Consider the following 72,089-nt stretch of genomic DNA (forward strand, 5'->3'; position numbering starts at 1 on the left):
TCCATTGAAACCCTTCCTTTGGATCTTGTAAAATAGAGGTGAGAAGCTAGATTACCGACAAAACCAACAATCTGAAACAGAACCTAGCTTATTTGCACACACAACAACCTTGTCAGTTTTGAGACAGTTAACAGATAGGGAATCACACATTGGGGATGCAATGCACATGAACAGTTAAACGCTTCTAAAATATTTTTTGCAACTACTGCGTGTTTCATTCAAACTTTCACTATCTTGTTTTCACTTTGCAATTCTTTTCTTTCGTTTCCACTCTCTCTTTCTCTTTTGTTTTGTCATTCCTTGTTTTCTCTTTAGTTTTTATCACACTTTTTTTCCTTTTCTTTTACTTATTGTCTCTCAATTTTCTCTCTTTTTTTGTTGATTTTCACTCAAATTAATTATGGCTATGATCGCATCTGATGGGGGATTGCCTACGTATCATAATGTTGTATGAATCAGACCAATTTGGGGTTTTTAATAATTCATTAATAAAAATCTTTTTTGTTTTTTTTTCATTACAAAGACTCAAAAATATTGATAACTAACTTAAAAGAAAAATATACAGACTTGAAACAAACTAGCAACAAACTCGAAATGGACGAAAAGACAAACCGACTTGACGAGAGGAAAAAGTAAAATACAGACTCAAAGACTGAACAATCAAGAACACAGATAGGCCTCAAATGTTATTTCAAGGGCTCGGGGAACATCAGTCGCTCTCGACGCGGGGCCGGTTACAAGCTCTTCTTGAAGGAACTCTAGGTTGGCCATGACCTGATGAGCGAAGGACAACACTGAAGCAAAGAACATAGCCCGAGTCATACTCTCACACTCGTTGCATTTCATCGCCGTGTAGTCGGCTATTTCTTTGATTCTGAGTTTGATGGCACCATTCTCCAGATCAATCGTCCAATTTATTATTCTCGGGCTTCCACTACCTGCATGGCCTTGTTGCTTTGATCTTGCAACCTCAGCACACTATCTTCCAATTTTTTGATCAATGAATAACAGTGTTCTCTTTCCGTCTTGAAGTCTTTGACCTACTGACCCATTTCATTTTCGAGAGTGGCTAACGATTTCCTCAGAATTGTGACTTCTCTGTCATAACTTTGCTTTGCCTAGCGAGCTAACCTTGTATGTTCTTTTGCATCTTTCTCCACCCTTGCCCGAGCTTTTGCCAAATCTTTCTCAGCCTTGGTCAAGTCGACCGCATAGTCATGCATTTTTCTCATCAAGTTGCTCATAAATTTTTCATCCCTCTCACTGATTACCGGCGTCTCGGCGGCTATCTTCATTTCCCGGAGCTAAGCTCGGAGGGCTTCGTTTTTCCGGGACAACCTTTTCTTTTCTCCATCATCTTTAACGGCTTTCAACCCACTTTCAATTTTGATGGTTCTAACCTGATGTTCTAGTTTGTTGATGGTGGTCTGGTATTCCTTCTCTTTGGCTAACCAAGCCCGCTACTCTTGCGCTGTATCAATAAATTCCTATATATGGGGCCTTTTAGTCGGCCTTTTAGATTCATCATTTGTTGTGACTCTCTTTCCGTACCAAGCGACATACCAGGCAGAACCTCACCTTTAAACAAATCATGTACTTGGGTATTTTCCCCCAAATACTGGCACTCGCTCCAAATTTGACGGACCACGTCTTCGCGAAATTGAGCATCAGAGCGAATTTCAATCACATGAGTACTGAGGTCCACATCCTTGGGAATTATCTGACATCTTCCAAGCTATCTCAAAACTCAGTATGGGGCATATGGCTGGATGCTACGGAGACCCATCAGAAGGAAGTATGGACCAGTGGCCAGCATATGAACAATATCATCGATAGGGACCCAACCTAATGTCCATTCTATCTGATCTGCAGTCAAAGTATGAAGGCGGGTGATCCACTTTCTGACTCCCTCTGGCATTACGACTCTTGTCACTCGCGTAGAACCATAATTCATGTATCAAGATGGTGACAAAGGTGTTCAATAATCCACATTTCTAACAACAAATTGTATCCCTCAAAAAACTTGACTCCGACTTTACAGGTCGTGAAGGCTCGGAATATATCCGATACGATCATAGGTGCGAGGGTACTTTTAGTCTGAGTAGTCAAAACATGGACAACTCAGGTTATACGCAAGTCAATGTGCCCATCCTCACTTGGAAACACCAAAAGGCCTAGAAATGACACCATGAAGGCAAAACATCTATGTGTCTCCCATTTTGACCGTTACCTTTACCATAAAGTCCTTTTTCTGGGTCTTCAAATATCCCTAGATGCCCATACCGCTGGTATAGAAAGTGAAAAGTGCAAGCTCTACCTGCCAGACTTTCTGTCTTGATCTGTTTACTTATTTTCAGTAAGTCTAGAAACTTGTGGGGAGTGACGGCCCTTGGAGACACCAGATACTTGTGTCTCAATCCTTTCGTACTTCCAGCATAGCCTGTCATTTCTTCGAGAGTGAGTGTAAGCTCAAAATCTGAGAAGTGAAAAATATTGTGGGTTGGGTCCCAAAATGACATTAGTGCCTCTATCATATCACTTCTAGGTTGAATCTTTAATAGTCTGGTGAGCGCCCCCAAGTACTGATTGACTCGGTCTCGTCCTTGTTTCCCCAAATCTTCCCACCACATGTGGAGTGTCAAAGGGATCTGGTCCACAACCCTTACAGGTAAATTTTGAACAGTGGTCATTCTGCACATTTTAAAAATGGGGTGACTTGGTTAAACATTATTTTAAAAATTGACCACAAAATATTACTTTTGCAAAACTCAAGTTAAAACAAAACATGACTACTTTTGCAAATACGACCCTTCAGCACTTCGGAACGGAAGATTTTAGGGTTGTGCTTGCTAAGTAGCCTAAAATTTGAAAATAAGACCATAGGTGGCTATTCTTGCAAAAATAGCTCTTCGGCGTCCCGACGGGACATTTCTGGTTGCTTGGACAAAAATGACATAACCTAACTTTTTTTACGACAATATTACGGCATTTTAGATTTTGATTATTTTTTTGCAAAAGCGGGGCCCAACCCGATGAAGGTTGCCTACGTATATCACATTCGGTGAGAATCAAACCCGCGTAATTCGATAAGTAGGAAAAAATATGACTTTTGAAAATATTGGCTCATTTTGAAATTACTTTCCTTTTCTCTTTTTTTTTCAAACTTTCGGCAGAGTTTCGAGATTTTTTAAATACCTGGATTTTTCAAAACCGGATAAATTTTCTCTCCTACCTCACTCTTGGTTTTTTTCTTGATTTTCTTTCCCTACTCTCGAATCCGGTCAACATGCAAGCCAAAAAAACAAATGCACAAGTAGCACGTAAAATGCATCACGATGGTCTTTTAATTTGGGTACACCTGTCCTAGACGGACTCAACCCCTGTATTGAGTCCCTAAAGTCAAATGGACATGATGCAAACAAACGTTCCAACTAGGGATCCGGCATGTGGCTATATAATTCTAAGTTTGTATCCTGGGGTGTGTTGTTCTAGACCTGGCTTACCCGAGTGGACAACTCGAGCCGAGAAGGGCAATGTACTAGGAACCAAAAGGACATCCGGCTTTGTAACTGATCTGATTCTCGTTCTAAATTATGGATATGACACTCTAACAGAAAAAAGCCACGCCAGCGTGTGCTTTCCAGAATATTTAGAAGACTCAGAGAGAAAAACGATGTCGTAACAGTTTTATATACAATTTACGGCAATATCAAAGTGGTAAAGAGAGCCAATTAGCACATTAGGCCCAAACACGTAAAATCATATAATAAACAAAAGAAAATTATAAAAGTCAACTAAACTCGAATTATGAACCATAAACCAAAGATTCTGAGTTCATGAGTCCCCAACAGAGTCACCAAAGCTGTCACACCAGCTGTCACACCTCCCTTTTTCGAAGAATAGAGAGTTTTTTCAATTAAAGTGATATTATTTAAAATAGTATTAATTACTTTAATTAGAATTGCCACTTTGAATAATTATTATAGTGTCCCAAGTCACCTGTTTATTTTAAAATCCCAAATCGAGGAAATTGACTCTATTTATGGTCCGCCAACACAGAAGACCGAGTAAGGAATTCTGTTAATCCGAGAGAAGGTGTGAGGCACTCTCGAGTTCCATGGTTTTAGCACGTTCGCTTAACAATTAATGCTTCGCCTAATTATCTGATTTATTTCATATTTTAAGACTTATGTGCATTTTTACCTTCTAATAGCTTTTAATTATTTTAAACAATTATGGAGTTTATTAAACAAGTCGCGGTATCGTGCACTTGTTATTTTTATACACATCGCAAATCACGCCACGTGAAACACACCCGTGATTTATAACATATTTATTTTAATTATTTGAAGTTAGGGTCAAGTCGCATGAAATGCGCACTTGAGTTTGGAATTATGTATCATGACTATGCCATGTGAACCGTACTCATAATCACGATGAATTATTCATTACTTCGTGCCTAAAGCAAGTTAGGATGTTCGAGAGTTATTCAACCTTTCTAAGGTTTGAAAATTTTATGAAGGTTATGGATTATGGAACCATTATTGATGAAAGGTGTATGGTCTTACACAGTGTAGCTTCAATAGTAGCAACGTACAACCAACATTTTATATATGTCTGTTGGGAATAGTGACATTTATACCCTGAAGTTGCTTTGATTATAGTGTGTTAATTATGTGGGCTAGGACTTGATTTATACAACAATTGAATTTTGAGAGAAGGGGTGAAACCAATTCGGTCTTGCCTGCCCACATCTAGGCCCATGGAATTCATGTTGAAGAGGCCTAACGGCTTGATTTTCAGAATTAGAGTTCATGAACTCAAATTAACAAGGCTCCATATACGTAAGCCTACGGGCTTTCTAGGCCCAATAAATTCACAAACTAAACAATTACAGTGATCTCATATGTTTAAATCATAATCACAATAGGATACAATTTAAATGACAAAATTAACACAGTAATCTCATATTATGCAAATAGCCTATTAATAAATTACAGTCATCCTTGGGTTCGAATACATCTATATTAAAATTGCAGAATACATCATTTGACTCTGGAATTAATTACAATAATATTCATGCTCCAATTAAGAATAAAGTCCTTTGAACATATCTTCATAATCTCATTTTCAACTTATACCTATTCGAATTTACAAGGGTGCAGATTCTACAAGACCATTTGTGAAAGAGAGAAACTCACTTAAGCCTTAAATCACAAATTAAACCACATTGTGGCCAGATCTGGAATTATTGGTCTTCGAATCATACATTGAACTTTAATTTATTAGAACATAAAGGGCAAACCCAAATTTCAGCAATTAAACCTCAAATATAGGCAGCATGTATTTAATGATGAGATATACAGGTTGAATTCTAGCTTGTGAAATCAAATATAATTATAGTCACAAAATCATTTTTGAAACAATCTGTCCTTAATATGTCAATCTATAACAGGCTTCAAGTAGTTACCATATCAAAACTAAATATTCTATTTACATTCAAAGCAAAATAGGCAGTAAATTCAAACAAACACAGCCAAATGATTTTAGAAAATAGCCAACACTTTATTGTAAGTCAAAACAAGATGCAGATGTGAGATGTGTACCTAAACTTGTAAACGAACTGAAATTTTACCAAATAAAGGCTAAGAAAACCACCACGGGATAAATTCAACAAAATTAGCAGCAGAAATAGCAGAAGTCTGCTTCTATTCTCAATTCAAAAATAGCTTAGGATCCTAGAAAGAACTAAAACAACTCAGCAGAAAGTTCACAGTTTGATTCAAAGATTCAGACCCTTTTCTCTAAGTGTTAGTGTATGTAGATGATGAGGGAATTTCTCTGAAAAAAGTGCAGAATATCCATGTGTGAACTTTTTGAAGGAAAATGCAGAGATAAATATCCCCCAAATGAGAGTGTAAAATAAGTTTTTATGCAAAAAAAAATTAGAGCTTTTTTTTTTAGAATCTGTCAATCCCCCAAACATAGCAAAAGAGCATCTTTTTAAAACTGTATTGGATTGGTGTCCATTCAGATATTCCTTCTCATTTTTTCAGCCCCCTTTACACTTCTATATTTCCCCGTTTTAATCCCAAATCTAACCTAAATTTCCTTGTTTTATTGTATTTTAATCCCTTTTAGAAGATTCCTACACAACCACTTAAGATTCCCTAATTTTCATAATCTTTTAACCCCCTTAAACTTTTGTTAATTACAAATGAATTACACCAAAAGAGCAAACAGACTCAAACAACATGCAAAAACTGAAACAATAACCTGCCTTAATTCCCAATCAAATCTGGACTAATTAACCTAAATTTATGCAATTAGACTAATTATCATGTAATTGAACTGCTAATCATACAATTAATTATTTACTCTAAGCATATAAAAAAGTAATTAACAAACCTAGATGCATAGCTACAATTAATTATGAACTAAGCTATTTTGGTTTAAACTAAATTAAACAAACAGAAATATTTTCGATTAAATACATAATAACTAACAAACTGTTTTTAACAAACAAAAATGAAAATACGATAGAATGAGATGAGCGTATATCTATTGAAAGAAAGACGAAGCAATATAAGCAATTTTCAGCGAGGTTCGACCGGTCAATGGCCGTGAGATGAACCAAGACTAACATCAATCGATCGCTCTCATCAGGAGCAATCAATTGATGTAGGTTTTGAGTTCAAACGTGCCGAGATTGAGTAGAAATAAAAAAAAAAAGGAACAGATTTAGGGTTTTTTCAGGATTTTTGAATCTGAAATTCGAAGGGTTTGGTGGGGGTTTGGGAAAAGTAATGACAGATTAATGAAGATCTTTGGACTATAGGGGTATGATCTGGAGTCGTTTAGGGATGTTCCGTCGGCAGAGATGGGTGTGGTGGCGAGAGGCGACTAGGGTTTGAGAATGAGAGAGATGAGAGAATAGGAGGGGTCCTTAGGGTCTTGGGGTCCGATTCGGACAGTTATGGGGGGGGGGGGAGGGGGGGACTAATTAGTTCCAGGCCATTAGATCATGGAGAAATCGAGGGCTAGGATCAGGCGTGACAAAAACAACATCGTTTGGGTGATTAAAGAGGGGCTGGGTCGGGTATGGCATATGCTAGGGGAAAATTTATGTGTATTGGGCCTCCAGGCTCGGCCTAATTCGGGTTTTGATAAATAACAACCTTAAATCCTTGTTTTAGTCTTTTACGTTTAGCCATTATTTAACTAACATAACACTTAGAACTTAAATTTCAAAATTAACCCTTTACCCGAATTATCTACTTAAACTAGTTAATTTGTGGATTTCCAATTTAACCAATTAGTTGAACCTAAGATGTAAAAGAAAACTAAGAAAGATTACATGTATTTTTGTGATTTTTATATTTTAACGATATATTTTAACACATGATGAAATCCTAACATGTAATTAAAATCCTAAAGTACACTAAATGAAATATAAATAATATTTTTGGTGATTTTTTTATGATTTAAAGCATTTTCTAATAAATAAAAATTCCTAAATTTCTATAAAAATAATAAAAGCTATTTTGGATTATTTTAGGAGTAATTTGCATTAGAAAAAAAATTACGTGCTCACAGCTGCCCCTCTTTGCTCGAGAACATGAAGAATTTTCAGGCAAAGATAAAGTGAGCAATCATGAGTAATTTTTGCCCGTTAGATACTCCATGGGAAGTATTTTGAAAACGTTTGACCGAACCTTGCTTCAAAGGTTGCCTACATATCCTTAGCTATATAGGAATCAGGTTAGTGTAGTTCTAGAAGTTTTGGTAGCTGGGACTACCGAAAAGCTATGATTTCACTGTTGTTGCTGTTGTTACTGCTTGTTGGACTCCGTATTACACCCAAATAAAAATTAAAAGAACTAAACAAGCCTATCAACTATGAGTTATAAGATTCCTATCTATAAGTCTTTTGAAACTTGATCTTGAATCTTGAGTGGTCCTTCACGCAGACTCTGATATGAACCTTGATGCTTGCTAGCTGCAGGTGCTAGCTCATTCTTCTACGGCTTCTTTTGACCAAAAAGGGACATGCAATGCTCGTGACTTCAGTCATGTCTTGAGCAGTCCACATCTTTTCATCCGCTTCTGCATTTTGGATTCATTTCTTTTCTCATTTTTTTCTTTATTTTGGATTGAGACTTCTTCTTTTGGTCATCTCGAACCCTGTGCCCCGAGGTAAAACCTGCTAAGATACCAAAACAAACAGACGAACGAAATTTTTCTTCCTCGGTTTTCACTAGGAAAATTTTGTGAGTTATTTGTAACAAAACTCTATACTACTTCCTTATTGAAAGAAATAAAAGGTCGGGATTGGTGTACCCTGGGAAAACATGATTCTTTGGGAATAGTGTACCTGATTGTCTAAATGATGCCTCAACTAAAGATTGGTGTACCTTATGTTGGGAAAATGCGATAAGGGAATGGTGTACCCTATACTGGTAAGGAGACTAGGGAGTGGTGACCTTATTCTAAAATAAAATCAACTAGGGAGTGAAGACCCTATGTCTAAAATAAAATTAACTAGGGAGTGGAGACCCTATGTTGGAAAAGGAGACTAGGGAGTGGAAACCCTATGTCTAAAATAAAATCAACTAGGGAGTGGGGACCCTATGTTGGAAAAGGAGACTAGGGAGTGGAGACCCTATGTTGGAAAATGAGACTAGGGAGTGGAGACCCTATGTCTAAAATAACATCAACTCGGGAGTGGAGACCCTATGCTGGAAAACACATCTAGGGATTAGAGACCCTATACTACCATGATTTTGAACTTTCTTTATTTTCTTTCTTGTTTTTATTAAGAGAATGAGTAAAATGCTGGAAAGGATTTTGAGATGACTTCCCTTTTTGGAGTTGTTGCTGCTGTAGAGCTATTTTAGTTTTCGCACGGTTTCTTTTGGTCGCACCTGCTTCTTTCAATGTTGCTTTGGATTGCATCTGTTTCCTGTTTTTCAAACAAAGAACAATTTGTTAGTTTGAAATGGTGGTTGGTTTTGCGGCCTTGAGTGTTTCAGTCACTTGATCTTGGTCGGCTTCTTTGATGATAATTTCACTTGCAACTGGTTATTTCCTGAATATCGATTGCACTTCTGGCCCCGGAGAACCTTTGGCTTTTCCAAAACTTTGCCATGCCGGTTGGTCGCATGGGACTTAACCCTTTTCAACTTTATTTTGCCTTTGTACGCCTTTCACTTCAGATTTCTTTCTCCCAATTTTAATTTCAGAGAATTGGGAAAACCTTGGCTTTTCTAACATTGCCAAGACAGTTAGCCACGTGGGACTAAACCGTTTTAATTTTATTTTTCCACTTGTAGGCACTTTAATTTGATTTCCTACTTACAAGAGTTTTTGATTTCGAAGCATCGGCCGCCATGGCCAGTCGGGGTCAACTTGATGCCCCTGCCGAGGCTGGGTGCCTTTTTTGCACATTAGTTTGTATCAAATGAGAGTCCTGTAAATCAGACTTGCCATCTTTGCCTTAGTTTTTGAAACAAAGTTAGACCGAAAGGGATTCAAAGAGAAAAAAAAATAATGGAATGGAAAATGAGTTTAAACAAGAGGTGTCCCTTTCGAGGAACATAAAGAAGGACTTATCTCGGAGTACATACGGACTTCAATGAACATGACATGCCTTTTGGACTGGATGTCTGATATGTGTAAATCATCTGACTCTCAGAAATGCATCACAACCTTTGCCTTGAAACCGAGAAACCTTGTCCAGGACTGTGTCGATGCCAATGGCGGTGAGGATCCTCTTTTCGATCAATGGCATTCTTTGCGGGTTTTCACCAGCTGACCTCTCTCATTTCTCTTCTCACCATCGCCTTATCGTGCTCTTTGCTAGTTTTTACTAATAAGACTCTCATTTTTAATTTCTCTACTTACCATCGCCTTACGGTGCCCGTGAGGATTTTCACCAATAAGACTCTCTCATTTTATTTCTCTCGTTTTGGTTGCATCAGATCCAAGTAACTGTATCCTCCAATTTTGAACATCTTTGTCGATTGATCGGAAGGACTTGAAAAGGATTTGGGTAAAAGGAATTTGTATTTTATTACAACTTTAGAACCTTTCAGGAGAAACCATCGCCGAACCATTGTAACATCTGTCCCAGTTTTAACTTTTGGGGGATTGTGAATTTTTGTTTTAGTATGACTGCACCCCATAGAGAGGCTGCCTATGTATCTTTTCGGAATCAAGTCAAACGTAGTTCAATGAACTTTGTTTTTTATTTTCTTTTGTCTTTCTTTTCTTTTGTTTCTCCAGGTTCCAAAGAGGGTATTAAAAGAAAGGGAATCGGCTCACGGGTTTGCAAAGGGTTGATAGTGTTTGGATAGCGAGAAAAAAAGCCTTCGTCATCCCAATCGGAGGATGTTAAAGCTGTGAAAAATTGGTCAAACATAATACCTTTTGACCGCATCTGCATTGACATCTGTCTCGGGGTCATTTACTTCGATGTCTCTTAAATACAACGCTCCATTCGGCAACACTCTTCTTATACTGTAGGGACCTTTCCAATTTGGAGCAAATTTTCCTTTGGCTTCTTCATTATGTATGAGAATACGTCTCAGAACGAGTTGTTCCACTTCGAATTTTCTGGGCCGCACTTTCTTGTTGTAGGCATGGGCCATTCTTTGTTGATACAATTGCCCGTGGCAGACTGCGACCATCCGCTTTTCATCAATCATTGTCAATTGCTTCAACCGAGTCGTGACCCATTCATCATCCTCGATATTGGCTTTAACAATGATCCGGAGAGAGGGAATCTCAACTTCTGCAGGTATTACAGATTTAGTTCCATAAACCAATAAGTAAGGAATGGCCCCAACTTATGTGCGATATCCCAATAGTGCAAAAGGCAACTTTTTATGCCATTGTCTAGAACCCTGAACCATTTTCCTGAAGATCTTCTTTATGTTCTTATTTGCACCTTCAACGGCGCCATTACCTTTGGACTGATAAGGGGTAGAATTACGATGCATAATTTTAAATTGTTCGCATACCTCGATCATCAAGTGTTTGTTTGGATTTGCAGCATTGTCCGTAATGATAGTTTTAGGAATACGAAAATGATAAATAATGTTGGAATACACGAAGCCCACCACTTCTTTCTTGGTGACGTCTTTGAAAGTGACTACTTTGACCCACTTTGTGAAATAATCAATGGTAACCAAGATGAATCTGTGCCTATTTGACGCTTTCGACTCGATTGGCCCAATAACATCCATGCCCCAAGTAACGAACGGCCAAGGCGCTGACATAAGATGTATCTCTGAAGGCAGTGCATGACTTAGGTCACCGTGTACCTGACACTGATGGCATTTTTGGACAAAACTGAAATAATCTTTTTCCATGGTCATCCAGTAATAACCTGCCCGGAGGATTTTCTTTGCACGGACATACTCATTCATGTGAGGCCCACATACTCCCGAATGCACTTCGTTCATGATCTTTTCAGCTTCTCAAGAATCTACGCACCTCAAAAGATTCAGATCTGGAGTTCTTTTGTATAGGACCTCTCCACTCAAAAAGAAACTGCTTGCAAGCCTTCTGATAGTTCTCTTTTGATCCCCACTGGCCTGCTCGTGATATTCTTTTGTTTTCAAAATCTTTTGATGTCATGATACCATGGCTGAACATCTGTCTCCATCTTAATTGCGTTACAATAACCATGCCTTTCTTGAACTTGGATTTCCTGTGGGTCAATATGAACATTACTCGGGTACGGCAGCATTGAGGCCAAAGTAGCTAGTGCATCAACTAACTCATTTTGGAATCGAGGAATATACTTGAACTCGACAGACTTGAACCATTTGCTGAGATCTTCCACATGTTGCCTGTACGGGATAAGTTTGATGTCTCGAGTTTCCCACTAACCTTGGGCTTGTTGAATGATTAAATCATAATCCCCCATGATTAATAATTCCTCTACACCCAGATCAACTGCCATATTCATGCCCATGATACAGGCTTCATACTCGGTGATGTTGTTTGTACAGAAGAACCAATGCCGGGTTGTGTTCGGATAGTGCTGCTCTGTGGGTGAAATCAGAATTGCTCCGATCCTGACGCCTTTTACGTTTACAGCCCCATCAAAGAACATTTTCCAGGCATTGGTGTTCTCTGGAATTATTTCAACCGAGTTTACTTCCTCGTTCGGAAAGTAAGTTCTTAGGGGTTGGTATTCATCATCGACCGGGTTCTCATCTAGATGATCCGCCAAGGCTTGGGCTTTCATCGCCATGCGAGTGACATAGACAATGTCAAACTCGGTGAGCAAAATCTGCCATTTTGCTAACCTTCCTGTGGGCATCGACTTTTGGAATATATACTTCAAAGGATCCATCCTGGTTATGAGGTATGTTGTGCAAGCCAGCAAGTAATGTATGAGCTTTTGGGCGACCCAAGTTAGGGCGCAACAAGTTCTTTCCAACAAAGTGTAGTTGGCTTCATAACTGGTGAACTTCTTGCTGAGATAATATATGGCTTGTTCTCTCTTCCCGGTTACATCATGTTGCCCCAGGACACAACCAAGAGAATTCTCCAGGACTGTCAAATATAAGAACAGAGGTCTTCCCGGCTCGGACGAAACCAACACCGGTGGATTTGACAGGTATTCTTTAATTTATCAAAAGCTTCTTGACACTCATCTGTCCATTTTATTGCAGTGTCTTTCTTCAACACCTTGAATATGGGCTCACAAGTGGTAGTAATCTGAGGGATGAACCTGTTGATGTAATTCAGCCTCCCTAGTAGACTCATACTCTCTTTCCTGCTCTTCGGAGGTGGGAAGTCCCGGATAGACTTTATCTTTGTTGGATCTAATTCGATACCCCTCCGACTGACTATAAACAACAGGGGCTTCCCAGACAGAACTCCGAATGCACATTTAGCTGGGTTCAATTTCAAATCATACCTGCGCAGACAGTCAGAGAACTTTCTCAGATCTCGCACATGGTCTTTCTGCATTCTAGATTTAATGAAAATATCATCCACATATACCTCAATCTCTTGATGCATCATGTCATGGAAGATGGCAGTCATAGCTCTCATGTAGGTTGCCCCGGCATTCTTCAAACCAAATGGCATGACCCTGTAACAATAAGTGACCCAAGGTGTGGTGAAAGCAGTCTTTTCTGCATCTTCTTCATCCATCATAACCTGGTGATACCCAGCATAACAATCCACGAAAGACTGTATCTCATGTTTAGCGCAATTGTCAACAAGGATGTGGATATTTGGCAATGGAAAGTTTTCCTTGGGACTTGCCTTGTTCAAATCCCGGTAATCAACACACACTCAGGTTTTTCCATCTTTTTCGGCACTGGAACCATATTAGCCAGCCATGTGGTATATCAGACCACTCGAATCACACCGGCTTTCAATTGTTTCGTGACTTCTTCCTTGATCTTATCACTAATGTCGGTTTTGAACTTTCTTTACTTCTATTGGATGGATGGATAACCGGGATAGGTAGGAAATTTATGTACCACTAAATCAATGCTCAGTCCTACCATATCATCATAAGACCATGCAAACACATCTTTGAATCCAAACAAAAGTTAAATCAAGGCATCTCTAGTTCTTTCATCGGCGTGAATGCTTATCATGGTTTCTCGGATCTCTTTTGAACTACCCAAATTAACTGGCACGGTTTTGTTTAAGTTTGGCTTAGGCTTATTCTCAGATTGTTCCAATTCTCGATTTATTTCCCTAAAAGCCTCATATTTATCATATTCTGGCTTTTGATTCATTATTTCAAGGTTAGACATCATTTTAGAATCTGGGCATGAAGTTCGCAAGCATGTCATGTTATTTAAGTTCGCACTATTAGAACCGAAAAGCAAAAGATAAGAAAAATAGCAAAATTAGAACAAAAGAAAAGAGACGTCTATGGCCGATAAAATATTGATTCCATTTCATTGAAATGAAAGATATGAGGGTTTACATTAGAATTAAAAGACAATAAAGTAAAACATTCAATTTACACCCTGAAATAACTAGTAATGCAGAAGAGATGGCAAGACTGAACTACCGGGACTACCGCCTGACAGGGAATGTGGTAGCCTCCCAGTTTTGGAGCTTGAAATCCGGTCCTATATATTGCACCTCGGCATGGATCATTACTTACCCTGACTAGACCATGTGGGATTTATATAGCATTTGTTTCAAGGCTTCGCAGATATCATCGATTTCTTCAGCCGTGAAGGCATCTTCTTCTTCCTCCATGTACTTTGATTTGACAAATGATTGGACGAGATGTGGAATGGGCTGGGACAGGACCCACCCATTTTCTTTGCGCTTATTTGCCCATGTTCTGTCGGCCTATGTAGCTCGGAAGCCCAAACCAAAACACTTCTCATTGACGATTGGGGAAATGGGCTAAGTAATACCCTGCAGAGATACTACGAGCTCCTTTCCGGGCTTATACCCATTTCGAATCATTTGGGTGGCGACCATGACCGAAGTATTAGATAGGCAAGGTTGAGGTAATGGAGCCCCTTCTTCAAATTGGTCAGCGACCACAATTTCGAAAGCTTGGTACACAATATTCTCACTGCCTTCCCTAGCTTCAGGACACGAGACTGAAGGGTCCCGGTAGATGGTTTGTTCATCTTCTCCATGGACAACAATCTCTTGATTATCATATTCAAACTTGACCATTTGTGAAGAGTGGATAGAACAACTCCGACGGCATGAATCCATGGTCTACACAAGAGGAAATTGTACGAGGTTTCCATGTCCAAAACTTGGAATGTCACCTCAAAATCCACAGGGCCAATAGTAAGAATTAGATCAATTTCTCCTATTGTGTCTCTCTTGATCCCGTCAAAATCTCGTACACAGACGTTGTTAGCCCAAATTCTTTCTGTTCCAATCTCCATTCTCTAGAGTCTTGAGATAGGGCAAATATCTATCCCGGACCCACCATCTAACATCACTCTTTTCACATAATAGCCCTCACATTTGATAGCTAGGTGGAGGGCTTTGTTGTGGGTAGCTCCTTCTGGGGGCAAATCATCATGGCTGAAAGAAATCTTGTTGACTTAAAACAATCTTTCGGCCATTCTTTCCAATTGTTCGACAGAAGTATCAACCGGGACGTATGCTTCATTCAATGTTTTGAGAAGCACTTTTTGGTGTTCATCCAAACTCAGCAGCATAGATAAGAGTGATACCTGGGAAGGAGTCTTCCGGGGTTGGTCAACTATTGAGTATTTTGAAGTTTTCATCTTTCTAAAGAAATCTTCCACTTCCTCATTGCTTACATGCTTCTTGGATGGCATCTGTTTATCCATGTTGTATTTGGAATTCTTTAGCTCTTATGGGGTATGGTACCTCCCAGACTGATTCATCTCATTCACTTCCCCCATAATTTTCTTCCCTTTGTTTGTAACCATGGTTCTGTTGTAGTTCCTGGGGACTGTAGTAGGATCTTTCATAGGACTTTGCGGTGCGGGACTGATAACCACAGGCTCAATCAGCCTTGGTGAAATTACCAGCCCCCACTCCACATATGTCCCCTTTGGTACATATAATCTAGGCACATTCAACATAAATTTCCTTTCATCGAATTTCTTAGGAGCGCTGAGGATAAGCTGTTCTTTTCTCGGGGCCTTAGGAACATAAAGAACCACGTTCTTGGCAGGTGCTGGCCCAGTTTTTGTTTCAACAGCTTGAGGAACCGGAGCAACTTTCTTTTCAGTTTTGGCCGGTTTCTCCACCGCTTTAGGTCTTGCCTCTGAATTGGCGATGAAAACAATGGCCTTCAATGCCGGGTCAAACTCTTTTTCATCACAAATCATACTAATGACCGGCCCATTATTATGATCCGGTAATGGATTGTTGGTCACATTAGGGATCTCCTCGTCCCTCAGCATAATTCTTTTCTCTTTGATCAGGCCTTCGACAACCCTCTTGAGGGTCCAATAGTGTTCTGTATTATGGCCTTCTACTCCTGAATGGTATGCACACCTGGTACCGGCCCAGTATGATGGGGACTCGGGATTTTGCTGATTGGGAGGCACCGGTTGCAATAGACCCAGTTGGATTAACTTCTGAAGCAGACTGGAGTAAGATTCACCAATATGGGTGAAATTGTTTCTCGTGGGAGGATTATGAGGGCGTGGATTATGTTGGTGTATATTTTGTAGCGGGCGAGTATTATATAGAGCTTAGTAGGGATGGTTATTTCTGGGAGGTGGAGTTCAGGTTTGGTTGTAGTGCTGATGGGGTCGTGTGTAGGGCTGGGCATTTATCACCGCATAGTGAGGCGGTGCCACGGCATAAGCTGCATATTGATGTGGATAATAGTGTTGTTGGGGTTCTTGGTGGCATATAAGAATGGTTAAGTGATTGACGAGACCCCTTGAACTCGAAGCCATCATGGCTCCCTCCTCTCTCTTTTTGCGATTAGCCAAACCCCCTGAACCATTCTGGATGGCTTGTGATATAACTTTCAAAGCGTCCTGACTCAAAATCCGTCCCATTTGGACTATCCTCTACCATCTCCCAAATCTCGATAGCCTCAGCAAATAGCTTGCCTATAAAGGACATCATATTCTGGAAGTAATCAGCCTCTTGGGCCTGTAGGAAGACTAACCATTTCTGCTTCGTCCATCGGAGGTTTTACTCTGGCGGTTTGCTCGTGCCATTTGACAGAATACTCGTAGAAACTTTCCGCGGTTTTCTTCTTCAAATTGGACGAGGAGTTTCTGTTAGGAGCGATGTCCACATTATACTGGAATTGTCAGACAAAATCTGGGGCCAAATTGTCCTATATGTGCTAATGGGTGATTTCTTGATCCATGTACCACTCTGAGGCGATTCTTGTTAAGCTTTCTCCGAAGTAAACCATTAGAAGCTCTTTTTTTCCATCAGCCCCTCTCAGCTGATTGCATTATCTCTTTAAATGGGCGATTGGGTCTCCGTGCCCATCGTACTTTTCGAACTTCGGCATTTTGAAACCAGCAGGTAATTCAACATTGGGAAACATGCACAAGTCCGAATAGGAGACACTTTTTTGGCCACTCAAGCCTTGCATGTTTTTTAAGCTCTGTTCCAAGCTTTTCATCTTCTGAGCCATTTCTTCCTGCTCGGGATTTTTAATTGTTCTTTCTTGCTCAATCGGAGACTCATATTGTGGCTATTGAGCGTACGAATCCGGAGTGACATGAGTCATATCAGGTTGAAATTACGGACCTTGGAAGGTGAATGTTGGGGGTTCAAAGCATGGCCTGAGAACAGTTGGTTGTGCCATGGTGAAAACCGATAGTGCGAAGAACAATGTGGAAGGTGCCCCGGAAAATGGTGCCTGGGGGCGAACCATAGAAGACATACCGGTAAAGTTTGATGACATTATAGAGTACCCACATGGGATAAATGGGTTGGTTATAGGGATGTTAATGGTTCCATTCGTCCTTGGGATCAACTCGGGGAATCCAGGAACTGCACTTGGCGGTTCCCTAGCATTAGACAAGCGTCCCACATTTCCAGCATGCAGAGATGCAACATCTTATTTTCTTCGACGGTTGCCAATTCAAGTTGTGAAATAGCAAGTTTAGGGCTATCCTCAGGATTAATAATGCGGAGATTGCTTTCTGAGTTCATTGAAACCCTTCCTTTGGATCTTGTAAAATAGAGGTAAGAAGCTAGATTACCGACAAAACCAACCACCTGAATAGAACCTAGCTTATTTGCACACACAACAACCTTGTCAGTTTTGAGACAGTTAACAGATAGGGAATCACACATTGGGGATGCAATGCACCTGAACAGTTAACCGCTTCTAAAATATTTTTTGCAACTACTGCGTGCTTCATTCCAACTTTCACTATCTCTTTTTCGCTCTGCAATTCTTTTCTTTCGTTTTCACTCTCTTTCTCTTTTGTTTTGTCATTCCTGGTTTCTCACATGTTTTTATCACACTTTTCTTCCTTTTCTTTTACTTATTTTCTCTCAATTTTCTATCTTTTTTGTTGATTTTCACTCGGATTAATTATGGATATGATCGCATCCGATGAGGGATTGCCTACGTATCATAACGCTATATGAATCAGACCAATTTGGGGGTTTTTAATATTTCATTAATAAAATCTATTTGTTTTTTTTTCATTACAAAGACTCAAAAATATTGATAACTAACTTAAAAGAAAAATATACAGACTCGAAACAAACTAGCAACAAACTCGACATGGACAAAAAGACAAACCGACTTGACGAGAGGAAAAAGTAAAATACAGACTCAAAGACTAAACAATCAAGAACACAGATGGGCCTCAAATGTTATTCCGGGGGCTTGGGGAACATCATCGCTCTCGGCGCAGGCCCGGTTACAAGCTCTTCTTGAAGGAACTCTAGGTTGGACATGACCTGATGAGCGAAGGACAACACTGAAGCAAAGAACATAGCCCGAGTCATACTCTCACACTCATTGCATTTCATCGCCGTGTAGTCAGCTATTTCTTTCATTCTGAGTTTGATGGCACCCTTCTCCTAGAGCAATCGTCCAATTTATTATTCTCGGGCTTTCACTACCTACATGGCCTTGTTGCTTTGATCTTGCAACCTCAACACACTCTCTTCGAATTTCTTGATCAATGAATAACAGTGTTCTCTTTCCGTCTTGAAGTCTTTGACCTACTGACCCATTTCATTTCCGAGAGTGGCTAACTCTTTCCTCAGAATTGTGACTTCTCTGTCGTAACTTTGCTTTTCCTGGCGAGCTAACCTTGTCTGTTCTTTTGCATCTTTCTCCACCCTTGCCCGAGCTTTTGCCAAATCTTTCTCGGCCTTTGTCAAGTTGACCGCATAGTCATGCACTTTTCTCCTCAAGTTGCTCATAAATTTTTATCCCTCTCACTTCTTACCGGTGTCTCGGCGGCTATCTTCATTTCCCGGAGCTAAGCTCGGAGGGCTTCGTTTTCCCGGGCCAACCTTTTCTTTTCTCCATCATCTTCAACGGCTTTCAACCCACTTTTAATTTTGATGGTTCTGACCTGATGTTCTAGTTTGCTGATGGTGGTCCGGTATTCCTTCTCTTTGGCTAACCAAGCCCGCTGCTCTTGCGCTGTATCAATAAATTCCTGTACATGGGGCCTTTTAGTCGGCCTTTTAGATTCGTCATTTGTTGTGACTCTCTTTCCGTACCAAGCGACATACCAGGCAGAACCTCGCCTTTAAACAAATCATGTTCTTGGGTATTTTCCCCTCAAATACTGGCACTCGCTCCAAATTTGACGGACCACGGCTTTGCGAAATTGAGCATTAGAGTAAATTTCAACCACATGAGTACTGAGGTCCACATCCTTGGGAATTGTCTGACATCTTCCAAGCTATCTCAAAACCCGGTATGGGGCATATGGCTGGATGCTACGGAGACCCATCAGAAGGAAGTATGGACCAGTGGCCGGCATATGAACAATATCATCGATAGGGAGCTAACCTAATATCCATTCTATCTGATCTGCAGTCAAAGTCTGAAGGCGGGTGATCCAATTTCTGACTCCCTCTGGCATTACGACTCCTGTCACTCGCGTAGAACCATAATTCATGTTTTGGGATGGTGACAAAGGTGTTCAATCATCCACATTTCTAACAACAAATTGCATTCCTCAAAAAACTTGACTCCGACTTTACAGGTCGTGAGGACTCAGAATATATCTGATACGATCATAGGTGCGAGTGTACTTTTGGTCTGAGTAGTCAAAACATGGACAACTCAGGTTATATGCAAGTCAATGTACCCATCCTCCCTTGGAAACACCAAAAGGCCTAGAAATGCCACCATGAAGGCAAAATATCTATGCGTCTCCCACTTTGACTGGTTACCTTTACCACAAAGTCCTTTTTCTAGGTCTTCAAATCCCCCTAGATACCCGTACCGCTGGTATAGAAAGTGAAAAGTGCAATCTCCACCTGCCAAACTTTCTGTCTTGATCTGTTTACTTATTTTCAGTAAGTCTTGAAACTTGTGGGGAGTGACGGCCCTTGGAGACACCAGATACTTGTGTCTCAATCCTTTTGTACTTCCGACATAGCCTGTCATTTCTTCGAGAGTGGGTGTAAGCTCAAAATATGAGAAGTGAAAAACATTATGGGCTGGGTCCCAAAACGACATTAGCGCCTTTATCATATCACTTCTAGGTTGAATCTTTAATAGTCTAGTGAGCGCCCCCAAGTACTGATTGACTCGGTCTCGTCCTTGATTTCCCAAATCTTCCCACCACATGTGGAGTGTCAAAGGGATCTGATTCACAACCCTTACAGGTAAATTTTGAACAGTTGTCATTCTGCACATTTTTAAAATGGGGTGACTTGGTTAAAAATTGTTTTAAAAACTGACCATAAAATATTAATTTTGCAAAACTCAAGTTAAAACAAAACACGACTACTTTTGCAAATACGACCCTTTAGCACTTCAGAACGGAAGATTTTAGGGTTGTGCTTGCTAAGTAGCCTAAAATTTGAAAACAAGACCATAGGTGGCTATTCTTACAAAAATAGCTCTTCGGCGTCCCGACGAGACATTTCTGGTTGCTTGGACAAAAATGACATAACTTGACTTTATTTAGGACAATATTACGGCATTTTAGATTTTGATTATTTTTTTGCAAAAGAGGGGCCGAACCCGATGAAGGTTGTCTACGTATATCACATTCGGTGAGAATCAAACCCGCATAATTCGATAAGTTTTGACACAACAGGAAAAAATATGACTTTTGAAAACATTGGCTCATTTTGAAATAACTTTCCTTCTCTTTTTTTTTTAAAAAAATTTCGGCAGAGTTTCGAGATTTTTCAAATACATGGATTTTTCAAAACCGGGTAAATTTTCTCTCCTACCTCACTCTTAGTTTTTTTTCTTGATTTTCTTTCCCTAATCTAGAATCCGGTCAACATGCAAGACGAAAAAATAAATGCACAAGTAGCACGTAAAATGCATCACGATGGTCTTTTAATTTGGGTACACCTGTCCTAGACGGACCCAACCCCTGTGTTGAGTACCCAAAGTCAAATGGACGTGATGCAAACAAATGTTCCTACTAGGGATCCGGCATGAGGCTATGTAATTCTAAGTTTGTATCCTGAGGTGAGTTGTTCTAGACCTGGCTTACCCGAGCGGACAACTCGAGCCGAGGGGGGCAACGTACCGGGAACTGAAATGCCATCTGGCTTTGTAACTGATCCGATCCTCGTTCTAAATTATGGATATAACACTCTAACAGAAAAGAAGCCACGCCAGCGTGTGCTTCCCAGAATATTTAGAAGACTCATGAGAGAAGAACGGTATCGTAACAGTTTTATATACAATTTACGGCAATATCAAAGTGGTAAAGAGAGCCAATTAGCACATTAGGCCCAAACACGTAAAATCAGATAATAAACAAAAGCAAATTATAAAAGTCATCTAAGCTCGAATTATGAACCATGAATCAAAGATTCTGAGTTCATGAGTCCCTAACAGAGTCGCCAGAGCTGTCACACCTCCTTTTTCCGAAGAATAGGGAGTTTTTCCAATTAAAGTGATATTATTTGAAATGGTATTAATTTCTTTAATTAGATCGCTACTTTGAATAATTATTATGGTGTCCCAAGTCACCGGTTTAATTTAAAATCCCAAATCGAGAAAATTGACTCTATTTATGGTCCGCCAACACAGAAGATCGAGTAAGAAATTTTGTTAATCCGAGAGAAGGTGTGAGGCATTCCTGAGTTCCATGGTTTTAGCACGTTCGCTTAACAATTAATGCTTGACCTAATTATCTGATTTATTTCATGTTTTAAGACTTATGTGCATTTTCACCTTCTAACCGCTTTTAATTATTTTAAACAATTATGGAGTTTATTAAATAAGTCGCGGTGTCGTGCACTTGTTATTTTTATACACATCGTAAATCACGCCACGTGAAACACATCTGTGATTTACAACATGTTTATTTTAATTATTTGAAGTTGGGGTCAAGTCGCGTGAAATGCGCACTTGAGTTTGGAATTATGTATCATGACTATGCCACGAGAACCGTACCCATTGTCACGACGAATTATTCATTACTTCGTGCCTAAAGCAAGTTACGATGTTCGAGAGTTATTCAACCTTTCTAAGGTTTGAAAATTTTATGAAGGTTATGGATTATGGATCCATTATTGATGAAAGGTGTATGGTCTTACACAGCATAGCTTCAATAGTAGCAACGTACAACCAACATTTTATATATGTCTGTTGGGAATAGTGACATTTATACCCTGAAGTTGCTTTGAATATAGTGTGTTAATTATGTGGGCTAGGCCTTGATTTATACAACAATTGAATTGTGAGAGAAGGGGTGAAACCAATTCGGTCTTGCCTGCCCACATCTGGGCCTATCGAATTCATGTTGAAGAGGCCCAACGGCTTGATTTTCAGAATACGAGTTCATGAACTCAAATTAACAAGGCTCCACATATGTAAGCCTACGTATTTGCTAGGCCCAATACATTCATACTAAACAATTACAGTAATCTCATATGTTTATATCATAATCACAATAGGATACAATTTAAATGACAAAATTAACACAGTAATCTCATATTATGCAAATAGCCTCTTAATTAATTACAGTCATCCTTGGGTTCGAATACATCTATATTAGAATTGCAGATTACATCATTTCACTCTAGAATTAATTACAACAATATTCATGCTCTAACTAAGAATACAGTCCTTTGAACATATCTTCATAATCCCATTTTCAACTTATACATATTCGAATTTACAAGGGTACAGATTCTACGAGACCATATGTCAAAGATAGAAACTCACTTAAGTCCTAAACCACAAATTAAACCACATTGTAGCCAGATCTTGAATTATTGGTCTTTGAATCATACATTGAACTTTAATTGATTATAACATAAGGGCAAACCCAAATTTCAGCAACTAAACCTCAAATATAGGCATCATGTATTTAATGATGAGATATACAGGTGGAATTCTAGCTAAACATACAACAACAATAACCCAGTAAAATCTCACTAATGGGGTCTGGGGAGGGTAGTGTGTACGCAGTTCTTACCCCTACCCCGAAGGAGTAGAGAGGCTGTTTCCGAAAGACCCTCGGCTCAAAAAAAATAAAAAGACAAAATGACAGAATCATAAAAAGGAAACAATATTAGTATCACAACAACAATCATAGGATAAATAGGAACACCATGAAATCCAGAAGAAAGATGCAAAGCAAAAGAGAGACAATATTAGTAAATATTAGTATCACCACAACAATCATAAGAAAAATAGGAACATCATGAAATCTAGAAGAAAGATGCAAAGCAAAAGCGATAGCTAGTAAATAGGACATGCACTGAAAAGCGAAATAGTAAGCCACAACATTGCCAATAGCTATCTTAGACAAAAACCCTATATGGCTAGTCCCACAATGGCACGAAGTAAGGCACGACTCAACTACCTCCTAACCTACAACCCTAATACTCGACCTCCACATCTTCCTATCAAGTGTTATGTCCTCGAAAATCTGGAGCCTCGCCATATCCTGCCTGATCACCTCTCCCCAATACTTTTTAGGTCACCCTCTACCTTTTCTCGTGCCATCCACAACCAGTTGCTCACACCTCCATACTGGAGCATCTGCGCTTCTCCTCTGAACATGTTCGAACTATCTAAGCCTCGCTTCCCGCATCTTGTCATCAATGGGAGCCACATGCACCTTCTCCCGGATATCATCATTCCTAATCTTATATATCCTAGTGTGCCCACACATCCACAGCAATATCCTCATTTCTGCTACTTTCAACTTCTGGATATGTGAGTTCTTAACGGGCCAACACTCAGCCCCATACATCAAATATATTTCTAGTCACAAAATCATTGTTGAAACAATATGTCCTTAATATGTCAATCTATAACAGGCTTCAAGTAGTTACCATATCAAAACTAAACATTCTATTTACATTCAAAGCAAAATAGGCAGTAAATTCAAACAAACACAGCCAAATAATTTTAGAAAATAGCCAACACTTTATTGTAAGTCAAAACAAGATACAGATGTGAGATGTGTACCTAAACTTGTAAACGAACTGAAATTTGCCAAATAAAGGCTAAGAAAACCACCACGGGATAAACTCAACAAAATTAGCAGCAGAAATAGCAGAAGTCAGCTTCTATTCTCAATTCAAAAATAGCTTAGGATCCTAGATAGCACTAAAATAACTCAGCAGAAAGTTCAGAGTTTGATTCAAAGATTCAAACCCTTTTCTCTAAGTGTTAGTGTATGTAGATGATGAGAAAATTTCTCTGAAAAAAAAAGTGCAGAATATCCGTGTGTGAATTTTTGAAGGAAAATGCAAAGATAAATATCCCTAAATGAGAGTGTAAAATGAGTTTTTATGCAGAAAAATGAGAGCTGTTTTTTGAGTATATGTCAATACCCCCAAAAATAGGAAAATAACGTCTTTTTAAAACTGAATTGGATAGGCGTCCATTCAGATATTCCTTCTCATTTTTCCTGCACCCTTTACTCTTATGTATTTCCCCTTTTTAACCTCAAATCTGACCTAAATTCTCTTATTTTATTGCATTTTAACCCCTTCTAGAAGATTCCTACACAATCACTTAAGATTCCCTAATTTTTATATTCTTTTAACCTCCTTAAACTTCTGTTAATTACAAATAAACCACAACAAAAGAGCAAACAAACTCAAACAACATGCAAAAACTGAAACAATAACCTTCCTTAATTCCCAATCAAATCTGGACCAATTAACGAAAATTTATGCATTTAGACTAATTATTATGTAATTGAACTGCTAATCATGCAATTAATTAATTACTCTAAGCATATAAACAAGTAATTAACAAGCCTAGATGCAAAGCTACAATTAATTATGAACTGAGCTATTCTGGTTAAAACTAAATTAAACAAACATAAACATTTTTGATTAAAAGAAAGACGAAGAAATAGAAGCAATTTTCAGCGAGGTTCGGCCGGTCAGTGGCCGTGAGATGAACTAAGACTAACATCAATCGATCGGTCTCATCAAGAACAATCAATTTATGTATGTTTCGAGTTCAAACGGGCCGAGATTGAGGAGAAATCAAAAAGGAACATATTTAGGATTTTTTCAGGATTTTCGGATCTGAAATTCAAAGGGTTTGGTGTGGGGTTTTGGGAAAAGTAAAGACAGATTAGGATTACTGAAGGTCTTGGGACTATAGGATGATGATTTAGAGTCATTTGTGGCTGTGCCGCCAGCTGAGATGGGTGTGGTGGCGATAGGCAACAACGGTTTGAGAATGAGAGAGATGAGAGAATGGGAGGGGTCCTTAGGGTCTTGGGGTCCGATTCAGACAGTTATAAGGGGGGAAGTGATTAGTTCTAGGCCGTTAGATCATGGAGAAATCGAGGGCCAGGATCAAGCGTGACAAAAGCAACGTCGTTTGGGTGTTTAAAGAGGGAATGGGTCGGGTATGGCTTGGGCTAGGGCGGATATTTATATGTATTGGGCCTCCAGGCTCGGCCTAATTCGGTTTTTGAACAAATAGCAACCTTAAATCCTTCTTTTTAGTCTTTTATGTTTAGCTACTATTTAACTAACATAACACTTAGAACTTAAATTGTAAAATTAACCCTTTACCTGAATTATCTACTTAAACTAGTTAATTTGTATATTTCCAATTTAACTAATTAGTTGAACCTAAGATGTAAAAGAAAACTAAGAAAGATTAAATGTATTTTTATGATTTTTATATTTTAACAATACTTTTTAACACACGATGAAATCCTAATATGCAATTAAAATCCTAAACTACACTAAATGAAATATAAAAACTATTTTTTGTGATTCTTTATGATTTAAAGCATTTTCTAATAAAGAAAAATTCTTAAATTTCTATAAAAATAATAAAAGCTATTTTGGATTATTTTAGGAGTAATTTGCATTAGGACAAAAATTACGTGTTCACAATAATAGACCCAAGATACTTGAAACTATCTCATTTGGGGACAACTTGAGTACCAATCTTCACTTCCACTCCTTCTTCATGTGTCCCATCACTGAACTTGCACTTCAAGTACTCAGTTTTCGACCTACTTAACTTTAAACCCTTAAACTCCAGCGTCAGTCTACAAACTTCCAACCTAGCATTAACTTTGTTACCCGTCTCATCAATCAGGACCATATCATCAGCGAATAGCATACACCATGACACCTCTCATTGTATGTGTTGCGCCAACACTTCTAACGCTAAGGCAAACAAAAAATGGGCTAAGAGCCAATCCCTGATGCAACCCCATCTCCACTGGGAAATGATCCAAGTCTCCTCCTACAGTCCTCACCCAAGTCTTCGTTCCCTCGTACATGTCCTTAATCACCCTAATGTACGCCACTGGGACACCGCTAGCCTCTATATATCTCCATAGGACCTCTCTTGGGACTTTATCGTAGGCTCTCTCCAGGTCTATGAATACCATATGCAAGTTCTTCTTCCTTTCCCTATACTTCTCCACCAATCTACTCACAAGGTGAATGACTTCTATAGTAGACCTTCCCGACATAAATCCGAATAGGTTCTCGAAAATAGTAACACTATGTCGCACCCTCCTCTCCACCACCCTCTACCAAATTTTCATAGTATGACTCAGCAGCTTGATACCCCAATAGTTTTTGCAGTCCTGAATATCACCTTTGTTCTTGTATAACGGGATCAACAAACTCCACCGCCACTCTTCGGGCATCTTCTTCACCCTAAAAATAGCATTAAACAACCCAGTAAGCCATTCCAAGCCTGACCGACCGACTTTCTTCCAAAATTCTACTGGGATCTCGTCAGACCTAGCTGCCTTACCCCTACTCATCTTCCACATTGCCTCCCCAACCGCCTCGCTCCTAATACTCCTGCAAAACCCAAAATCCCTCTGACTCCCTGAGTTTTCCAACTCACCTAGCATGATATTCCTGTCCCCTTCCTCATTCAAGAGTCTATGGAAGTACTCCTACCATCTACGCCTAATACACCCCTCTTGCACCAAAACCTTACCATCTTTGTCTTTGATGCACCGCACTTGATCCAGGTCCTGAGCCTTCCTCTCCCTAATCTTGGCTAACATGCACAACTTTCTGTCGCCTCCTTTGCCCCCAAGATCCTCCTACAATCGCTCAAAAGTTACAGTCTTAGCCGCCGTGACTGCCAATTTTGCCTCTTTCCTTGCTTTCTTATAATTGTCCCTACACATCCTCTGCTCCTCCTCATCCGTGCTCCCCGCTAGCTTCAAATATGCCGCTTTTTTGGCTTCCACTTTTCCTTGAACCTCTTTGTTCCACCACTAGTCCCCTTTGTGGCCTCCCGAATAACCCATTCGATACCCCTAACATGTAACACCCTGGAAAATTTTGATGTACTTAAGTGTAAAGCCCAGTAAAATTTCACAAAAGAATTTAAGGTTTCGTGGTACTCGAACCTTTTGGGTTGAACAATTCATTGAGTAAAGGAAAATTTTTGGCAGATAAATGCATTTTTGCGGTCCATTATGCGACCGCAAAATCACTCTGCGGGCCGCATAATGGCCGCAGAGTGAGGTCGAGATGGGCAGTCTGGGATGCTATTCTGCGACCGACTATGCAACCACAGAACTGTTCTGCAGTTCATTATGTGACCACAGAACAGATCTACGGGCCGCATAGTGACAACAGACCCAGGCAGGGTTTTTCCCCAGTTTTGGGCACCAGATTGTGCGGCCGATATACGGACCGCATATCCATTCTACGGTCGCGTATGTGACCGCATACCTTGTTCCAGAGCTTCATTTTTGAGTTTTTATAACCCGGCCCTATTTCGTTAAATACACGCAAAGGACTATTTTTGAGCAAATATTCTGAGGTTTTAGAGAGAGGGGAGAGTATTTTAGAGAGAGAGAAAACCCTAGGCTAATTTTCATCAATCTTTGCTCAAATGCCTATGAGCAAAGATTCTAGAGGTAAGATTCTACACCCTAACCCTCAATCTCGAATTTTATCTAGAATTGGGTAATTAGTAAAATGATTCTTGAGTGTGGGAGTTGGTTATTTTATATGCATATGTTATCAAAGGGTGTAGGAAGATTGTGAAAAATGGTAAAGAATGGGTTGTGGGATGATGGAATCCTCCATAAAAGGGACCTTAAAACCTTAATGCACACTTAGTGTTTGATAAAATGCTCAAATGAGCTAGAACCATGATCATCTTTCTAATTTTGGTTCAATTTGTTTTATTTCTAAAATAGATTGAAGTTGCTAAGAATTTTGGAATATTTTAGAGTTTAAGGAAGCTCCATTTAGGTATGTTGGCTAAACTCTTCTCTTAGAATTGAATCCCACGGTATTTATGTAATTTATGTAAGTTCCGAGTTGTTCATTATAACAATGGCTATTCCGAATAAGCTTGTATTTAAAGATATATGTTCAATATGCATACCCAAAATATTTTCATCATGTTATGTTATTATTTGAGAATATGTTCAAAGTATGGGATGTGCATTAATAATGTTGCGACTTCAAGTCAAGTTCAAACGAAGGCTATTATGCCGAATTTTGTGAAAAATCTCTATGTGCCTAAGACTCTTAATTGTTCACATGTTTCCTAAAAATATTTATTTGAAATGCCTTGTTGTGTATGATGATGATAATGATGATGATGATTGGAAGTGAATAAGGTGAGCATGAAATATTAAATACGGCCGACGTGCCAATAATGAATTTATAATTGTGGCCACTAGTGCCAATGAAATGAAAAGATACGAAAGAAGTATGAAATGAGATGATTGTATAAGAAGGATGATGTCTCTATTGAGACAGCCTAGCTGATCGGGTCGTGATCGGATGCCATGTCGCACATATAGTGGTTATTGTGCTGGAAATTGTAATTGAAATTGTGATTGTGGTTGATGTCTCTAATGGGATAGCCTAGCCAATCGGGTTGTGATCGGACTCCGTGCTATGAGTACTGTGGTATTGGTATTGTGAATAATGGTATTGTGAGCGATGGTATATCGGTACTAAGAATCTCCAACCTAAAAATATGGAAATTAATTTGAACACTGTCTTGATCCTAAATTGAGGTTTGATGTTGTTTAAGGCTTCCATTGATATTATGATATTCTTGTTTGTATTATTTATTATTCTATTGAGAGGATGTTTTGCCATTCATACTAGTACTATTTCATATGTACTAACGTCCCTTTTACCCGGGGCGTTGCATCTTCAATGGATGCAGGTGGTTCCACAGTAGGAGACATTGATCAGTGATAGCGATACATCCTCATCCCAGCTGACTTGGTGAGCCCCACTTCATTTCGGGGTCATGTATCTTTTATTCCTCGCGTATTGTGTTTGAGGTATAGCCGGGGCCTTATTGCCGGCACTATCATAGTACTCTTTTTTATCTATTAGAGGCTCCGTAGATATAGGGTGGGTTGCATATTGGTGCTGGGGAAGTTAAACTAGTTATATTGTGTTTGGATTACTATTTCCACTTTATACTATGAAGAATGTGTCTGAAATTTGAGACTTTAAAATGAAGTAACTAATGGTAAGAAATTGGTAATGCAGACATGATCACTTTATTGTTTGATTAACAAAATTATTTACTCTCTTTATTCATGGATGAATTGGGTAGAAGGAAATCTAATAGGCTTGCTCGGCCGGGTTCACTCGGTTGAGCGCCGGTCACACTCCCCGAGTTTGGGGCGTGACAAACTTGGTATCAAAGCCTAAGGTTTTAAAGTGTTTAGAATATCTCGGAGCCGTGTCTAGTAGAGTCCTTATTATCGGTGTGTTGTCGACCACATCTATAATTAGGATACTACATGGGCATTTAAGAATAATACCCTTCTTTCATGTTCTTGATCGTGCGATAAAGCTAGTTGTAAGATTGTTCCTCATATAACTCGTGCTTTACTTTAACGTTCAGTACATGACACCTAAGGAGAAGGCAAGAACTGGCCAAAGAGCCAATGTCACCCCAGGAGTGACAATTGACCCTATAATTGATGATGCGGGTGAGCACCCGAAGAGTGAGAATATTCCTCTAGTTACTACACTGCCTGACTCTACTACAACTGATTAGACCGCACATGTCCCTACACCTACTGAGGGTGCAACAGTCCCTCCAACTGATATACAAGTTCCACCTCCAGTTCCAGCTTCCGATTCTGGTGTTTCTAATGTTGATCTTAGGGGATCCATATAGATGTTGGCTCAGATAGTGGCTTCCCAAGCCCAAAGATCAAATGTTACACCCACTTCTTCTAGTCAGCAAGGGGATTCTACTAGTTCCAGGGTGAACAGGTTTCTCCAGTTGGATCCTCCAGTGTTCAAGGGTACTAACCTAGAGGAGGATCCCCAAGAATTCATTGATGAGATGCACAAGACTCTCCGAGTTATGTGTGCTACTAATACAGAGGCAGTGGAATTGGCTTCCTACCGCCTGAAAGAGGTGGCATATTCTTGGTATGAACTATGGGAGGAGTCCCGTGAAGAAAGGAGCCCTCCGGTGAGGTGGGGTGAGTCTGTCGATGCCTTCATTGATCATTTCTTGCCTGCCGAGACTAAGTCAGCATGTGCTGCTGAGTTTGAGAACCTGATACAAGGTAGCTTGAGTGTGTGGGATTACCATATGAGATTCTCCTACCTGTCTAAGTATGCTATTTACATGTTGCCCACTATGGAGGCTAGAGTGCGCCGCTTTGTGCAGGGACTTAGTCCCTTGGTAATTAATAAGGGCGCTAAGGCTGCCTTGAATTCTGATATGAACTATGGTAAGATAGTGGAATTCGCTCAAGCCACAAAGACTCGCAAATTGAGGAACATAATGGAGCGAGAGGGTAGCAATAAGGCACGGTCTGCGGGCAACTTGGGTGATTTTTCAGGCCCTAGTCAACAGCAACATTGGAGACGTTTCAGGCCCAGTCAGGGCAATATGGGCTCCTATCAGCAGGGTCGTCATGGTGGTAGATTCCAGCAGCAGAGGAGGCCCTAATGCCCTAGGTGTGGAAAGATACACCTAGGCATATGCTACATGGACTTACCATATGCTACAGATGCGGATTGAGGGGTCACATTCAGAGGGATTGTCGTTCGTCCCGCCAGGGTGCGGGCAGAGGCCCACTACTCCTCTAGACCGCCATGGCCAATAGCTTGTCCCCCAACTCCTGTGCCTTTGCCTTAGTCAAGACTCCCTACTTAATCTTTGGCTGGCCATACACTGCTCTCTTCTTCCTTACTCTCTTGACCTCCAAGTCCATTACCAGGAGCCTATGCTTCATCGACAGACACTCACTCGGGATAACCTTGCAAATAGTGAAAAGGCCCCTATCACCCCTCCTAAGGAGAAGGTAATCAATCTGAGTCCTGGAAACCTTACTCCGGAAAGTGACCAAGTTTTCCTCCATCTTCTCGAAACACGAATTAGCTAACACCAAGTCAAAAGCTTTAGCAAAATCTAACAATGAGGTACCGTCCTCATTCCTAAACTCCGAAAGTGAACCCGCCATGCACCTCGTCATAACTCCTAGAAGTCACCCCAATATGGCCATTAAAATCACCCCTATGACGAGCTTCTCGAAGTGTGGAATACTCGCACAACCTTATCCAAATCACCCCAGAATCGCCTTTGCCTAGTTTTACACTTTGGTATTCCTTATGTTTTATGTGACACTACTTTGATTGAGCATATCAAAAAATACTTTTGAAATTTATAACTTTAAGGGGTTATTTTGTTATCGGAATAAGAATATTAATCTCAGTATAAAATTTGATATTATAGTTATTTCATGTTTGGTTGTGGTAATTGTGGACATATACTATGGGTTATGGTTGCTCGAGCATCCATTACTTTTGGAACCAAATATTATACTTATATAGAAAAAACCGGCAATTTATATAAATATATGTCACGACCCCAATCTCTCACCATAAGATATCGTGATGGCACCTAGTCTCTAAGACTAGGTAAGCCTAACAAACATAAAGAAATAACGAAAATAATAATAGAACTTCAATTTAAACCAACCGGCTATCATAAAAGAACTCTACAATACAACTGACAATAACTCCCAAAATCTGGTGAGACTGAGTCATAAGCTCTAGACGAGTATACTGAAATATCCCTAATACATCACTGTCTAAATAAAGAGTATGCAACAGAAAACAAGGACAGAGGGTGAATCCGAGGCCTGCGAATGCCTGCAAGTATACCTTGAAGTCTCCGATTTGGAAGCTCTACTCACAGGTGTCTAGCCTGGTATGAGGTACCTGAATCTTCAAAAAAAGATGTGCATAAGCATAATATGAGTACACCACAACGGTACCCAGTAAGTATCAAGCCTAACCTCATAGTGACGAGGTCAGGTTAAGACACCTACTGGGATAAGAAAAAGAAATTGAACGAGTATAATACAATCTAAGAACATAAACGACGAAAGTGAGGCAATAAAGAAATACAATAAGATAGACTACAACTGAATTTAAAGTAATAAATGCAACAAGGAAGGAACACATAATAAGAACATTAAGGAAACAATGCAGACAAATACAAGTGAGGTAAATGAGAGATAACAACAAGAATCAAAACCGAGGTACCTCCTCGTAATCTCATTTCACAATCACAATCTTTCCTTATATCACCGTGGGATCCTTACATTTAGTTTTAAAAATCATTTTTCCCGAAATAACTACTCGCGTTTTAGCTCACCTTATCACACCGTGTGGCTTCAAGTAGTTCCCCTGCTAGTAACACGCGTATCAAGCCCACCTTATCTCATTGCATGCGTATTAACCCCTATCCTTATACCACCGCATGTGTATCAATATCACAACATATCACAACTTGTACCTCAAGTTCCTAAATGCCACAACTTGCCAAAAGAATCAACAATATCAATTTTTCCATAACAAAAAGCCCATGGCTCAACCACAATGCATACAAGTGTCTCAATAATAGCAACTCAAATTGAATAGCTCAACAAGAATGGTATTTCAACAATTAACAACTTTGCCTCAATGTGATCACGACTTTTACAACTTCAGCACCAATAACTCAACACGAAGCTATTATATGAAAACAACAACTTCACGTAACCAATTCAACAATTAAAGAAGTAACGGATGATAAGGAAAATAATAACTTAAACTAAAGCATATAAGAGCAATTAACAAGTAAAAGGTGGAACAAGTGTTAATATTGTCAAATAAGGCATGTGGGGGTAGATTAATACATGTAAGGGTAGACTAATAATGAAATTATAACATGCTATGGCATTTCAATTAAAGTCATGAAAGAGTCCAACTAGCCTAAACCTGTCACGACCCCAATTTCCCCCCCGTAGGATATCATGAGGGCACCTAGTCTCTAAGACTAGGTAAGCCTAATAAACATGCGGAATAACTGAAATATTAATTTAAAGTCTCAAAACTTCAACAATTATATAAAACAAAATCTGCGACTCAATATGTACAACACCTAAAAACCGGCGAAATATAAGTCACAAGCTCTATGAAGTGATACTAAATATCTCTATACAATAGTGTCTAAATAAGGACAAGGAAATAAAACAATCCAGGTGGAGGGGGACTCCGAGGCATGCCGATGCTGGCAGGTGTATCTTGAAGTCTCCACGCACGGACTCTACTCACTGATGCCCGGACTGGTAGAAAGTACCTGGATCTGCATTAAAAGATGTGCATAAATGTAGCATGAGTACACCATAACGGTACCCAATAAGTGCCAAGCCTAACCTCGATAGAGTAGTGACGAGGTAAGGTCAAGGCACTACTGGAATAAATAAAAGACTGAACAAATATAAGGCAGTGTAATAATGACAGTAATGAAATTGAAACAACAAATAGCATATCAAGGTTAGCTACAAGGAACTAAAGCAAATAGTGGAACATGGAGAAACAAATAATAATATGCTAAGGAAAACAACAACCAAAGACAAGTGCAAAAATGGAGAAATGCCAACAAGAGTCACTACCGAGGTACCGCCTCATAGTCTCAAATCACAAGAATAAATCACAATCTTTCCTTATATCAGCGCAGGAGCCTTTACATTTAGTTTGAAAATTATTTTCCCGAAATAGCATCCAGCATTTTAGCCCACCTTATCACACCGCATGACTTCTAGTAGTTCTCTTACTAGCCACGCGTATCACGCCCACCTTATCTCACCGCATGCATTTCAACCCCAAAATATTATACCACCGCATGCGTATCAATATTACAACGTACCACAGATTTCACCTCAAGTGCCCAATATCACAACTTGTTAGAGAAACCTAATAAAAACAATAATTTTACAGTAAAGAACCCATGGCTCAACCACAAAGTACACAAGAGTCTCAATAATAACAACCGGAATGTACAACTCAACAAAATGGTATTTCAAAACTTAATACTTTGCCTCAATGTGAATCACGACCTTCATATCTTAATTTCAATTTCAACAACAAGATATTCCATGATTTAACAACTTCAAGTAAAGAGTTCAACAATTAAGTAATGAATACGAAATAAAGGAAATAAGAACTTAAACTAAATATGTAGGGCAATTAACATGTAAAATAATAAGACAAGTAGACATGTGAAGATAGACTAACAATGATGAATATAACATGTTAAGATAACTCAATTAAGGCATGAAAGGAATCTACATATCTAAAATCAGTAATTTCCACATTTATCCCGTATTCGTACTTGTCACCTTGCGTACATGGCTTCCACACATCACAATGATCACAAACAACACCAATCCTAAGGGGTAATTCCCCCACACAAGGTTAGGCAAGTCACTTACCTCAAATCACGCTAAATCAATCCACTAGTAAACCTTTCTATCGATTATCTAACACCGAATGACTCAAATCTAGCCAGAACAACTTCATACCATAAATATAAACTATAGAAAACTAATTCGAACAATAAAATTACGATCTTTGCGAAGAAATAAAAAGTCAACTCAAAAGGTCAACTCGGGCGAGCGTCTAGGAACCCGACCAAAATAACAAAATCCGAACACTCATTCAATAATAAGTCCAACCATATAAGAATTACTCAAATCCGACCTCAAATTGCCTTACAAATTCCTAAATTTTAGCCTAAGAAGTTCCTACCAATTTCCCCCAATTTTCCAACTCAAATCCCTAATTAGATGATACAATTATCAATAGATTCATGTAAATTAACCAAAACCGAGTTAGGAATTCTTACCCCAATAATCTCTCTGAATATCTCCTGAATATTCGCCTCCCACCGAGCTCTCTAAGTCCAAAATATAAAATATAAAATAAACCCTCGACTTTGAAACTTAAATCTACTGCCCGACAATTCCTTCATCAGGAACACGGAATGAGCCTCACATTCGCGATGCACAAAAATACACAGCTTCCAAAATCCTCTTCGTGAACGCGAGATTCCCTACGCGAACGCGATGAAAGCTGAGCCCAAGCCTACGCGAACGCGACCCCTCATACGTGAACGCTGTGAATAACTTCCCATACCTTCGTAAACGAGTGTCCACCTTCGCGAACGAGAAGAACAAATCTCTCCTTCCTCCCAGATACCCTTCGCGAACGCGATGAAAGAAACCAGATATCAGGAATTCAGCAGCTTTAGGAAATCCTTAAAAGTTCCGAATGCGTCGAACATGGTCCGAATTACACCCTAGGCCCCCAGGACCTCAACCAAACATAACAACAAGTTCCAAAACACATAACAAACCTACTCGAGGCCAAAAATCACATCAACTAACATCGATTCTATGAATCGCCACCCAAATTCAAGCCTATGAACTATGAACTTCCGAATTCCGAAACCGATGTTGATTCATACCAAAACAACTCCGATTGACTTTAAATTTTGCACACAAGTCATAAATGATATTATAGACCTATTTCAACTTCCGAAATCGGGATCCGACCCTGATATTAATAAAGTCAACTCCCGGTCAAATTTTCCAAATCATTCAAACCTTAATTTTTCTAACATTCGCTAATTCACGTCGAAATGAACTACGGACCTCGAAATCAACATTCGGACGTACTCCTAAGTCCAAAATCACCATACGGAGCTATTAAAACCGTTAAAACTCCATATCGGAATCGTATTCACAAAAGTCAAACTATGATCAACTCTTACAACTTAGGACTCCAACTTAGGGACTATGTGTCCCATTTCACTCCGAAACTCACTCGAAACCAAAACCAAACACCCTGGCAAGTCACATAATCACAATGTAGCATAGAGGAGGCAATAAATAGGGGATCGGGACTAAACACTCAAAACAACCAGTCGGGTCATTACAAGACTGGTCAAATACCACATATATCCCTTGTACTCGTTCGTCACCTTGCGTACACACTTTCACATATCAAAAATAGCAAAATCAACCCAAATCCTAAGGGGTAATTCCCCCACACATAGTTAGGCAAGATACTTACCTCAAATACGCTAACTTAATCCACTAATAAGTCTTTTCCGTGAATATCTAACACCGAACAGCTCGAGTCTAGCCAAAATAACTTTAAACCATAAATACAAACCATAGGAAATTATTCTGGATAATAAAGTTGTAATCTTTAAAGAAAATCAAAAAGTCAACTCAAAAAGGTCAACCCCGTGTTTGCATCTCGAAACCCGACCAAACTTATAAAATCCGAACACACATTCAATAACGAGACCAACCATACTAAAATCATTCAATTCCGACATCAAATCGACCTTCAAATACTCAAAATATAGCTTAGGAAGTTTTCACAAATATTTCTAATTTTTTCAACTCAAAACACTAATTAAATGGTAAAAATAATGATGGATTAATGTGTAATAATCACATCCGAGTCAAAATCACTTACCCCGGTCAACTCCTTAAAAATCTCTTCAAATATTGCACAAAACTGAGGTCTCTAACTCAAAAGATGATAAATGAAACAAAGCCCTCGATTTGGAATTAAATATTTGCTGCCAAGTTATTGTGAATCGCGATCGCGGAAAGACCCTCGTGATTGCGAAGAACAAAATGACCACTGCCCTCAAACACCTTACACGAATGCGAATCCAGGGCCGTGAATGGGATGGTTAATAGACCTGCCCTTACGCGAACGCGATCTCACCTACGCGATCGCGTAGGCCTAAAGCCCGAGGCCCCCAGCTGACCTCCTCTCTATGCAAATGCATGGGCACTCTCGTGTCCGCGGAGAACTGAGACCCACAAGGTACGTGAACACACTCCAATAATCGCGAACGCGATGCATAAAATTTCACCAGTCCTAAAAGACCCTTCACCATCACGGACCTTTCCTCGCGATTGCGTTTAAGGAAACCAGAACCAGATACATCAGCAGTGCTACAAGTCCAAAATGAGTCAAACATGATCTGAATGACACCCCAGGGTCCCGGGACCTTATTCAAATATACCAACAAGTCCTATAACACGATACGAACTTAGTCAAAACCTCAAATTAAATCAAACAATACCGAAATCACGAATCGCACCCCAATTCAAGCCTAATGAACTTATGAACTTCTAAAACTAATGTTGAATCATACCAAACCAACTCTGATTGGCCTCAAATTTTGCACACAAGTCATAATTGACACAACAGACATATTCTAACTCCCGAAAATAAAATTCGAACCCGATATCAACAAAGTCAACTCTCGGTCAAACTTCTTAATCGTCCAAACCTTCAACTTTCCAACTTTCATTAATTCAAGCCAAAACGACCTACGGACATCCAAATCAATATCCGGACATATGTTTACGTCCAAAATCACCATACGAAGGTATCAGAACCATCAAAACTCTATTTCAAAGTCATCTACACAAAAGTCAAACTCCGGTTAACTCTTTCAACTTAAGCTTCCAACTTTGGGAATAAGTATCCCATTTCACTCCGAACCTCACCCGAAACCAAATCAACCACCCCGGCAAGTCACATAACCACAATATAATATTTAGGAGACAATAAATAAGGGAACGGGGCGAAAATACTCAAAACGACCGGCCGAGTCGTTACAATATATTAACTAAGCATCCAGTCTCAGTAGCATTTTTCAGATTAAAAATAATTGAGCGCCCATGATTTAAAAATTCTAGATCTATTACTGGGTTGTGGGTATCCGATAATACCGATATAAATTTTATACTAAAATAGTGGTATTAGCTATCACATTCCCATATAAGAAATGGGATAGATAATCCCATGGGATATCTCAAAATTATAATTTTGAATATCCAAAAACTAAACTAAATGACCCCTAAACATGTCATGCCATTTGTGTGACTATAAAAAATTTTCGTTAAGTGTAAAATTAATATTTTAAAATTAAATTATTTATAAATAGAAAAACATTATTATGTTGGAACAAGCGGAAAAAATAATTTATTTATATTTAAATTGGTACAATTAGTAAACGCAAACCGAAGCCATTGAACACTAACGAAAGTGTGTGGTAAGATGATTATAATTCATTAGCCCTTAAACAAAAGTTCGAGCTGAGCATGAGAAACTTTTCATTTGTAAAATGTTAGTACATGATACAATCGTATCCGTTATTTCCGATTTTGTATGAACTTCCTTATTAAGGAGTTAAGCATTTATATAATTAATATCAATTTTCAATAATTTTTAATATAGAAAAACTATAACATAATCTTTAATTATGTAGTTTCTAAGTATATAATCTTTATTTAAGAAATTAATAGTCTATTACACGTTATAAATTATACACATTACCATCTTCATACCCCACTTGTGGGATTAGACTGAGTCTGTTATTGTTGTTGTAAATTAAATTGATGAACTCTCGTACTTTAAGCAAGAAAAAAACTCACAAAGCAATATAAAGACGTTTTAAATAATCGATGATAATACTAATTTGGCACCAAGTTCAGCAATGAAACAGTAAATTAAAGAAGAAGAGAAGAAGAGTAGGGGGAAGGTGCGTGTGTGTGCGTGAGAGAGAGAGAGAGAATTCCGAGAGAAAGAGAGATCATATATGTATTGGCATATTAAAAGTGTGACTTCTCTGTTACAAATTCCGATTTATACTTCTAGCAACTGAAATGAAAAATGTAAAATATGCTGATAACAACTAACTAACTTTTCCGGCAAAACAGTAATTAAAAAAGTACAACTAACATTCGAATTTTCGTACTCAACTACTGAGTTGGCATCCACCGTAGCTCCAATATGTGTATCAATACCCCGGAAGAACACCACCATTGTCCTCAAGGGTGAACAAAGGAACCCTGATCTGCATAGCAAAAGCTAACTCCCAAGTAGTGTAGGATTCATCTAAGTCCTTCTATTTAATCAAACATTGAGCCACAACCTTGTTACCCATCTTGATCAATCTTCTACCAATCACAGTTTCAGGGTAAGGAGAAAAGGATTGGATAAGGCAATCACAAGGGGTGAACAATCTCAGAGGCAATGTCATAGCAGAACTTCAATTGAAAAATATGAAAAGTAGGATGTATTTAGAATTCAAGTGGTAATAACAACTTATAGATCACAACACCCCCCCTCTCCACAATAATATAAGAGCTAAAGTACATAGAAGTCAATTTCTGATAAGAAAAGGCAGAAATAGAAGATTGTTGTCACGATCCAGTTTCTCACCAAGTTGTAACCGACACCCGATGCCTTAACTTAACCGAGCGGACCTTCTTACCTGTTCATTTTATTCTACTAGGCAGGCCAGCATAAAAAACAAAGAGAAAATATCTTTCTTTAAGTCTGAAAACATTATGCATAATCCAAACCTTAACATTCGTTGTCTGACAAAATAAAATAAAATGTACCTGAATCTGTAATGTTATGAAGCCTCTATAGAGTCTGGGTGAATTGCTCGGGACATGATTCACCGGCTAATCCTCAAATAAAAATAAATAAAAATAGAAAATTAAGAACTGAAATCAAGCAACGAACTATATGGCTGGAATCAAAGTTTACCAATTGTCTGCTAGGATGAGAGAATGTATTAACTCGTAGCCTGCTTGTCTATAAATCATGTACCTACATTGAAATATGCCAATGTAGGTTCCAAAAAAACTATTGGAACGTCAGTACACCACAACGGTACAGTAAGTAAAGCAATCCTCACACTAAAGCTGGAACGAGACTCTGAAAAAGGTATGTATGCATGGTAAAAGAAAATTCTAAAAGCTTCCGATGAAGAGTTGAAACAAACAACTCATATATCTATTATAAAATTCTTCTTGATGTCATTCATGAAAATTCTCTGTTTTTTCTTTTCTCTTCTTTTCTAGGAAAAATATAAAATACAAATAGATAAATATATAAAATTTCTCGAAACAATCCTTCTAAATTTTCTAAAGCATTTTTTTCTTTTCTTTTTTTTACTGGGAGTTCCATTGATGACATTCATTCTTATTCTTATTCTGAAAATGTCACCATATGATCTGTATGGTGGACAATCCCATCCCGGTCGCCTGGGCCTCATTCCTTTAGTGCCTAATAGTTCAAAGTTATAGTATGCTCGCGTTCTTGTGCCTTACCAGGGCACTTCTATTATAGTGCCCAAACTAACGGTACACTAATCTCCTACTCTGGCACGAGTAGTTTCGGGGTAACACAAATCACTAGAGGCTATGAACCCTTCTCAGAGATCTAAAGAGACTCCAAAAATATTCTTCTGAGTAATTCTTTTATCACAAATTTAAAACAATGATATATCTTCACAATTCTCATCAAAACAGTTCCATAAAATCATGTAAAAGAAATTTCAATAGTCCATACATTAAAAAAAATATATGCAAGTCATGAATGCATGAGACATGATTTATGTAACAACAAACTATTATTAAGTAATTAAGCATGATAAACATCTAAGATCTTTTGTACAATTCTAATGGATAACGTGAGTCCACTCGTTCCATTCAAAACCCATATTAACGTCCTATACAATCTAACAAATACTTATGGTATGATCTTTGTGAGAAAACAACTCTAGTAAAAGCATTGTCTCTACTCACATTAGTTCTTCCTTTGAGCATCCTCATTGCTTCAATCCAGAATCAATACTAGAAGTTCCAAGATTTTCAAATTTAGGAACCCTAGGTTTGATTCTTCTCACCTTCTAGGGTTCATCGTTAATCTAAGTATCTTTTTTTAGTAGTAGTTTATAGGAACAAATATCAACCATAAACCTTTCTAATAATCGTGGTTGAAATCGATTACGAAACTTACCTTGAATCGTGAAACCCTAGGTTAGCGGAGAGACCTTGTTTTGAGTTCTTGTGGAGAATCTAGCGATTTATAGATGGAATAATGTTAGACTTGATGTTTGGAAGTAGTATTCTAATGTTAATCACATTACAAACTCACCTTAGATAGTATGAGAACCCTTGGATGACTTGAGGATGAGAAGGAAGGTTTAATCTTTAAACAATGAAGCTATTTTCTCTCTCCCCGTCCCTTTTATCTCAATTTCATGCCTTGGGTGCCACAGCCAGCGCCCAGCGGTTTCCATGGTGCCCAACTTTTTTTCCCCTGGTTTTGGCACTATGACGGGCGCCCAATGCCCCATTGGATGCCCAAAAGCGTGGCCCATTTTTCTGACATGATAGTCTTCAGTAAAATACCCATAACTTTTATAGGAATATAGAAATGACAAACGGTTTGAAGTGTTAGAAACTAGATTCCAAGGGATTTAATTTGATAGGTAGAACACCCTATAACTCATTATATATTGGGAGATATACTTGTTTGAAGTCAGGTCACTTGCGACTATAATTGTGTTCTTACCTTGGATATTTCTATTTTGTTCCAAACTATTTTTTCCCTCTTATAAACGTCCATACCACCTCCTAAACGTAAAATATAGTTGTTATATACATTTTCTAGTATTTGAACATCCTTGTGTCCAAGTTAAAGCTTGTACAAGAACAAAATTAAAAATCTAAGAGGCTTTATATTCACCACCCCTTATATGACATTCGTCGAATGTCGAATGAGCATATTTATGATAAATAAAGATATCTTATTTTCATGTCTTCTTTGGTTTCCCAAGTAGCTTCTTCTGAGTCATGATTATGTCACAAGACTTTAACTGATGCCACATCTTTGGTCCTCAATCTACGAACCTGTCTATCAAGAATTTTGATAGGCACCTCCTCATAAGTCAAGCTTTCACTGACCTCTACCTTATCCATGGGAATATCTTGAGCTTTGTCATGAAGGAACTGCCTTAACATCGATACATCAAATACTGGATGAACAGTTGTTTATTCTGCCGGCAAATCCAGTTCATAAGCCATATTACTCTTCTTGATCAAGCTTCTATACGGGCCAACCACATTACTCTTCTTGCTAAAGATTCTATACTGGCCAACAAATCTGGGACTCAACTTTCCTTTCTTCCCAAATTTTATAACTCCTTTCATGGGCGACACTTTTTAGAACACATAGTCGTCTTCTTTAAACTCTATATCCTTATGTTTCTTATTTATATTAGACTTTGTCGACTCTAAGCCGTTTTAAGCCTTTTTTGAATAATTCTCACTTTCTCGAAAGCATCTTGGACCAACTCTGGTCCGATCAAGGGTATCTTTGTTGGTTCAAACCACCCTATTGGAGATCTACAACGACGATCGTATAATGTTTTATAAGGAGTCATGCAAGTACTCGTTTGATAGATATTATTGTACGCGAACTCTATTAAGGGTAGGTGTTCATCCCAATTTCCACCAAAGTCAATTGCGCAAGCCCGCAACATATCTTCAAGGGTATGAATTGTTCTCTCTGCTTGTCCATCAGTTTGGGGATGGAAAGTCCGCAATCTATTTTGGAAAGACTGCCAAAACCTTGCTGAGATCTGTGCCCCTTATCAAAAATGATGGAAACTAGAGAGCCATGCAATCGTACAATCTCTTTAACGTACAACTCAGCATATTGTTCAGCCGTGTAGGTAGTCTTCATTGGCAGGAAGTGATCTGACTTTGTAAGCATGTCTACAATCAACCACATAGAGTCATGCTTACGGCGGGTGTGGGGTAACCCAATCACAAAATCTATATTGATCATCTCCCACTTTCATTCAAGAATTTCAATATTTTGAGCTAGGCCACCAGGCCTTTGGTGTTCGGCTTTGATCTTCTGGAAGTTTATGCATTTAGCCACATTATTAGCTACATCTGCTTTCATTATGTTCCACCAATAAATATCTCTCAGGTCTTTGTACATTTTGGTCGAGCCTAGGTGGATAGAATAGCCAGAGCTATGCGCCTCACTCATAAATCGCTCTCGAAGTCCACCAACATCCGAGACACATAATCTTACATTCATTCATAGGACACCATCATTGTCCCCAAGTGTGAAGGTTGAAATTTCTTTCTTTAGCACCTCATCTTTGACTGCTTGCATGTTTGGATCTTCATATTGTCGCTCTTTATCTCAACCACCAAGGATGATTGAGCTTTATGGAACATAGTCAAGTTACCCTCTTTAGTCTCATCAAGTCTTATTCCCTTATTGTTGGACAATTTCTGTACTTCTCTTACCAAAGGCCCTCTCCTTTACTCGTAAATATGCTAAAACACCCATAGATTTGCTGCTAATAGCATCGACTACTATATTAGCCTTTCTGGGGTGGTATAAGATATTTATGTCATAGTCCTTCAATAACTCCAACCACCTCCTTTGCCTCAGATTCAACTCTTTTTGCCTGAAAATATACTGGAGGCTCTTATGATCGGAGAATACTTCACAATGCGCATCGTAAAGGTAATGTCACCATATATTCAGGGCAAACACAATTGCTGCAAGTTCCAGATCATGGGTAGGGTAATTATTCTTAGGATTTTTTAATTGTCCAATGCATAAGCAATGACCTTCCCATTTTGCATTAAGACACAACCGAGTCCAATTCTGGAAGTGTCACAATATACCGTGTAGCCGCTCGAGGCTAACAGTAAGGCTAAAACGGGTGGAGTAGTCAACCTCTTCTTTAATTTTTGAAAACCTTGCTCACATGCATCAAACCACTAAAACTTGGCAGCTTTCTGGGTCAGTTTAGTCAATGGTACTGCTAATGCAGAAAATCCTTCTACAAACCTTCTATAGGTTTGTAACCAACTAGCTCTAAGATTTGTCGGTGTTGCCAGCCTTGGTTAACTCTTGACCGCTTCTATCTTTAGAGGATCAACTATTTTTCCTTCAGTGGATACCACATGGCCTTGTAATACAGCGGATTGCAACTAAATTTCACACTTAAACAGTTTGTCATACAACTCAATATCCTTCAAAATCTGCAATGTTGAGATGTCCTGCATGCTCTTCCTTGCTTCAGGAGTACACCAAAATATCATCTATAAACACGATAATAAAAGTATCCAACATTTGGCTTAAATAACCGATTCATAGGGTCCATGAATGCAACTGGGACATTAGTCAACCCAAAGACATTACTAAAGATTCAAAATGTACGTAACGGTTCTGAAGGCCGTTTTTGGAATATCATCTTTCTTGATCCTGAGCTGATGGTATCCCGACCTCAAATATATTTTTAAAAAATATTTTGCTCCTTGAAGATGATAAAATAGAACCTCAATTCTAGGTAGAGGGTATTTATTCTTGATAGTGGCTTTGTTCAACTGACGATGGTCGATGCACATTCAGAGTGAGCCATTCTTCTTTTTGAAAAATAAGACTGGAACACCCCAAGATGACATACTTGGCCTAATAAATTCTTTATCAAGAAGGTCTCTCAATTGTTCCTTTAATTCTTTCAATTCTGCTGGAGCCATTCTATAAGGCGGAATAGATATAAGTTGAATACCTGGTTGTACATCTATGCCAAAATCTATTACTCTCTTTGGAGGAAGACCGAGCAGATCATCAGGAAAAACTTCTGGAAATTCTTTAATGACTGACATCGACTGGAGTGTTGGCGCTTCTGATTCTATATCAAAAATATGGGAAAGATAAGCTAAACACCCTTAGCCCATTATCCTCTTAGCCTTAAGGTAAAAAATAAACTCACCCACAAGCGAAGCTGTACAACCTTTCCATTCTATGACTTCTTCATTTGGAAACTTAAATCTAACTATTTTGGATCAAAAATCTACATAAACATAACACGATGATAACCACTCCATACCCATAATCACATCAAAATCTATAATTTCTAGTTCTGTGAGGTCGGTTGTAGTACTACAAGCATGAATTGAGATTGTTGCAACCTTTGAAAACTCATTTTGCTTCTATGCAATCACCACTTAGAGTAGAGACGAGAAATGACTTTTTTAATGATTTTGACTCTATTCCCATGTTCTTAGAAAAATATAGGGCAACATATGAATAAGTAGAGTCCAGGTCAATTAATGCATATGCATTATATGAAGAAACTAGTAATGTACCTGTGACCACAGCTAGAGGTGCCTTTGCACTGTGGCGATCCAAAGCTGCATATAGACGAGGTTTTCCCCCTCCTTGACTAAATGAGCCAGTTCCCTTACCTGCTCCACGGTCGGGCTAAGTCTGAGAGCCACGAGCTGTAGTAGTAGCAATCGAAGAACTCGATGGGCGAGCTGACGCTCCTTGTGCACTCCTGCTGTGCTTTTGGGAAATTAACCTTGATGTGTCTTGGGTCACCACAACTATAGCATCTTCGAAATCGGAACCTATACTGTCCCAAATATTTCATTCCACAAGAACTACAAGGATCTCTTTGTTGAGACTGCTGCCCAACACTACTCTGACTCTATGAGACCAGAGTTCTGAAATTTTAATTCTGGTGGGACTAATTCCTAAAACTTTGACTCTACCGGGAAGGAGTACTTTTGCTAAATTGAGGAGTAGACTGCGTTGGTGCTGATGTCCCCTTATTTAACCAATTATTTCCTCCTCCACCTAGTTCACCACTATACCTACTTGTAGTACGAGCCTTCTTGTTCTTCTCCTTGTCTACCATCCTCTTTTGCCTTTTCAGTTCTAAGTTTTTTGCAAATCTCACAACTAAAGAAAAGTGTTCCATACTTACAGCTGCAACTTCAGTAGTATCCTGAATATGCTCTCCCATCCCGAGTATGAACCTGTGAATTTTTTCCTTCTCTGTAGAGATCATGTTAGGAGCTTATTTGGCCAGTTTGATGAACTTCATATAGTACTCTTGCACACTCATAGTCCCCCATCTAATATGCTCAAATGTTGTGGACCGAGCTTTCCGGTCCTCTTCTGGAATGAAGTTGGCTATGAATGCCTCGGTGAATTCCTTCCAAGTAGGAGAAGGAGCTTCTTCATCCTTAACTTCCTCCCATAACACAAACAATGTATAATAAACATCCTTGAGTTGGTATGAGGCCAATTTTACAGCATCAGTGCCTGTCACTTTCATTATTCGAAGTGTTTTCTAAACACCATCTAATCAGTCTAATGGGTCCTGCTCAAGCTTAGCTCCACAAAAATCTGGAGAGTTCAACTGAGACGGAGCCCTCTTTCTACCTACCCAGGGTGGAGCACCGCCCCCTCCCTGTCTTTGACTGGCCATGAATGTCTTAAACATTTTCATTGCACTAAGCCTCTCCCATCTCCGGAGGCATGATGAGACTGCCGCCGGGGGTGGTGGTGGTGCTTGCTTCTGAATATAATGTTTAGCTCCCTCAACCTATTCCTCTCTCTCAGCTAGAGGCACTTGTCCAGTCCTCACAACCTTTTTAGTCTAGGAAACTTAGGTTGTCTTAGTTGGTCGCCCCTTCTTGTTCTTTACTGCAGAAACATTCACATCAGTTGGGACAGGAGCTGGAATAGTAGCTGGGGAGGAGTGTTATCTACTGAATCATGAGTATGAGCCATTTCTGCGAATTCGAAAGTGAACGTATTAGAAACATACTAAAAATCATGCTCTATAGCACAATCTAGAGCGAAAAGAATGTGAAATTTTTCTTAAATGTATGTAGTTCCTTATTTATAGATATGAGGGCCTCACAATAATTAACAAGACTCTACTGGCATGGCTTCATAGACCCCAAGGACTCTCTAAACCTGCTGCTCTGATACTAAGTTTGTCATGACCCGATTTCTGACCAAGTCGTAACCGATACCTGGTGCCTAAAATTGACCAAGTGAACCTTCTTACCTGTTATTTTATTCTACTAGGCAGGTCATCATCAAAAACCAAGAGAAAACAACTTTCTTTAAGTCTGAAAAATTTAGTCTTAAAGCATTATGCATAATCCAAACCTTAACATTCAGTGTCTAACAAAACAAAATAAAATATATCTGACTCTATATTATGAAGCCTCTATAGAGTCTGGGCAGATTTCTCGAGACATGATTCACCGGTAAATCCTCAAATAAAAATAAATAAAATTAGAAAATTAAGAACTGAAATCAAGCAACAAACTCCATGGCCGGAGTCGGAGCTCACCAAGAGTCTGCTAGGATGAGAGAATATCTTAACTCGTAGACTGTTCGTATATAAATCATGTACCTACATTAACATATGTCAATATAGGTTCCAACAGAATTATTGAAATATCAGTACACCATAACGGTACTCAGTAGGAAAAGCAATCCTCCCACTAAAACTGGAACGAGACTCTGAAAGAAGTATGTATGCATGATAAAAGAAAATTCTAAAAGCTTCTAATTAAGAGTTAAAACAAACAACTCATGCATCTAATATAAAGTTCTTCTTGATGTCATTCATGAAAATTCTCTTTTTTTTTCTTTTCTCTTCTTTTCAGGGAAAATATAAAATTGAAATAGATAAATATATAAACTTTCTCGAAAGAATCTTTGTAAATTTTCTAAAGCATTTTCTTTTCTATTGTTTTCTTTTGTTTTATTTACTAGAGAGTTCCATTGATTATGACATTCTTTCTTATTTTTATTCTGAAAGTATCACCATATGATCTGTATGATGGACGATCCCAGCCCGATCGCCTGGACCTCATTCCTGTGGTGCCTCACAGTTCAAGGTTCTAGCATGCCCGCATTCTTGCACCTTACCAGGGCACTTTTATTATAGTGCCCGAACCAACAGTACACTAATCTCCTACTCTAGCACGAGTAGTTTTGGGGTAACATAAACCACTAAAGGCTATGAACCTGTCACGACCCAAAATCCAACTAGTCGTGATGGCACCTAACTCAACCCGCTAGGTTAGCCAATTAGCAACAATCCAAATCAAATGAGATTTACTATGAGAGATAATGATAACATAACTGAACTTCTATACAAAGAATTCCCAAGGACTGGTAGTACAAATCATGAGCTTATAAGATTTAGAGTTTACAAAGCTGGAATGAAATAAATACATCATCTATTGGAAATATACATGAACAGATTAATAATTCTAAAGCTACCAAGAACAAGAAGCAGCTATGATCGGAACGCAGGTACATCTTCAATACCAGCTCCCGCCATATACAGCAACATCAACATCCAAATCTGCATGCAAGGTGTAGAAGTGTAGTATGATTACAACCGACCCTATGTACTCAATAAGTAACAAACTTAATCGTAGGTTGAAAGCGGTGACGAGCTTGGACAAAGGTCAGAGTCCAACACCAACAGCCAGGAATAACTTATAACATTATAACTAAAGCAGTACAAGTAATAACTCAAAGATATAATGCTTAGCTCATTCACAGTTTCGGAAAATAGGCATGTTTTTCAAGTAAAATCCAAATCTTTCACTGAAATCACCAAAATATGTGTAAATCTGAAAAATATAATTTTTCCCAAAAACATTCAAGAACAGATAAGATGTTTCATTATCAGATGGGATAAGGAAAGCACATCTCTATACCTACACGTCAATGAACATGTGAAGTCGTGAATGACGTAATATCGTACATCTTGAGGAAAATGCATCTCTATGCTTGTATGTCAAGTATGCATGTCGAATGCAATGCAATGCAATGATAATACCATATGCATACTCTCAGAGTATCAACTCATTCAGTCCTCCCAGTCACTCAGTCACTCAATCCTCACAGTCACTCAGTCCTCCCAATCGCTCGACATTCGCTCTTGGTACTCGCACTCAGTAGGTACTTGCGCTCACTGGGGTGTGTACAGACTCTGGAGGGGCTCCTTCAGCCCAAGAGCTATAACAAGCCAATCATGGCGTAAATCAATAACATCTTCTGCAGCCCGCTCCCATCATAAATCAATAATACTTGCTGCGGCATGTAGCCCGATCCCATCAATATCCTCACAATCAGGCCCTTGACCTCGCTCAGTCATCAATCTCTCCATTCTCTCGGGCTCACAATATCATGAAATCAGCCCAACAATAATGATGTGATGTATCAATAAATGGTAACAGAGGCTGAGATATGATATGTATATGAATGCGTATGACTGAGTATGTAATTGCAATGTAAGCAGATAACTCAATAGTAGAAATGACCCCAGTGGGTACCAACAAAATAAGCATGTAGCCTAGACATGGTTTCCAATATGGATCAGAGCTCAAGTGCTCTAACACATAGAGTACAGTAAAAATGTTCAGATAAGATAGCTACACAGTTCCATGGAATTGACAAAATCATAGTTACTACGGTGCACACCTATACGCCCGTCACCTAGCATGGCGTTACCTCAACATCAATCACATAACACGTAATTCGGGGTTTCATACCCTTAGCACCAAGTTTAGAAGTGTTACTTATCTCGAACAAGTCAAATCCAATACCGAGCAAGCCAAACGATGCTTAGAAAATGCCATCTCGCACGTACCGACCTCCGAACAGCTTGAAACTAGTCAAAAGCAACTCAAATACATCAAATAAAGTCCAAGGAAACAATTCCAAATGATAGAGGTCGAATCTTTAATCAAAATTCCAAAGTCAACAAAAAAGTCAAACCTGAACCCGGACCTCGGAACCCGACAAAACTAACAAAATCCAACAACCCATTCAATTACGAGTTCAACCATACTAGTTTCACCTAAATGCGACTCCGAATCGATGTTTAAAACTTAAAAATTCACTCTATGAAACTTTGGACAAAACTTCCCAATTTTCTCTTTACAATTCACAATCCAATTACCAAAAATAAAGATAGATTCACGAAATATAACTAAGGCGCAACCAACCATTCAACACCCCAATCACCATCTCGCTCGAATTCTGCTATAAGGCCCAAACAGACCGCATCATGTGTGCATATAACCAAAAAATCACAACCCCCTCGTAACATAGAGGAGTAACTCCTAGATCATATCAGAACACGAATAAGCTCAACTCTAACCGAATGGCACATCCCTCAATAATAGCAATACGGAGTCAACCAATCCTACCCGATGTAGAATACACATCCTCATTGGGTCTACCAAATGGGCCCCAAATCAACTCTGGTCATCCACAAATAGGTAAATAACCCTTTGAAGGTCCACAATAACCTAACCATAACACATACTATCATCTGGCTAGCTTGGCCACATCTTCACAGTCCGCAACCACCAAAACAACCTGCTTTTGAGAACTCTCAGTCTCCAAATCCATAGAACACACAAATCAGCACATCTGATCCCAACTCCACCGCCCGAATGTCTAACACATCTCCCACACACGATCATCCCACGAGGAATACTTCTATAATTCTTCCGTGCCACATAACAAAGTCTGAATATCAGTAGTCGATCAACTAGGCGAGTACCGCAATATCAATGAAGCGACCGTAAGTCAAAACACAGTGCACCTTTTGGAATGTGCACTCTCTTCAAGCAATATTAAATAGTAATATCATTCATCTAGACATCTGAAACCGTCCATGTTGCCTAAGGATTCATGACCTTCCCCTCAAAACTGAACCGTGACCTTGCACACACAAATCTTCATACCACACAATGCACCTCATCAGTCATGCCATCATATGAAAAGTACGAGGATCTTATAATCTACTCTGAGTCACAAGTAGGATACATACCCGGTCAGTTAGAAACCTTTCATTGATCCCATCCAGGAGAAAATCATAATACGCATCATGCTCCTCACGCCGGTAGGAAATATCCATCTCAAACTATGGTAGAAACTATCAAAAACTCTTCGAAACCCATTAACACGTAACCAAGCCATCAGAACTGAATCTCTCTAACTCAAACAAGCCACGCAGGTCGCCAAACCCAAGAGTATTGCCACAAAACACATGTAGAGACTCACCACATCATAAGTACCCAAAGAACTGATCATATCCATTACCGTGCTGATCCAGCCTACTACCAGGCTATCCTATTTCTCCGAGTTCCTTCCTAATTATCCTCAGGTTGACACTTCTCCTTGCCAGAACACCACGGTCCTTACCCAAAGCTCACCACCAGAGATCCTAGCATAAAATCACACTGCCCTAAGGCCCATAAGCCGTTGCATTCCCTCTTAAGCACCCCAAAAGTACCACAACCGAGACACCCACTCTAAAGAGACCTTCTGTGAATTTAAAGTCATTTCCTTCACCTTCCTGATACTGAAATGTAGAATCTATAATGATATAGAAATTCCACAAGTCCCGACACCATCCGATGCAAATTTCAAATTCTAGCCATATAGCAATTCGAAAAATCCTCAGATGCACATATGAACCTTAAATTCATTAGAACCTTCTCGAGAGTCATCTACTCTGATCAAATCTAAATTGTACTGCCTAAACGGGACAAATAACTTGTGCCCTATTAGCACGACAACACCCAAAGAAGTAACTTCGCCTTAACACAATTGAGCAAATTCCTACTCCATGCGAACTACATCCTTCATGAATAGCAACTCAATCATTGCATGATTCCCATATACCCATAAAGTGTAATACACCTGCATCCAGAAATTTTCTTGCTTAAGTCATCCTCAAAACTAGCCTCTACAAGTCATAATCGATCCACAAGTATGCCTCAGGCCGAAACCAATACAACACGTAACCATGCAATCAAATCGTCGATAGCAGACCCTCCCCCCCCCCCCCACTTTGCTCAAAGCCATAGATCAAAATGCTCGATAACTCACAATGCCCATAATCTATTACTGCCATAATACCGTAGTTAGATTCAACTAAATCCTTCATAAGCTCATGTAACATTACCCATAAAATACCTCAAATCATCCACTAAGCCCGCATTCATCCTTGTGACAATCAAGTCAACTTTCTCAATCGATCCAAACTCAAATTGCAACACATATAACCCATTAGTAGAAAAGAAAGCCTCCACACGACATCATAAGGATCACACATCCATAGATTACCCCGTAGGTGATAACCCACCTACTTAGCCTCAAACTGACATCTCTCTATATCCTTTCATAGCCACAACTAGTACGCAATCCCTTAATCTTCCTGAGTCTGAACTCATCAACAAGACATGAAAATCTACTTCGTTCTACCAATAAATAACATAAAAGATCCTTCAACACAATCATAACTCGAGACTGTACAACACATCAAGACAAAATTCAAGCATCCAATAGTCTTTTTCACATCTCAAACAAACCCTTCATGTCACATTCAAACCATCTTAACACATCTCGCAGTCACATCCTACTCATCATATAGCTATTTAACCACTCACCGAGCCACCAGTCTCACTCATAGGGACACCACTGGACATAGAAGTCCAAAAGCACATGCTCACGCAACTAAAATTACCGAGCCTAAGCTGCGGTCCAAACCTGGACTCAAGCCCTCTAGACTGGCACATCACAAAAGTATAAAAAATGCATCTCGCACCTCATCCATGGAATCCACAAGCCGTCGATGTATAGATGATACCGAGTGCTCATAGGCTCATACGAGTGAGTGGAAGGAATTCAAAGAGATACACTTCAAGCTGAATTAATGCCGCACGATAAGGAAAGAAAGATGGGAAATTTATCCTAAATGCCTTGTAGCCTCTCGAAGATAGGTATGGACATCATCATACCGATCCGCAAGACTCTATTAGACACTTGCTCATGACCCGTAGAACCTATGAACCTACAACTCTGATACCAACTTGTCATGACCCAAAATCTAACTAGTCGTGATGGCACCTAACCCAACCCGCTAGGTAAGCCAATTAGCAACAATCCAAATCAAATGAGATTTACTATGAGAGATAATGATAACATAACTGAACTTTTACACAAAGAATTCCCAAAGACTGGTATTAAAAATCATGAGCTTCTAAGATTTAGAGTTTACAAAGTAGGAATGAAATAAATACATCATTTGTTTGAAATATACATGAACAGATTAATAATTCTAAAGCTACCAAGAACAAGAGGCAGTTATGACTGGAATGCATGTACATCTTCAATGCCAGCTCCCGCCAGACACAGCAACATCAGCATCCAAATCTGCACACAATGTGCAGAAGTGTAGTATGAGTAATATCGACCCCATGTACTCAATAGGTAACAAACCTAACCTTAGGTTGAAAGCAGTGACGAGCTTGGACAAAGGTCGGAGTCCAACACCAACAGCCAGGAACAACTTATAACAATATAACTAAAGCAGTACAAGTAATAACTCAAAGATATAATGCTTAGCTCGTTCACAGTTTCGAAAAATAGGCATGCTTTTCAAGTATAATAGTAAAACCCAAATCTTTTATTGAAATCACCAAAATATGTGTAAATCTGAAATCTGTGATTTTTCCCAAAAACATTCAAGAACAGGTAAGATGTTTCATTATCAGATGGGATGAGGAAAGTACATCTTTATGCCTACATGTCAATGAGCATCTGAATTCATAAATGATGTAATACCGTACATCATGAGGAAAATGCATCTATATGCATGTATGTCAAGTATGCATGTCGAATGCAATGCAACACAGTGATAAAACAATATGCATACTCTCAGATTATCAACTCACTCAGTCATCCCACTCACTCAATCACTCATTCCTCACAGTCACTCAGTCATCCCAATCGCTCGGCACTCGCACTCAGTAGGTACCTGCGCTCACTAGGGTGTGTACAGACTCCGGAGGGGCTCCTTCATCCCAAGTGCTATAACAAGCCAATCATGGCGTAAATCAATAACATATATTGCGTCGTGCAGCCCGCTCCCATCATAAATCAATAATACTTGTTGCGGCATGCAGCCCGATCCCATAAATATCCTCACAATCAGGCCCTTGACCTCGCTCAGTTATCAATCTCTCCATTCTCTCGGGCTCACAATATCATGAAATCAGCCCAACAATAATGATGTGATGTATCAATAAATGGTAACAGAGGCTAAGATATGATATGCATATGAATGTGTATGACTGAGTATGTAATTGCAATGTAAGCAAATAACTCAATAGCAGAAATGACCCCAGTGGGTACCAACAAAATAAGCATGTAGCCTAGACATGGTTTCCAATATGGATCAGAGCTCAAGTGCTCTAACACATAGAGTATAGTAAAAATATTTAAATAAGATAGCTACACATTTCCATGGAATCGACTAAATCATAGTTACTACGGTGCACGCCCACACGTCTGTCACCTAGCATGCGCGTCACCTCAACATCAATCACATAACACGTAATTCGGGGTTTCTTACCCTTAGCACCAAGTTTAGAAGTGTTACTTACCTCGAATAAGCCAAGTTCAATACCGAGCAAGCCAAACGATGCTCCAAAAATTTCATCTCGCGTGTACCGACCTCCGAACGGGTTGAAACTTGCCATAAATAACTCAAATATATCAAATAAAGCCCAAGAAAATAATTCCAAATGATAAAGGTCGAATCTTTAATCAAAATCTCAAAGTCATCCAAAAAGTCAAATCGAGACCCGTACCTCGGAACCCGACAAAACTCATAAAATCCGATAATTTATTCAATTACGAGTCCAACCATACTAGTTTCATCCAAATTCGACTCTGAATCGATGTTCAAAACTCAAAAATTCACTCTATGAAACTTTGGACAACCCCCCCCAACCACCAATTTTCTCTTTAAAATTCACAATCCAATTACCAAAAACGAAGATAGATTCACGAAATATAACCAAAACCAAGTAGAGAATACTTACCCAAATCTATATGGTGAAAATCACCTCAAATATTACCCAAATCTGGATCCCCAACTCAAAATATGACCAAATGAACAAACTCTCGATATTAAATAATTTTGCCCAGCTGCTATGCCTCATTTCGTGTGCCAAATGATCTCGAAAATCGCTTTTCATACCTCCAATGGATTTCTTGTGAAATTTCAGTCAAGTTAGGCTTTTGAATTACTCCATTTGACCTTATAATGAAGAAGATATGTTGGTTTTAATATTTGAAAATAATGCAAACTTTTAAATACGAAGTCAATTGCAATTTCCTAATTAATCTGAAAAAAATCTGGCAACCCAATTCTTAGTAAAATGACCATAAATTCCTCTACGAAGTCGAAACTTAATGATTCCATTTGCTATGGTTCCAAAATTATGATACGGATCTAATGCTTCAATCAAAACAAAAATTGGAGCTCATTTGTTTAATGTGGTACAATTTATGCTTGAAGAAACGACGTAGAAACATCAAAAACGAGCGCAACATAACCCAAACCTTTTCGAACCTCACCTCAACCCCTCGGGACCCCGTCCGAACATATAACAAGTCCCATAATATAACACGGAATTACTCGAGGCCTCAAATCACGCATAACAACATCGAAACGACGAATCGCACCTCAAATCAAACTTAATAAACTTTTGAACTTTCAACTTTCAAAACCCGCGCCGAAATATATCAAATCAACCCGGAATGAACTCAAATTTTGCACAAAAGTTCCAAATGACATAATGAAGCTATTCCAATTTCCGGAACCACAATCTGAATCCGATATCATCAAAGTCAACTCTCGGTCACACTTATGAACTTCCAAACCTTCAAATTTTAAACTTTCACCAATTACTGTCGAATTTTTTTAGAAATATCCAAATGCCAATCTGGGCATACGTCCGAGTCCAAAGTCATCATCCGGACCAAATATAAGCATCAAAACTCCGTTTCGGGGTTAAATACACAAAAGTCAAACTTGGTCAACTCTTCCAACTTAAAGCTTCAAACATGAAATTCATTCTTCTAAATCGGTTCTGAATAACCTGAAAACCAACACCGACGATTCAAATAAGTCATAATACATCATACAGAGCTACTCATGCCCTCAAACTACTGAGCGAAGTACAAATACTCAAAACGACCGGTCGAGTTATTACATAACCCTTCTCAGAGATCTAGAGAAACGCCCAAAATATTCATTTGAGTAACTCTCGCATCAGAAAATTTAAAACAATGATATATCTTCATAGTTCTCATCAAAATATTTCCATAAAATTTTGTATACATTAAAGAAATATATGCAAGTCATGAAAGCATGAGACATGATTTATGGAACAATAAATTATTCTTGAGCTATTAACCATGATAATCGTCTAAGATCTTTTTTACAATTCTAATAGATAATGTGAGTCCACTCGTTCCATTCAGAGCCCACATTAACGTCCTATACAGTCTAATAAATACTTATTGTATGATCTCTGTGATAAGACAACTTTAGTAAAAGCATTGTCTCTACTCAACTTGGTTCTTCCTTTGAGCACCCTCATTGCTTCGGTCCAAAAGATTCAACTTCTTAAATCAATCTATATACAATTGCATCAAGAATCAATACTAGAAGTTCCAAGATTTTCAAATTTTGAAACCCTAGGTTTGATTCTTCTTACCTTCTAGGGTTCATGGTTAATCTAAGCATCTTTTTCTTAGTAGTAGTTTATAGGAACAAATGTCAACAATAAACCTTTCTAATAATCATAGTTAAAAGCGGTTATGAAACTTGCCTTGAATCGCGAAACCCTAGGTTAGCGGAGAGACCTTATTCTTGAGTTCTTATTGAGAATCTAGTGATTTTGATATGGAATATTATTTGAATTGATGTTTGGAAGTAGTATTCTAACGATAATCGCATTGAAAACTCACCTTAGGTAGTATGAGAACCCTTGGATGACTTAAGGATGAGGGGGTAGGTTTAATCTTTAAAGAATAAAGTTATTTTCTCTCTCCTTATCCCTTCTATCTCAATTTCACGCCTTGGGCACCACAACCAGTGCCCACTGGTCCCCACGGTGCCCAAATAAAATCTTTTTCTATTTTTGGCACTATGACGGGCGTCGGCCGTCCCCTAAGGCGTCCAAAAATGCGTGACATTTTTCTGACATGACAGTCTTTAGTACAATACCCATAACCTTTTATAGGAGTATCAAAATGATAAATGGTTTAAAGTGTTAGAAACCAGACTTCAAGGGCTTTAATTTGATAGGTAGTTCACCACATAATTCGTTATAGATTGGGAGACATACTTGTTTGAATTTAGGTATCTTGCGACTATAATTGTGTTCTTACCTTGGACATTTCTATTTTGTTCCAAACTACTTTTTCCCTCTTATAAATATCTATACCACCTCCTAAACATAAAATATAATTGCTATACACCTTTTCTAGTATTTGAACATCCTTGTGTCCAACTTAAAGCTCATACAACAACAGAATTATTTTGGTGCAAAATCTCTGGGCTTTACAATTGTCTATAGGGCTATAGCTTGACAAACACCCAGTTCCCCACTTTAAACTGCCTGTTAGACATGTGGCTATTAGCTTGAGCTATATTCTCTGTTATAATATAGATAAATAAAGCTCATCCATTCAAAGTTTTAAATTTCCTTTGCAGTAGAATAACCTCAATGGAAGAAGTAGACGAATCTCAACGAAGGTAAGACAGGTGCAGTGGTGGAGAGTATTTGTAAAGGAGTTCAAAGGTTTAATTCTAAATAGCATAATGATGACTGAAATTATACCATCATTTAATCAAAGGAAGAAAGGAAGTCCAATCAGTAGGAGAAACAACATAAAAATACCTCAAGTAAGTCTTTACACATCTATTGAGTACTTCAGTTGGCCATCTGTTTGAGGATGAAAGGTTGTGGAAGTTTGTATAGTCACCTCTTAGTTTCGAGATAGAAATGAGAAAACTGGGATCTATATTATTGGTAATGGTAGCAGGGAATCCATGAAGCTTGAATATATGGTTCAGGAAAACTTGAATAAGTGATGGGGCAGTGTAAGAGCAATAAAATGACCATACTTTGTTATCCTATACATAATAACTCAAATAACTGATTTACCCTTACTTAAGCAATCTTTCTATGAAATTTATGTTAATATCTGTCCAATAAAGTGCAGGAATAGGAAGTGTTTGCAGCAAGCCAGATGAAGTAGCAGTGTCATATTTATTCCTCTAACAAATAGAGTATTTGTAAACAAAGTTAAGTATATTAGTCCTGATTCCATTCCAATAGAAATAGGCCAACAGTCTTCTTCTGGTAGCATCAATACTAGAATAGCCCCATGTAGGAGTAAAATTCCATAGATTGATGATTTTAGCCCTGAGTTCCTCATCATTACCATTCACCAATCTACCTTTTCTTCTCAGCTGGTCATCCATCCAAGTGTAGTGCTTCTGTAGAGTAAGTTTTAAAGAACCAATAAGGATCTGCAATTCAAGATCAAAAGTCTAGTTTTCCTGAATTTTCTTCCAGATATCGTCTTGTACTGATGACACCATCAAGACCATAAGCGCATCACCATAAAGTTTAGAGAGAAAAAATAGCTGTTATATTCTCCTTATCCTTTTGTACTGAATTTCAAAGTCAAAGGGTAATAATTTGGCGAGCCATCTAATTTGGGAATCAATATGTAACTTCTGCTCTAGTAAATACTTTAAAGCCTTTTGATCAGTTTTCACAATACAATATTTCCCCAAAAGGTAATGAGACCATTTAGTAATAGCAAAATATATGGCTAAAAGTTCTTTGTCATACACAGATAAAGTAACATACGTATGAGCCAAACCTTTACTGATGAAGGCTATAAATTATCCTCCTGCATAAGAACAACTCTTATACTTGTACCACTGATGCCAATTTCAACAATAAAAGGAAGAGAATAATTAGGCAAGGCCAACACAAGGGCAGTAATCAGAGCTATCTTCAGATTAGAAAATAATTGTGCAGTAGCATCAGACCACAAAAACTTGTCCTTTTGAGGAGTTCAGTTGAAAGTCTGCTGATGAATCCATATCCTTTGATAAACTTCCTATAATAACCAGCCAGACCCAAGAAGCCTCTCAGTTGTTTGACATTTGTAGCTATTGTATTGCGATCGGTAGACGCATCCTCTACAAATAGAGAGGCCCAAGTACTGAACCCTGGGAACCCCAATAACATGCTTAGAGTGTTTGGACAACAAGCTATGTTGAACCATAACATCAATATTATTTTCAATGCACCACATGATCTTGCAAGCTAAAGCTATATATCAAGATATCATAAAAAAAGACAACACAAACTTCCGCAAGAACTGTTAAAAGAGGTGATTCATAAGGCATTAAAATGTCGAGGGTGCGTTGGTTAACCCAAAGGGCATCACCAAATATTCATAATGGCCCATACAAGTCTTTAAAGCTACTGTGAAAATATCGATTGCTCCATTCTGATCTGGTGATACCCATATCTGAGATTAATTTTTGAAAAATAAAAACACATGCTATTTCATCCAATGTTATCTGTGATAGGAATAAGAAGTTTTCCCTTCACAGTATATTGGTTCAATTATCTGTAATTAACAGTCTCCATGTGCCATCTTTCTTTCCCACTAACACAATAGGAGAAGCAAAGGGTTGTTACTATATTGGATCACACCCCATTATAGCATATCTTGTACTATATTTTCAATAATATCCTTTGTCTTAGAAGAATATATGTAGGGCCTGATATCAACGGTCTTAGACGCAGAATGAAGTGAAATTCTGTTATCAAATGCACCCATTTTGGTGGCAAAGAAATTGGTTCAGAGTAAACCTGTTGATATCGTGTGAGCAAGTTCTCAATAGAGATTGGGACATCACTCTCCCTAGTCAGGTGAATTGCATTGAACTAGTCTTCAAGTGTTAATTCTGGTTCAGAAACCATTACCTACAACATAAAGAATGGACACCCTTTCTATTACCACATACATAGTCATTGGGCTAGACAACTTACAATCCTCAGATACCCCATTTCAAGACATGTTATTTTCCTTGATAATTGAATGCCATAGTGTTGTGTGTAATTCATAGTCACTGGACCTAAGGTCTTCATCCACAAGCTCTCAAAACTAAATCCTACCTCCCTATTGGAAAGAGAATCAAGTCTGAAGTATAAGTAGTGCCCTGTAATATCCAGTGAAAGTTCCTGATCACTCCAGAAGTAACTTGTATAGTATTAATGTCAAAACTCACATATTCAACCTTGGTAGGTACAATCTCACATCCTCTAAGCAGAAGCACTATATATGAAGTAATAAGTGCTACCCCTATCAAGGAGAATCTACAATGGCCTCTTTTCATTGTATCCAACAACGTGTATAGTTTGAGCACCTTGCAAAAGACTAAAGGCATATAAGAAAATCATATAAGTGTCTCCCTCACTAGATGACCACTCCTCTATAGAAGAATCATTGTCATATTTGGATATCACCTCCTCCACACCTTATTCTCCCTCCGAAAACTCCAGGTTCATAGCAAACATTTGTTTAGAGAAGGTACACTTGTGACATGAAGTGTATTTTTATCAAAAAATAGCATAATCCTTTGCTCTCCTAGCTTGCATTTCAACCGAGGAAATGGTTTTTCTGGTCTTAGCGATAGCTGTGGCACTGGGAGCAAGCAATGCTAATCTAACTAAAGCAATGCTAATCTAAGTGTAGGGGTACAGTTATAGTGAGTAGATCTAGGTGGCTGTGATTCATAGAAAAGCCTTTTACTAGTAAGACGATGTGCAACTCCAAAAGTATATATCAATGCTCTAGCATTAGCAGCTAGTGTAGTTTCAGCTAATCCGGTTAGCCGATATATTTTGTACAATGTCTGAGGCTCATGTATTTCATTGGGTTCACCAATTCCTCCTTCAACTCTCCCAAAAAACATAAAATAGCTTGACAAACAGAGAGGTTACACTGATTCAATAACCTAGCAAAAGAAAATTGAAATTTTCTCACATAACCAGTTTGTCTTAGTTGTTTTAGTTCTAGCATAGGAAACTCAAAATTCCTCACTAAAAGTTTCGACTAGTGCGGCTAAATACTCATTCCAATTAGATAAAATAATTGATCCCTACATTTATACAAGAATGATGTCAAGCCAAAGTTTCATCATCTAAGTTCATAAAGATAAGGTTTATCCTCTGATTAAGTGAGTGTTATCAACAGAAAAGTATTACTTAGTTCAATACAACCAAATCTTCAAATTTTCTATAATAAATCAAGAAAACCCAATTTATGACCATGATTACTATTATCACAATAAGTATCAGGCCCGAGAATTCCTTGGCCTAACTGTAACACATTATTTTTGACAGTAGAAGATAAGACCCGGTCTTTCGACTGCGACTGTGAATAAGATTCATCGAATGGATTTTTGAGTGAATTAAACAAGTGAAGATGCTCTATATACCTTTGATCTATATCCTCACGCAAGTCCTGTTTTGTTTTCTCCATTACAGCTTGCAAATCCATTTGTTGAGCTGCCAGATCTTCGTATTGCTCCTGTAGATCTATAGCTGGATTGCTCGATTGAGTATGAAAAGCTTTTCTCGACCCATTGTAACCTGGACCTGATACAATTGATGTCAATTTGGCACCAAGTTCAGCAATAAAATAGTAAATGAGAGAAGAAGAGAAGAAGAACATGGGGGAGGTGAGAAGAGAGAGAAAATTCCTACTGGGAAGGTATGTTATCTGGTCTATCTCCACATGTGGGCTTGAACATAGCGCCCAAAAGAAGGCATCAGTACGAAAAATGCACTGACTATGTAAAGTTGATGGTATACTTGTAAACCGAAAACATAACATAGAAAATACGAGTACACAACTTTAACATGAGTACCAAAGGCAAGCTACCGTGGAGCGTACACTATGGTAACCTCAAATAATAAATGCATGAAAATTTCATAAAAATAATAAAGTCACTCTTCAAGGACATACCATCTTGTATTAGGTGATATTCAGCCGCTCTTTGGGGCATATCACATCAACATTGTACCCAGTTACACATGGGCTCGGTAACACCTCATAACATATCATCTCGAATCCGAACACATAATTACTTATATCACATCATTTTATACCCGGCCATGCATGGGCACGGTATTATCTAACATCATGTTGTTCCATACCCGGCCACATATGAGCTCGGTAGCATCTCTTGTTATGTCATTCTGTACTCGGCCTCACATGGGCTCCATAATATCCGTTACCACATCATTCCATACCCAACCACACATGGGCTTGGCAATACCTCATGTTATATCTTTTCATACCCGGCCTCGCACAGGCTCGGTAACTCACAATAAGTATAGATGTAAATACATAAATGCAACACACGTTTAACTTACTTAGACTTCTAAAATTATACTTAGAATAGACTACACCTTGTAACCTTACGATGCCATCCGGAAACATCCTTAAAGAAAGCGCTATCGGTAACAAAGAACAAAGAACAAAGAACAAGAATAACTTTACCAAGGAAACCTTAGGACAGTGGAGATTTACAATATAATGATCATTCAGAAAGAAACGCTTATATCAAGTCATGCCAAGAAAGAAAGACTGTCTTACATACCTCTTTGAAGCACAAGTTACACCTTCTGGCTTCTTTCCCTCCTATAACGGAAAGTCTCACTTCTAAGGAATCTTCAAAATCAAGATAACAGGAGAACGTTCGATACAGGGATGCACGCGAGAGCTTTACTCTAATCTTTCCATTAAGTTTGCCTTAGATTCTAGCCCTGAATTGTTTAGGAAATTTCTTAGGAAACTTGAGAGCTTTTGAGTGAGCTAAAGTGGGTGACACTTTCTAGAATGAAATAGAAATAGCTACGCTACCTTTATTTATATATACCAAGCATAGAAAATTTTATCGCCCCACATGCAAAACGGATCGCCCCACCTCGATTGCAGCACCCGATGATAGCTGGCGCAAGTTTAATGAGGCTTAATCATATGTTTGTCCCTCGTGAAGTGTCGCCACTGATTGGTTTTTCTAAAATATATTTTTAAGTGGGTAAAAAGGTGCGGGGTGTAACATCATCCCCCCTTCGAAACATTCGTCCTCGAATGTTTAGTTGCGGATAATTTCTCAGGGTTTCCTCAATCATCCTTCGTGATAATGAATCAAAATTTATGAAAGCATATACATTAATGGAAGATACTGATTACCTACAATAATATTCAGTGATAATTCTAGGTTCTGTGTTCACGACAGTGCGTAGATACGATTCTGTGGCCCACGAGAACTAGACGTTCTACCTATACCTCTACCCCTCCCAACCAATAGCTGCATACCTTCTTCATAAGGACGTATTGATGGGGAGGAAGCCGATATAGATCCCGGTGGTCATATCATATTACTCCTGCCCCCTCACCAAGCAAAAACGCATGATATGTCCGGGTTGCCCACACGAATAACATAAGTCCATGCCCTGGCGATATGGTCCAAAATGATTCTTACCACACCGGTCACAATATGGTATCGGGGTCCTCGTTTCACCAGAATTCCCAATATACTGTGAGCTCTGTCCCCGAAAACTTTGGCCCATGTCCAGATAAGTGGTCCAATCACGATGCTGGCCAGGGACTGTGATGGTACATTAGCCACCGAATAAGATGGATGCCAAGAAAAATAATGTTCAAATTCATATTGAGACCCTCTCGTATCCTCTGTGGACCGAGTACTCTTACGGTGGCCCCGATCATGCTCTCGAACGATCTGATGCCGCCTCTTACGATCCTCTAGGTTCTACGCATAGGCTTGAATGCAAGAAATGTCCATATTTGGATCCAAAGATGCGGTAATATATTCATTAATCAGATGTGGTCCCAAACCGCCCATAAATTGATGTACCCGGTCACTCATCTCAGCCACGACCGAAAGGTCATACTTGGAGTAAAATTACATGTTATGTTGTCGGACACTCATATTACCTTGCTCTAACCACAGAAATCTATCTTGCCTTGCTGGACGGATTGTAACAGGCAAATATTGTTGCATAAATTCCTCTGAAAACTCCCTTCATCCCGCTAGTGGTGCAAGTGGTCCCCTTGATGGTTCCCAAGTTTCATATCATATCACAGTAACGTCCCGCAACCTATAAGAAGCAAGATACATGCACTCGGTATCCGAGGCATGCATTACCCTTAGAGTCTGTTGCATTTGATCTAAAAAGCTTTAGGGATCTTCATTTGGATTTGTTCTTGTAAATATCGGGGAGTCCAAATTGATGAAGTCTCGAACCCTCATACTGACTGCTCTATTTGAAGTGGCAGGGGCCTAACGCTGGGCCTGAGAAGCTATTAATCAAGTCAATAATTGTACTGCACTTCTCATATCCAAATCCTGTTCAGGAACAACCGGGGGAAGAATAGGAGGTAAGTTAGTTTCTCTAGGTCCTTTTGGGGGTAGTGATGTTGTTCTCGATACCTGAGTATCAGCCTCATCTTGGGGTTCACATTGATCTATAGGAGCAGGGGGCACCTGGCTGGTACCTTCTCCTGCTTCTTCATTTAGTCCCTGAACAACCGTCTGACATTTCATGGTAGACATCACCATAAATATAAACAAGATAAGAATTAGAAGTGAATACTTATGACTTCAGCGCTATCGCACGATCTAGATCAGAAAGAAGGGTATTCATCCTAGATATCATGTAGCCTCCTGTTTGTAAGTATGGTGTACAACATACCCATAAACAAGACTCTACTAGATATGGCTTGCAGACTCCCTAGGGCATGACCTGCTCTGATACCAATTTTGTCACACCCCAACATTTGGGGGGGTGCGATAGGCACACGATGCCCGAAGGCCTGTGCGAACCGATGTATGCTCTTACACTTTTTTATTCATAAAATCTAGGCCACTGGGGCCTCCCAGTTATAGTACCAGAATTAAATTGTGTACAACTGATTAGCAAAAGAAATGCTACCATTTCATACATATTCACCACTGTAATAGAGTCGTAATTCCCCATTTCTACATACAACCACACTCTAGTCTGCAAGCCTCTAAGAGAACCAAAAGAGTTAAATATATACATAACTTGGTCGGGACAGGGCTCCACCATACCCAAAATATCTAGGATGTATTCTTCAGTACCTATTGACTCGAACAACTGTTCCGATGGAGTGGACAGCAACGACCATCGGCTGGAACAAACACCCTACTGGAGAGGAATGCCACCGGGTCTATCTCCACATGTGGGCTTGAACATAGCGCCCAAAAGAAGGCATCAGTACGAAAAATGCACTGACTATGTAAAGCTGATGGTATACTTGTAAACCGAAAACATAACATAGAAAATACGAGTACACAACTTTAACATGAGTACCGAAGGCAAGCTATCGTGGAGCGTACACTATGGTAACCTCAAATCATAAATGCATGCAAATTTCATAAAAATAATAAAGTCACTCTTCGGGGACATATCATCTCGTATCAGGTGATATTCAGTCGCTCTTTGAGGCATATCACATCAAAATCGTACACAGCCACACATAGGCTCGGTAACACCTCATAACTTATCATCTCGTACCCGACCATACATGGGCTAAGTAATTACTTATATCACATTATTTTGTACCCGACTACGCATGGGCTCGGTATTATCTAACATCACGTTGTTCTATACCCGGCCACATATTGGCTTGATAGAATCTCTTGTTATGTTATTCCGTACCCGGCCTCACATGGGCTCGGTAATATACATTACCACATCGTTCCATATCCGGCCATACACGGGCTCGGGTAATACCTCATGTTATATCCTTTCACACCGGCCTCGCACATGCTCGATAGTTCACAATAAGTATAGATGTATATACATAAATGTAACATACGTTTTACTTAGAATAGACTACACCTTGTAACTTTACGGCGCCATCTGGAAACATCCTTAAAGAAAGCGCTATCGGTAACAAAGAACAAAGACAGTGAAGATTTACATTATAATGATCATTCAGAAAGAAACTCTTATATCAAGTCATGCCAAGAAAGAAAACTGCCTTACATACCTTTTTGAAGAACTAGTTACACCTTCTGTGTTCTTACCCTCCTATAACGGAAAGTTTCACTTCTAGGAAATCTTCAAAATCAAGATAACAGGAGAACGCTTGATACATGGATGAATGCGAGAGCTTTAGTCTAATCTTTCCACTAAGCTTACCTTTGATTCTAGCCCTGAATTGTTTAGGAAAATCTTAAGAAACTTGAGAACTTTTGAGTGAACTAAACTGGGAGACAATTTCTAGAATGAAAGAGAAAGAGCTACAATGTCTTTATTTATATATATCAAGCATAGGAAATTTCGCCGCCCCACATGCAAAACGGATCGCCCCGCCCGATTATAGTACCCGGTGACAGCTGGCACAAGTTTAATGAGGCTTAATCATACCTTTGTCCCCCATGGGGTGTCGCCGACTGATTGGTTGTTTTAAAATATTTTTTTTAAATGGGTAAAAAGGTGCGGGGTGTAACAATAATATGCTGGATTATGGAGCTCCTGCATATAACTTTTAGCATATTATGTTGGAACTCCAACATATTATGAAATTCCAGCATATTATGCTGGAATCTCATATGTAAAAAATTCAACTCCAGGATATTATGCTGGAATTTTTTCGGATTCTTAAGGGTTTTTTTGTTCAGCTTTTATCTTTGCATGAAAAGCGGCTAAATTTCGATTACTTTTAAAACTGTGGCTATTTTTCAATTACTAGTTGTAAATGTGATTGTTTCTGATTTTTTCCCCCAAAATAACTTATATCATCCTATTTTTGCTATTAGGAGGAAGAAGATAATCAGTACGTGTTGTTGCATGTAATTACGGTACTTATTGGATAGTCTTTTAGCTATTTAGATTCATAGCATGGGCAATATTCTCGTCCAGTTACTTCCACGTGTAATACCGGACCATGTTATTTATTTTCATGAGCATGCATTGATGCAAATAAACGTACGTCAACCGTAAGACGATCTTTTTTCCATTTATCGTTGACTTACATAAAACTTTAAAACCTCAAGTCGGATCTGCATTTCATGTTCAATAAGAAAAATGAGAGAGCTAAAATAAATCAAAAATGAGAAAAATAGAAGAAAATATACTTTGAAGATAAATTATTTCCTTGAATATGCAACTTGTTCTTCTTATCCGTCGTAACATATGAAAGGTAAAATTTTCTGTTTTTACTATAAAGTATTTATATTTCTCAAAGAAGCACCAAGTGTTTATTCGAGCTTCTCATATTTATGGTCAAAGTCTTAATTCGTCTCGACCCCCTTCCCAACCCCCAAACTCGAAGACGTTTAGTATTTATTAATTTGTGGATACTATGCTTTTAATTAGTAAGCGTGGAACCTGCATTATATGATTTACTGAGGCTAGCTCACACATCGGAAACAGTTACTGTATTGGGTCAAAATCTGTCTCTAGAATATTTAAGTCAGGATGGCATTAGCGAAAAACTCCCAGGTTGCCACGTGTCGAAGTGGCTTAAGGAACAATGAAGGTCGTGGTCGAAGAGTTAGCAAGGACTGAGGTCGAGTAATCGTCAAGGATCGAGGCCGAAGTCGAATGAATACCCTTGACAGAGTTATAACGGCTAGTCTCAAGATAGGACACTAAAGAGAATATATATTCTAGTGGATATTCTCTGCACTTGTACTGTTAGGTTTTCTAGGAACATAGTCCCTATAAATAGAAATAGACACAATGATAGGGGACATAAGATATTCATTTGTAAAAGACACTTTAACTTTATTGAGAGAATCTGGCCTTATTACATACATACAAAAATAACCTTTTCACGAAGGTTCTAATCCACACTTCTCCACTGGATCCGAGAATAGCTCGAATATTCAAAGGTTGATCTATCATTCATCATTGTCAGAAAGAACATCTGCTAATTTCATCCTTTCTTGGGTGACCCATATATTTTATTTACATAAATATCATTTATTGTTATTCATCACTATTTAATGCTACATTTCTTCCTTTTGGGTCTTTGAATATTGTCATTATTGTGCACAATCATAACCTTTGGAATAGATATACGTGTTATTTATCACCATACCGAGAATTTCATCTTTAGGATATTATTATTGACTCAGATTAACCCTTAGTTGTATAAATTTAATTATTTTGACCAAGATTTATATTTTTGGTCAAATAATTTGGCGCCGTCTGTGGAGATTTCTTAGTTAATTTTTAGTTTACTTTAGATCTACAGCTAACGCAAGTCTCTAACCTCACAAGCCCCAAGATCTTCTTCTTTCTTTGTACGTAAGAAAACCTACATGGAAGGTAACCAAGAAGAAAGGACAAAAGTAACAAGCGATTTCCCTAGAAACCTCATGAACATTATCAACGAGAGCTGTGAAATAGTAGGCGAGGGCATTACGCCTGCCGCCTCCCCTAGGCGCGAGAGGTCTCCCCCCTCCCCATTGTAGCATAACAAAACCCAGCGGAAAAGGGGCCTCCACGTTCACAGAAGAAGGGAAGCCCCCAACTATTAAAAAGCTCCTCGAAACATGGTTTACCGATACGCTAGTAGGCGTGCTCAATAAGCTCGCTCCAGGCACGACCACAAAAACCGCAATAGCTTGCACGATACAACGAATAGATAAAAAGTACAACCGACCAAATCCTCCGACAATAGGTATAACTCACAATATTACTAACAGTGCAGGTGACAGCGCCCACACTGCCGTTCTAAGGAGGATAGAGGAAATGAAGAATGAAAACAGAACACTCCGAGACCATATGAAAGAACATCAAGAACGAGTCAACAAGATACCGGACGCTCCTAAGCTGTTGCCAAAAAGGGACGGCGGCAGGTTCGTAGAACAAACATACATCGACAAAGCAGACCCGCATGCCATACCAAAGACCTTCAAAATGCTACCCTACTTCAAGATATACGACAGAACAACCGATTCCGATGATCATGTGACCCACTACGTCACCGCCGTGAAAGGCAACGACCTCGCCAAGGAACAAGTGTCCACTATTTTTCTGAAGAGGTTTCGCCTAATTTGGCAAAACCCTTACGGGAGGGTCATTAACATGGTACTCAGAGCTACCAGCCCGCTCCATAGAAACTTTCGAGGAAATGGCCGATAAGTTCGTAATTGCACATACTGGAGCCAAGAAGGCTGAAGTAAGAGTAAATGACATATTCGCTGCCAAGCAGTCCTTGGGAGAAGGACTTAGCGACTTGCTCGCCCGATTCAACAGAGTAGGGATGACTCTGCCGAACGTGTCCTAAGAGATGGCGGTAGCAACTTTCCAGAACGGGTTGAGTAGAGATGGTTTAAGAGCGACTAGAAAACTGTTGAGCTGATTGATGAAATATCCTCCGACCACTTATGATGAAATCCATAATGCTTATTGTGCCGAAGTACGAGTAGATGAGGACGACCTCAACAGACCAACTCATCGGCTAATATTGATACAAACTAAATCTAGAAAAGAACGAAGAGACAACATCAGAAGGGATCACCCAGTCCCGCGACCCAACAGGGAATGATACCAGCCATACAACAGGGCGCCCGTCGTACCTTCCCTCCGCTATAAAGAAGGCTTATCCAGGCCAAGGATAGGGACTCACCGGAATGACAGAGGTATGCACCCTTATTATCAGCTCACAATTTTTGTGTGTCGCCTACAGCAAAAGTTTATGCTCCTGAGAAACTCGGGACAAAGGTCAAGTGGCCTCCAAAGATGAAATCTAATTCGAACACCAGAAAATCCGACGCCCTCTGTGAGTTCCACCAGGGACGTGGGCACAAAATAGAAGATTGCATCGCCCTCAGGCAAGAAGTCATAAACATGTTGCGGCAGGGACACCTCAAAGAGTTTCTAAGAAACAAGGGGAGAAATAACTTCGCCAGAGGACGTGAACACCAAGGCCCGCCGAAGCCGCCATCACCAGCTCGGACTATCAACATGATCATCAGCGGCAGCGGTGACACCTCTGTCAACGGCCTAAAGTTCACCATCACTCACAAGCTTAAGCGGTCTATCACCCGCGAACGGTACGACGGACTCGAAGAAAGTATCATCTTCGGTGAGTCAGATGCCGACGGAAAGTCACACTTTACGCGTTTTAGATACTGATGTCAAACGTATCATGGTGGACGAAGGAAGTGGAGCGTGCATTATCCATCCCCGAGTCCTCACCCAAATAAGACTTGAGGACAAGATAGTGTCGCGCTGCATCATGCTAACCGATTTTAATAATGAAGTTGAGCGAACATCAGGGCAGATAACACTCCCCGTCTTGGCCGGCGGCGTGACTCTGGAGACGATATTCCACATCATGGACCAGGGAACCACATACAATGCCATATACATAACATGTTTGTTAGGTCCTTAAAGGCAGAGAATCACATCGATCATTTGAAGGAAGTCTTCGACATACTAAGATGGTACGGAATGAAATTGAACCCGGAGAAATGCACGTTTGGCGTAGCCTCAGGAAAATTCCTTGGGTTTTTTGGTGTCACGACGGGGGATCGAGGTCAACCCACACCAAATCAAATCTATCGAAGGGATACCAGAACTCTTGACTACCAAGAAGCAAGTCCAAAGGTTGACCGGTCGAATCGCCACCCTATCGAGATTCATCTCGCGGTCGTCTGATAGAAGTCATAAATTTTTTGGCATACTCATAAAGGACAACGGCCTCGAATGGACTTACGAGTGTGTCCAAGAGAACTGAAGGCATACCTATCATCACCACCTCTGCTTTCAAAACCTAACCTCGGGAACGGCTCCTCGTCTATCTAGTCGTCTCCAAAGTAGTGGTAAGTGCAATCCTGATCCGCGAAAAAAAGGTACACAATCTACCATCTATTACATTAGCAAAACACTCGTCGATGCCGAGACGAGGTAACTGCACCTCGAAAAATTAGTTTTGGCATTGATCGTAGCTTCACGAAAGCTTAGACTCTATTTCTAGTGCTACCCCATCTCGGTCATCACAACCTTTCCCCTGAGGAGCATTTTGCATAAACCCGAGCTATCGGGGAGGCTAGCCAAGTAGGCCATCGAGCTAAGCGAGCACGATATCGCATACCAGTTGCGAATGGCGATAAAGTCACAGGTGTTCGCTGACTTCGTCGCAGACTTCAGTGCAAAGATAATGCCTGAAGTTGAAGAGGAAGTCATCCAAGCTTCCCTCCAAACATAAGACCTCTGGGTCATATACATCGATGGCACATCCAACGCACCAGGATTTGGACTGGGACTCGTACTTGAGGTCCCTACGGGCGAAGTAATTCACCAGTCCATAAGGTGCCCAGATATTACTAACAAGGAGGCCGAGTATGAGGCCGTAATTACAAGGTTGAGGCTAGCACTCAAGTATGTGGCGAAGCGGTTGAAACTCTACTGTGATTCCCAGCTCGTAATCAACCAAGTCACAGGGACTTTCCAAATCAAGGAACAAAGGTTGCAAAACTATCAGACCAGGATCTGCAAGTTACTGCCTGAGTTCGACGAATGCCAGCTCGACCAGATCCCACGTGCGCAAAATGTCAAAGCGGACTGCCTCGCCAAAATGGCCGCAGCTACCAAAAGCATCACGACCGAGGATAAAAGCGTAGTCCACCTCCTCAACTCATCACTAGACCTAATTGAGGTAAGAATCATAAACTTAACTTGGATTGGCGCAATCGTATTATAGCCTATTTGTAGGACGACATACTCCAGATGACAAAAAAGAAGCCAAGAAACTAAGAATGCAAGCAGCCAGATAGAGTCTCCTCCATAGAGACCTATACAAGAGGCCTTACGGTGGCCCTTTGGAAAAATGTCTGGGCCCAAACCAGACCCAGCACGTCCTCGAAGAAGTCCATGAAGGCCATTACGGTGCTCACTCCGGCAATCGAGCACTGGTCAGATGCCTCATACGGGCGGGATACTATTAGCCCACCATGAAAAAGGATGCCTCAAACTTCTTGAGAAAATGCGAACAAT

At 39.2% G+C, this 72,089-nt stretch overlaps 1 protein-coding gene and 2 long non-coding RNA genes across 3 annotated transcripts; 1 reads left to right on the forward strand and 2 right to left on the reverse strand.

The window, feature by feature from the left end:
- Nucleotides 1-30,235: 30,235 nt before the first annotated feature.
- LOC138895780 (uncharacterized) lies at nt 30,236-31,024 on the forward strand. Its single transcript, XM_070180509.1, has one exon. The coding sequence runs from the start codon at nt 30,236-30,238 to the stop codon at nt 31,022-31,024; it is 789 nt and encodes a 262-aa protein (XP_070036610.1).
- Nucleotides 31,025-53,057: 22,033 nt separating this feature from the next.
- Nucleotides 53,058-54,702, reverse strand: LOC138896517 (uncharacterized). Its single transcript, XR_011409830.1, has 2 exons — nt 54,570-54,702; nt 53,058-53,337 (listed from the first exon to the last, which is right to left on the reverse strand). It is a non-coding gene; the product is annotated as an uncharacterized lncRNA (long non-coding RNA).
- Nucleotides 54,703-58,234: 3,532 nt separating this feature from the next.
- LOC104118973 (uncharacterized) lies at nt 58,235-61,918 on the reverse strand. The gene is made up of 3 exons (XR_011409831.1): nt 61,782-61,918; nt 61,514-61,673; nt 58,235-58,483 (listed from the first exon to the last, which is right to left on the reverse strand). It is a non-coding gene; the product is annotated as an uncharacterized lncRNA (long non-coding RNA).
- Between the last annotated feature and the right edge of the window lie 10,171 nt (nt 61,919-72,089).

The sequence above is a fragment of the Nicotiana tomentosiformis genome, chromosome 7, assembly GCF_000390325.3.
Source record: "Nicotiana tomentosiformis chromosome 7, ASM39032v3, whole genome shotgun sequence".
Classification (NCBI taxonomy): Eukaryota; Viridiplantae; Streptophyta; class Magnoliopsida; order Solanales; family Solanaceae; genus Nicotiana; species Nicotiana tomentosiformis.

Excerpts from the sequence above, each read along its gene's own strand:
- LOC138895780 (XM_070180509.1), top strand. The coding sequence starts at position 30,236 with ATGTTGGCTCAGATAGTGGCTTCCCAAGCCCAAAGATCAAATGTTACA.